Source organism: Perca flavescens, chromosome 2 (assembly GCF_004354835.1).
Source record: "Perca flavescens isolate YP-PL-M2 chromosome 2, PFLA_1.0, whole genome shotgun sequence".
NCBI lineage: Eukaryota > Metazoa > Chordata > Actinopteri > Perciformes > Percidae > Perca > Perca flavescens.
In genome coordinates this window covers 18793045-18849427 of record NC_041332.1, presented here as the reverse complement: position 1 = coordinate 18849427, position 56383 = coordinate 18793045, and the positions used below count along the sequence as shown (strand labels likewise).

General features: G+C 40.6%; 5 protein-coding genes and 2 long non-coding RNA genes across 13 annotated transcripts; 5 read left to right on the top strand and 2 right to left on the bottom strand.

Moving 5' to 3' along the window:
- The first annotated feature begins 232 nt into the window (after positions 1-232).
- On the top strand, positions 233-4946 carry LOC114573754 (uncharacterized). The gene is made up of 3 exons (XR_003694943.1): positions 233-282; positions 564-623; positions 4536-4946. It is a non-coding gene; the product is annotated as an uncharacterized LOC114573754 (long non-coding RNA).
- Positions 4947-5886: 940 nt separating this feature from the next.
- LOC114562531 (natural killer cells antigen CD94-like) lies at positions 5887-7490 on the top strand. Its single transcript, XM_028588963.1, has 5 exons — positions 5887-5999; positions 6258-6347; positions 6937-7011; positions 7135-7277; positions 7419-7490. Exons 1-5 carry the CDS (start codon positions 5969-5971, stop codon positions 7488-7490), a joined length of 411 nt encoding a protein of 136 aa, XP_028444764.1. The 5' UTR covers positions 5887-5968.
- Positions 7491-9506: 2016 nt separating this feature from the next.
- On the top strand, positions 9507-24283 carry LOC114562528 (centrosomal protein of 95 kDa). Its single transcript, XM_028588949.1, has 21 exons — positions 9507-9513; positions 9775-9903; positions 11137-11244; positions 11508-11618; positions 12568-12682; positions 14227-14345; positions 15108-15298; positions 16376-16442; positions 16735-16802; positions 17463-17647; positions 17788-17914; positions 18281-18398; positions 18495-18706; positions 19260-19355; positions 19555-19705; positions 21713-21882; positions 22050-22124; positions 22345-22497; positions 22912-23019; positions 23116-23187; positions 23290-24283. The coding sequence occupies exons 1-21, from the start codon at positions 9507-9509 to the stop codon at positions 23464-23466; spliced, it is 2559 nt and encodes an 852-aa protein (XP_028444750.1). The 3' UTR covers positions 23467-24283.
- Positions 24277-30956, bottom strand: LOC114562519 (THAP domain-containing protein 4-like). The gene is made up of 5 exons (XM_028588937.1): positions 30379-30956; positions 26567-26621; positions 25549-25594; positions 25088-25278; positions 24277-24293 (listed from the first exon to the last, which is right to left on the bottom strand). Exons 1-5 carry the CDS (start codon positions 30658-30660, stop codon positions 24277-24279), a joined length of 591 nt encoding a protein of 196 aa, XP_028444738.1. The 5' UTR covers positions 30661-30956.
- Positions 30743-33504, top strand: LOC114562512 (centrosomal protein of 95 kDa-like). The gene is made up of 7 exons (XM_028588924.1): positions 30743-30961; positions 32021-32190; positions 32362-32436; positions 32657-32809; positions 33059-33205; positions 33302-33365; positions 33452-33504. The coding sequence occupies exons 1-7, from the start codon at positions 30847-30849 to the stop codon at positions 33502-33504; spliced, it is 777 nt and encodes a 258-aa protein (XP_028444725.1). The 5' UTR covers positions 30743-30846.
- Positions 33505-38801: 5297 nt separating this feature from the next.
- On the bottom strand, positions 38802-52670 carry LOC114571293 (THAP domain-containing protein 4). 6 transcript variants are annotated; one of them, XM_028602197.1, is made up of 4 exons: positions 52563-52670; positions 40828-40882; positions 40000-40045; positions 38802-39729 (listed from the first exon to the last, which is right to left on the bottom strand). In XM_028602197.1, exons 1-4 carry the CDS (start codon positions 52587-52589, stop codon positions 39447-39449), a joined length of 411 nt encoding a protein of 136 aa, XP_028457998.1. In that variant the 5' UTR covers positions 52590-52670; the 3' UTR covers positions 38802-39446. The 6 variants fall into 6 exon arrangements, with proteins under 6 accessions (XP_028457998.1, XP_028457992.1, XP_028457983.1 ...); XM_028602191.1 differs by lacking the exon at positions 52563-52670 and adding an exon at positions 51463-51968; XM_028602182.1 differs by lacking the exon at positions 52563-52670 and adding an exon at positions 51463-51967 and having other exon boundaries at positions 40828-40900.
- On the top strand, positions 47224-48686 carry LOC114571331 (uncharacterized). 2 transcript variants are annotated; one of them, XR_003694634.1, is made up of 5 exons: positions 47224-47471; positions 47566-47628; positions 47866-48049; positions 48156-48316; positions 48454-48686. It is a non-coding gene; the product is annotated as an uncharacterized LOC114571331 (long non-coding RNA). The 2 variants fall into 2 exon arrangements; XR_003694633.1 differs by having other exon boundaries at positions 47866-48316.
- Positions 52671-56383: the final 3713 nt, after the last annotated feature.

Sequence of the window (56383 nt, the reverse complement as noted above, 5' to 3'; positions counted from 1 at the left end):
AGACCTGCTGAAAATAACAATAATAGTTCCCAAGCTGTTAGTCAATCAGTGTATGCAGTGTTTAGACCATGGGTTTAAAACACAAAAACAATGTTAGCTTTTTCTTGTCACCGGGACGGTGACTTTTTAAAGTGGGGGTAGATGTGATAGGGAAGGCAAGAAACAGTCTAGCACTAGGACCCAGGCAAAGGGGCAGATCCACAGCACCTGGGTCTTTCTTGCTGCAGTCAGACACACCTGAGTAGGCAGCTGAGGCCAGCCTTTTATTTGGTGCTTGATTTGGTAGGTTTTGTTTTTTAAATAAGTTTCATTTTAAATAATGTTTAACAATCCAATGTTAGCAATGCATGTCTAGAACTAGCACCATGAATCATGTTTTAGCTCATTTTATTACAGATAAGTTAAATAATTGTTAAATCTGTTATTTATTAGAATCTTCATGGCTGTGAGGGTCCACAGCTTGGAGTGATTGTTTAAACACATCCGCTAAAGTCAAGGTGGTTTTAAACAAGATATTAGCCTTGTTTTTATTATAAATTTAACATGAAGCTTTGAAAACATAGATTCCAGTCACCTGCCTGTCTTCAACTGGGGGAGGGGAATGTGCTTCTAAGTCAAGCAAGGTATGATATTTGTTACATTGGTCATGTTTTGTGAAATGTGTCTTTTAAAGTTTTATTTTGTATCTTAATGTTTTTTTTCTTTTGTTTTAAATAGACGTAATTGGGAGAGCCAACCACTGTTTTTTTTTCCCACTTGTGTTAGTTTTATTGCGCTCCCACTAAGGCCCCGTCCACACGTACCAAAACAATCTTTTTTTTTTACCCGTCTTCCCTGGATTCGATTCGTTTCAAGAATAGTTGCGTCCTAACGAATCCACTTGTAAATGACTCAATATGCTACTTCATAGTCCAGGCCTATAGGCGACGCTGTTTCTGCTACAGACATTCACAAAAAACGGAGAAGAGCGTAGTCACTTCCACTTCCATCATAACATGACTAGCTAGATTCTAACGTTCTCTTAATACATCCGTGGACTATAATACCTTTCACCACTGCTCATTTTATGACGGCCGCCGCAAGAAAACGTGTCTTTGTTTACATTGTATAATGTGCTTATCAGTTCAAGGAGTTTATAAAACAAACATCAATGATCCATGAATGATGTCTTTTTAATAGTTGAATAAGTTAAAAGTTACTATTATCAGTTCAAGGAGTTTATAAGCAGACAGATTAGCTAGCTAGTTGATAAGTTGTCTACTTCCACTTTATAAACAGATAGCCATAGCAGCTAACGTTAACGTTACTTCGCTGCTGGAGTGGTCAGCTACTTTAGCAATGTTTAACGTTGGCTACATAACGTTAGCAATATATCTTGTGTAGAGAGTCCAGAGGGAAGGGTCAGGGAGCAGAGACACAGTATTTAGTAGTGATGTTACCCGTGAACCCTCTGCTTCGAGGCATGTATCGAAAACATGAACCAATTTGGAATGAAGCTTTGTATCGGAGCTCGATTCGTTTGGAGATAATCACGTGACCAGTGACGTCCGAAGCTTCGTTTCACACACACCCACGTCACTGCTTCGAAGTTCAATTCAAAAGCTGCGCGACACGGGGCTGGGGTTGTTGCAGTAGAGAGTCAACAGAGTCAGGAGAGTTAGTTAATAGAGAGATTATTATAGCGAGTAGAAAGTGTATAGCCAATAGAAAGTTAATTGCGAGTAGCCTAGTTTATAGTGAGTAGAGAGTTTATAAAAGAGAGTTTAGCCTTGCACTGCCTATCTCACCTATTTGGCTGAGGAGACAATGTTGCTCTAGGCTACATAGGCTTAATCACAGAAATGAGTGTGCAATGTGTTCTTCATTCAGATCCATTTGCGATCCGTTCCATTCTGAACAAACAAACAGCGCAGTTTACATGCTTCGTCCTTGTTGCATTATTCATTAAGATCATTTTAAACAGATTTCAGATTTTCAGTTCAAACAACTCTGAATTGTATGAGAACGTTAGACGTATTAAAAAAGTGTCGGGTTAAAATCGGGCTCATGATTCCAGTTAATGTGTCGGGCCGGGCTTGGACACAACGCGCTCGGGTTGGGTCGGGCTTACTCTAAAGACATTCATGGCTAATAACTGTGAAACAGTTGACACAATGCTATCCCTAACTTCACCACCAGATGTCCTCAAAGAGTTCTGAAGCTTCGAGTAGTGAACCTTTTTTCGATACAATTGGCTTGAAAGCTTCACTGCTTCAGAAAGCTTCAGTTCGCCATCACTAGTATTTAGATGAAGTGAGCTGGTTTGACCACGGAGATGGGACATGCTCGCTTAGCTTCACCGCAGTTGTGTGCGTCAGCGGCCGTGGGAGAGGGTGTAAAAGAGGGGTGTGGCGATGACATCATCGATACGGATCCGTATTCACCATCCATACGAAGCCAAACGAGAGCCGTTTTCGGATTTTTTCACCCTGAGACCAGGTTTCAAAAAAGTGCGTTTGCAGGATTCGTCTGGACGGTCGGCCCAAACGATGCAAAACATGTGCATTTGCACAAAAAAACGTTTCCGTGTGGATGGCCCCAGAGTCATTGAATGGGCCATATCTTGGGTTTTTGGTTGTATTGAAGGGGGGAACTGAAGGGTGGAGTAACCATTTTGCATGGGTGTTTTGTGTGAGTTTGGGGCAACTTAGTGTGCTGTGTGTAGTTAGATGGAGTGTTGTTTTAGTGGGGTTTGATTTAATTTGATTTAGTTATAATTTATTTTGGTGCTCAACTCTACAGCAGTTTCCCTGGTAATGCAGTCTATTGTCTATCTGAATTATGTTTTCTTTTTGTTTTGTTCTGATGTAATACAAATAAATTGTATATCTTTTACACCTGGTATAGCAGCCTCTGGTTCCGGTTCATTCTGGCACTTGTGTATGAAGTAGCGTAAAGGTTACATGTATAACATAATGTATAAAGTTAAGTTGGTCAGAATATAGCATATATAATAAATATCATAAAATAATTTAGTTTAGGCTATTAGTGCCTAGACCTGCCAACAAATGCCTGTTTAGGAAGAAAACAAAACGCCTCACATTTTCTTAGCCCTGTAGACCAGTGGTTCTCAAACTTTTAGACATCAATGACTCCTAAACTGAAATGCCGATTAGACCACAAACCCCCATTTGATTAGATTTTGTCCAGGGGTCCCCATTTGATAGGATTTTTGCTTTTAGATGTTTTATTACAGAAAGTCTATGAATGAATCTATGAAACATTGTGTTAATTATGGATGGAATTATAGTGAAAATAAGTTATTTCACTTTTTGCTGGGGACCCCCTCAAGGACCCCTGGCGGTCTCTGGACCCCACTTTGAGAACCATTGCTGCAGACCACTAACATAACTTACCTCAATCAAGCCAATTCCCTCAGAATCAGCTGCCCTGCCAAACTCCTGTTTCTCTCTCTCTCTCTCTCTCTCCCTCTCTCTCTCCCTCTCTTTCTCTCTCTCTTTCTCCCTCTCTCAAAATATCATCCAGTATCCATCTGCTCAATAAATTGAAGGATATAACAGTACAATAGCATTAACAGTGACACTATAACATTTAGTTTTCAGTGACAACATTCTGTGGGGACTGTTAATACTATAGAGATAGCATGCTATATTAATGGCAAAGAATAGAGAACTTCGGATAACTAACTAGGTTAATTAGGTATTTCTTGTATTTCACTCTAGCTAGACTATTGTTTACCATAGTCAGCTAAAACATCCCTTTATCTTTACCTCAAGTAAACGTAGCTAAAGTTAAGCAAGTAAAAGTCATTAACAACAACTTACAATTTCACTCTGTAGCCTATCACTTACTGTGTGCAGTAGCAAGTTCAGACCAATTAAAGACACTGAGTTAAATAAAGTTGTAACAATGTTGATTTTAATAACTATGTATGTTTTAAGTAATAAATTGTATGCTGTAACCGGGTTATGAAAATAGGAATGAATGTAGGCTATATGAATGTAAAGAATAGGTCCAGACTGATCTGGTTATCACAATCACCACCTTTTGTCTCTGTAAACAATAGGAAAAGACAGACCATTTCTCTCCCCCTCTCTTCCTGTCTTTGGTTAAATTGATTAGGTTAAAACCAACTATTAACACATGAAGAGAAACGTCTCCTTTGAGTCTCCAACCTCCTGGTGCCAAGCCTGGGTTAGAACAAAGGAAATGGAAACTCTGTAAACTTGAATATAATCAGCACTAAATGATAATCAACCTTAGTCTGTGACCTGGAGTAGACCTGAAATTCAGAGGTGTGTCTTTATCCTGAGAGACAGGAATAAATGTGGGAGCAGGAGAAAGATTCGGGACTTCAATCTGTGACCCCGCAAGGGAAGCAGTTGGAGTCCGCTGTTTACAGCGTATTGTTTTTTCATGTGGCATGGCTGCAAGCTGTGACCCGACAGGGAAGCATGTTTTGCAGTCTGCTGCTGGCAGTGTTTTATGTTTGATTGTGTTTTGACTGTCGTTCAACTTTTACTGTCGTAAAACAGGCCTAACGACGTCCCTGCTACTGCACATGTTTTGGTTGTGCCCTAAGTTACACAATTTTTGGCAGTCCATCTTTGAGGCATTCTCTGGAATATGTGGAAGAACAATACACCCATCTCCTCTGATTTCACTGTTCGGTGTGGCTCCGTGGAACGCCACCTTTTCTGGGCACCACCTGGGCATGATGGCCTTCTGCTCTTTGTTGGCTAGGAGGCTTATCCTATTTAGGTGGAAAGATGCTCTCCCCCCCCAACATATGGCCAATGGATTAGGGAGGTCATGAGTTATGTTCACTTAGAAAAAATAAGATACACTGTAAGAAGGTCCACTAGAAAATTTGATATCATTTGGCAGCCATTTATCTCCTTTGTAGAAGGCACGGCAGCTACTAACATTTCAATGTAAGCGAATTGTGTGAGCATACTTTTTTATTTTTTTCATTTATTATTTATTTTTTTATTATTTATTGAAAATGTCTTTTTCTTTTATTTACTTAGATATTTGAATTATATACTGCATGTATGAATCTGCAGACTCATATTTGAGCTTGTTGAGATGTATGGAAATTTGCTGGGGGTCCAGTACCTGTGGGTGGGGGGCACTGGGGAGTTGTTTGGGTTGTTTGTATGGACAGGAACTAGACTTGACTATTTCTTGTGTGAACTGTATATCTTTTGTTTGTTATATTTGAAAATAAAAGAGACCTTGATAAAAAAGTCAGTCCACCATCATTGATGTATTCATTTAAAGCTATAGTGTGCGACAATTTTATATTAACAAGCTGGGCAAGCCAAACGCTGTTGTTGTGATCTGCTTTGCGTGCATTACATTCAGTTTGTTTAAATAGATCTGGGCTAAGCCCCGAACGTCCTCAAGTCCTAGAAATGCCCCTGGTGATGGTGACACCATCAAGCCAAAATATGAGACCGCTCTCGCCAGAAACCCAATAGCATTCAAACACTCAAACCAGTCTAGTTTTCTCAACAGTGACCAATTTTGCAAATAATGTCCTCTCCTTCACATGGCAAAGGCATAAGTAACAAGATGTCATTGTTTCAAAACCTTTCAGGGAAAAAAAGACATGTTGGTTTCTATCAACCATGAAGGCAATCTTTTTGTAATCTGAACAGTGTTTTTGTACAGATTATTGTTACAATGCAACTGCAAAGAATTTATGGATGTGTGCGCCACCTGGTGACCTGATTTTTTTTTCCACTTCATTTGAATCTGCAGAGGAAACCGTGCTGAGTTTGCAAGAGAGACAGCAAAGGCAAAAATGATGAAGCGTCAAAATTATAATTTGCGGAAGGGTGTTGCTGTTGCAATCAGACTCATGTCAGAAGCAGCAGATACAGATCAGTGCAGTCCTTAGAAACCACTGGCATACTTGGGTGGATCAAACCTGTTGAGGTTTGTCTTCAAACAGTAAGCTGAGATGGACTATGAAAACCTGCTTTATGCTAGGAGTAAGTAACATTAAGATTGTTTGACAGTATCATACTTTTTGTATCTTACTCTGTTTGGGTGCAGAATCAGCTGGGGGGTTTTGCTACAGAAAATGATAAAATTAGGCAACAGAGTACATATAAAGTTTATTTTTTATCTATTTCATCCAGAGACAGTGTACAAGGAGTGAAATACAAATGGTTCACATAACACAAACAAACCTGGCTGCCTAATAATAATAGTGTTTAAATACGGTGATTTTTTTTTTATGAACACAGAGAAAAAACTGTACAGACTGTTTGCTGTGAGCTTCGGAATCCTGTGTATCCTGCAAGCTGCTGTGAATATTTCACTGCGTCTTGCTCTCTGTGAGTGATCTTTCTCTCTAAAACAGACCAGGGATTGGAACTAAATTATAAACACAAGCTATGATACTCCCTTGAGTGGTTTCTACATATGATCAGGGAATTAATGATACAGGTGAACATGAACAGGTAGACGATTGGAGAGTATTATAATTACAAGACAGCTGATATCATTCAGACCAAGCAAGAACAGGATGGGGCTTTCCAGTTTTGAGTCATGTTCATAGGATTTTCCTTTAAAATACAATGAAACTGTTTTCACATGTTTTGGCCAAATGGGCTCGTAGTGAGTCTAGTGTATACAGTTAGAGACACAATCAGCATTCAGATTGCTAAATATGTTCACAAATAACCGATAAACTTGCTTATATATAATGGACTGAAACAGTTTGTTGTAGAATTTAGTATGGATGACCATGAAACCGACTCAGTTTTAGGAGTAATGTATTGCAGGTCAAATTCGACACAGCCGCAGAACAAATGTATACATACAGTACACAGGCTTCTACATATAGTTAGTAGCCTATAGGCTAGTGTCCAAAGTTGTGGGTGTTAACTACAGTAACACCCGCTTATCTTTCTGCTCTTTCAGATTCAGATTTCGAAGCCATTATTAAAAATCTGACTGAAGAGGGAGAAAATTGGAAGAGGAAGCGGAGAACCTTCAGTGAGTATGAAGACAAAACTGAATACAGCAATATCATAAAAAAGGGGTTTCTACTTCCTATGACATGTTTTTTTTCTTTTACTGAGATGTGAAGGTTTTTTTCAATTTTGTTATCACAAACAGATCATTACTCCCAACATGGATGGGTTTATTTCAACCACAGCTTCTATTACATTTCTTCTATTGGCAAGTCCTGGCAAGAAGGTAGAGATGACTGTCAGCAAAGAGGCGCAGACCTGATAATTATTAACAACAAAGAAGAACAGGTGTGTAAGAGAGCGAAATCGGTCTGTGAGACACATGAGAGAAAAGATGTGAAATCAAATCAATGGACACTGAGGTGGAGCGTGGCTGAAATTGGTTATATTCATGTTTATTATTGTTTCTTTTTTCTTACTGTAAACAAGGACTTTGCAAGAAAATTCAAACGGCGCACATGGATTGGACTGACTGACAAAGAGATAGAGGACTACAAATAATATAAAATACATTTACTCTACAGTTAAAAATGTCTGCACATCTGTTTCTCCTTATTTTACTAAAAAGAGAGTCAAAGGTTTAATTTCAAAACATTATCATCTGCAGACAAAAATAAATGTGAAATACAGATAAACATAATACACAATAGACAAAATGATAGATGTAAGGTACTACATTCTACATACTTCAGGTTCTTTATTAATCATTGTTCTGCATGTGATTAAAATAAAAATTTGAACATGTGTTCTGAATGAAATGTATTAATTCATGAAAACGTCAGAATTAGATTTTTTATTTAAACAGAGGTGTTGGACTTATTCATGGAGGTGTTGGACTATAAAGCTTTTGATTATTTTAAATGCTTTAAAGCCAGATTTATATTTGTGTATTAGGAGGTGACAGCATTGCATCGGTGCTGCATTATACAATATAACAACATCCATATTACTTTATAATACCCTTTCATATGTGAAAGTGTGAAGATGCAGTCTATGAGATGACGTTGTTAATTGTTCCAGCCTTAGTATTATTATCAGTTGAGTTGATTAAAAAAAAGAGGTATTCGATGCTCAAATGCTGCACATAGCTATTATTATTATTATTATTATTATTATTATTATTATTATTATTATTATTATTACCGTACCTGCGTTATACACAGTAACCAGCAGAGGGCGGTACGCACTAATCAAAATGGAACTTCCGGAAACAAAGAACGAGCGTAACGTCCAATCAAACAAGACTTCAATTTGAAATGAGAGACGATAGTTCCTTCTCCCTGAAACCCACAACAAACACCAAAACTGACCCAACTGTTCAGGCCAGGATTGGGGCTCTGGGTTATACGAGACTTTATTTCAGCTAGCCAGAGGATTTTGAGCTCCAGCGGCCTCTTGTCGACAGCTGTTTCATGGGGAACTTCCGGAAACAAAGAACGAGCGTAACGTCCAATCAAACAAGACCGATAGTTCCTTCTCCCTGAAACCCACAACAAACACCAAAACTGGAGGGCCAGGAGGGGCTCTGGGTTAGAGAGCTAGCCAGAGGATTTTTGAGCTCCAGCGGCCTTAAGACAGCCGAGACTCTGTGCTCCGGTCCGGAGAAAGCTAACGACACGTAACGCTAATTTACAGCTAACGTTAGCTACCAGGTTATTGTAGCTTTCCTGTAGTCACCGAGCCTGTCATTACATGTCCATGCATATACTCCAGTAATACATTTTACTTTCAGGATTAGAGTTAAGAGTTTAACATTCTTTGATAATGTTTTCGTTAGCAAACAGACCGAAGTAGCATCGTTAGCTAACTAACGTTACTTTTGGGTAACTCAACCGGTAAAGTTGATGTAAAACAGGTCAGATATGATTTAAAGGTGGCAGGTAACTTAAGACAATAGTCGTTGCTTGCTGTTTTGTCATCCCAAATCCATGGCCGCCGGTATCATTTGTTAAAAAGGTAATATAACGTTAACGTTATGCCATCCAAATCGGTAGCTAGTCTTTAACTGTAGCTACGTTAGCTAGCTAAGATAGTGTAACGTTAGTAAATTAGGTTATGGTGTGTATGACACCGGGAGACGACTCCCCGCTCTCAAACTTAAGTTTGCCGCGGATGGGCACTCATGATTGAATTAACATTATCACCCCTAGAGGAGGTAACGTTACTGAACCTGATTTGTGAATAAATGACAATGGCAATTTTATTTATAAAGCACCTTTTAATTGCACGTAAACGCAACGTGCTTTACAATGAAAGGCACGATATAAAATATAAGCATAAACATGAGAACCAAGCATAAACAACAAAAACACACGCACGCTGTAATTAACCGAAAGCCTGAGAGAATAGTTACGTTATATGTGAGTATGAGTATGTTGTGATGGACTTCAGGTCATTAGGCAGCTTGTTCCAGAGACCAGGACCACAGTAACTAAAGGCACCCTCACTGGACCTGGATCTAATTCAGGGTACAGCTAGAAGATATTTGCCTGGTGACCTGAGAGGCCTTAACGGGTTATGATCAGTGAGCAAGTCGGAGATGTACCGAGGAGCTAAACCATTAAGTGCTTTATAGACTTTTAGCAGGATTTTGAAGGGGATTCTGTACGTAACCATTGAATGTCAACATAATGAGCTCTCTAGAAGTAAAATCGTCCTTCATACATGGTTCACTGATGATGGTTCCTTTACCACGTGTTCTGTTAACTCTTTCACTACTCTATTTTGCTTAATGACTTTACTATAGGAAATGAACATGACTTTTACCTTCTTCTTTTTTCTACAGATTGGGTAGATGTGGCAAATGATCTTCTCAGTAAGTGTCCCATAAACCTAAGGCTGAGTAAACTGACGGACTGTGATGCAAATGTTTTCATTGCTCTGTATGAAAACATCTTGGGGGAGAAAGTTCCAGGTGAGAGCAAGCTACAGATCAACCAAATGTCAACACAATTGGTTAATCTTGCAACAGATTAACCAATTGTTTTGAATTTTTTTTTTCACTCTGTTATTATAAATGTATTCACACACAGGCCCAACAGACTTGCATAAACAGGACTTATACAGAAGCATTATGTATGGAGAGATGTCAAAGCGAGGTGACTGTGTCACAGGATGAAGCCCTGACAAGTTGGGGAGGTTTGGTGCCTTGCTCCCAGGCACCTCTGAAGTGCCCAGGAGACAACCTGGCACCTCTCCATCTACCAGTCCACACTGCGGGGAGTTTAACCGTGCGGCGGCCAAGTCACGGATTATTATTTTTTTAAGTAGTAATGCCAAATATTCTCAGTTTCCAGCTTCTCAGTTGTGATGATTTGCGGTTTTTCTTTGTCTATAATAAACAATAATAAACTGAATATTTAAAGATTTCGAAGTGTTAGTTAGATGGACAAAACAAGCAATTTCATTTTTCGTCACCTGACAATTAATTGATTCATATAGCAAATTATCAGCAGAGTAATTATTGATGAAAATAACCATTATCTGTAGCCCTTACATGGTAATTTAAAAAGGACTGCAACTAATGATTATTTTCATTGTCGATTAATCTGTTGATTATTTTCTCGATTAATCAATTAGTTGATCGTTCGGTCTAAACTAAATTCAGAAAATGGTGAAAAAATGTTGATCAGTGTTTTACTAAGCCCAATATATTGTTTTGTCCACAACTCAAAGATCAAAATGCAGTTTACTATTATAGAGGAGTGAAGAAACTAGAAAATATTCACATTTGAGAAGCTGGAATCTGATTAATCGATTATCAAAAAATAGTTGGCGATTAATTTAATAGTTGACACCTAATCAATTAATCGATTAATCTTTGCAGCTCTACATTTAAATTCTAAGGCCAAAAACACAGAAGGTTAACAAGCTGTGAGGTTTAAGTTTCATGATCTCCTGAGTGTGCTTAGCATGTCAGGAATGCTTCCTAACACCATTAAAAATGGCATCATGAGACCGTTAACGTCACTGAGCTCTTTCCTCATTGTTAAGTACAGGAAATACCTAAAATGAAAGCCCAAAGTGTTCAAGGAAGTGTGTGAATGCATGTTGCTGTAAGTTTGGCATTGTTGTGTGCATTTCACCGTTTCTGTGGGCTCATATAAAAGCTTCAGTTTTTCCCATTGGTGTGTATGTATTTGTTTAGATTACATTGCAGCGCCATGCAGTCAAGAGGATGACGCCCATAACGTTCAGTCTGTGATTGATTCACTCTCCCTGGATTACCTTCAGATCAGTCTCTCACACATTACAGGTATAATAAACATTCTTCACAACAATATTGATTAAGTCATGTGTATGTAAAAGAGAAGAGCAACTATTATCAACTGTTACATGCATAATTTTAACTTTGATCAATTTAAGATTCACCACCAAGTCACTTTATTTTGGGCTGCCTGGCCCAAATTTCTGAAGGGGTATGCAGAAACACAAGGACAATAACAAACTCCTTTTTTCTTTAGCAATAATGTGGGTATGAGTACTGAGTATAACCTGTAACTGGCTGTGTGTTCGCAGGAGAAAATGTTGTCAGAGGGGACAAAGAGTCTATCAAGAACCTCCTGGAAATCTTCGATGGCCTCCTAGAATATCTCAAGGAGGAGATAAGCGAGGAGTCACAGAATGGTGGTAGGCAGAATAATTCAGTCAAGCTGACAGATAATATGCATATCATGCACACAATGGCTTTATTTTATGTCACAAATTGGTACCTTTTAATAATTAATTTTAATTACATTAATGCTTCATAATGTATTAAAACTTTCCAAAATGATTTTTGAGGATGAAGACAAGGATTCTGCATCAGTAATTTAAAAAAAGCCACTGATAATGTTAATTACAAAATATTACCAACACAGATAGTATATTTTACAGATATTGGAGGGAAAAACACATCAGAACTAGTATAAATCACCTAAACATATTTCATCTTTGCTATTAACATGCAGTTCTTATCAGTTAATGACTTTGCAGAGCAGTGACCAGAAGGCCATATTCGTTGCAGCCTTTAGCATCTGGTATTCTCAGTTTGACAGCTACTTCTCCTTTTTACTGACTGAGACACAAGTCTCTGTTTAGGTGATATTGCCTGTTTGTCCTTCAGCTTCAATAGGACATAATGTGTCCCATATCCAGTTTAAGCTGGTGCAGGATTTTATAGGGAACAGTAAGCTCTCTTCGTTTGGCATAGCTGAGCATGCCGTCCCTCAGACCGCTGCCAAGCAGCAATTAGTAGTTAATGACTGTCTGCACTTACAAATGATGTGTTTCTAAAAGCTGTGGTGACAGTGGGTACAGTGCAGTGTCTATCTTCAGTGTCTAACAATGACAAGTTGTGCTTCTGCTTTAAGTACTTATTTTGAGTTTACTGCTCAAAGGCCTCAGTTGTTGGTCTGGCTTTTTTGGGATGAGTCTTTTAGTTCTGACTTTATCTTTTTTGCCAGTGAATTTCCACTGCAGTGTATTGTCATCTAGTTGAATTAAAGGTCCTATGTGTTTGTTCCTCTTTAAGATTCCATGGAGGTCATTACATGTTGCAATCACAAGTATTGCTTTCTCTTTGTCATGTCTTTTTCAGAGGAACTGAATGACAGTCTCAATGAGGATGTGCCTGGTGAAACCAAGGAGCCAACAAGCTGCAATGCCACAGAGCACAAGGAGACTAAACTGGAGGGAGCGTCTTCCAGTGGAGAGTAAGAACTTCTAGATGCACTGCTCATATTCCCCAAACACTAAGAAACACATATTGTACACACAATGAATGATACATTATGAAGGTTTGTTTTATGTTTTAATCATGGTGTTATCTTTACTCAGTGGGCTCTATATATTCATACCAACTACAGTTTCACTGTGTTTATCAGACTCAAACTTACATAACACTTACACACCCTTTGCTATTTTACCACAGCCAGTAAAAAAAAAGAAAAAAGTGTAAGCATAGCATGTTTGGTTTGACCTCTCCCATAAACCCAAATATTGCTGACAGTCATGTTTGTTCCACATGATTGCGATCATGTCATTCAGCTTCAGAGCAGATCCGGGCTTTACATCCGGTTGACACAACAGCCAGTTAGGCTAACCTTCTAGCAGTAGTGTAAATATTAAAGAGAAAAAAAGGGTCCGTGTGCCAGGCGCATGGTTCAAAAGGGTTGTACGTAGTGTCTTAATTAATTGTAGGTGTGTTTTGGGCGTAACATGCAATAAACCAATCAGTGTCATCTCCCATTCCCTTTAAAAGCCAGGCACGTTTGTACCTTGGCACATTCCTATTATGATGGCGGATTTGCTAAGCAAGAAGGAGAGATTTTCAGGAGAAGAAACTGATCTTCTCGTGCGTGAAGTGAAAGCGCGTGAGCAGATCATATATGGCACGAGCACTATGCCACCAAAACTCCATGAAGTGAAGCAGGCGTAAAATAACAATGAAATTCTGCATTACTGGCTTTAGACCAGGTTTTTGTTGGTCAATGGCGCGGCCTCTTTCCGCTGCCTCAAGATAGCAATACGCCAAGAATGCACCTGAACATACCTCACTGTAAGACCAGCACACCCATGGGCGCACAGATGGGTGCATTTGCTATTTAAACGACGGGGGCGCTGGATGGGAAATTGACAGCTGCCTCGGTCTTAAACTAGCAAAGACACCTGCATCAGCCTTTGTGCTGCGCTGGGTGCAAGATAGGGCCTATTTATTCAAATAGGGGCGTCCCTGCAGTCCCCTTACATTTTTAGTTTTTCTTTGGGTGGATGTTGTGTATTTATTCATACATTATTATGTTCCTGTTTTGGAAGCACTTAATGAATATAAATATAAAACCTTTGTATTGTGGTGGTACTGTAAGTTTCAGAAGAATTACTGATAGAGTCTGTGTCTGAATAGCATTATAAAGCTGTTGAGTTTATCAGTGAGTTAATGCTCCTGCTGTGATGATTTCAACATTATGCTATATTTATGTACAAGCAAAGGCTTTGTGGCTTATAACAGCACCCCTGCCATGACCCAATCTTATAGACAAGGCTTGGATCTGAATAAGTCACATTTTAACATGCAATAATGATTTTTATGTCTTTTATGGTTCTATTGGCTTCTTTTCTTTTTTAAATCTGTAAATTCCACAGTTTTAATCAGTTGTGGTTTGATGAATTTAGAGCAATATTAAAGTAAACATCTATCATTTTAATATATAGTACTTGTGTGAACATTTGGTAAATAATATCATGTCTCATCGTTCAGGTCCACTGTCCATTCCAGTAAACATTCCCTCCATACCTGGAATGCTGAGGAGGTGGGATCAGCTAGTGAGCTCATTGGGCTGGGAGTCTCGGCACGCACATTTACAACCAAACAAGATGGTAAGACGCACAAACAAAGCCCATCTTTACCCCACTTACTTACTGTGTTTGGGCAAAATACCTTGCTGTCTTTATGCATACAAATCAATGTATTTTTTTCCTCTGATTTTCCAGATGTTTTGTGGCCAGAATATTAAATTAACATAGTAAAATATTTCTCAAAATGTTCTTGCATTTCAGCTTGAAACAGTTTTAAGCATTTGAGAGAACATAAGTTGTTTAATGCATTGATTAAAGTTGTTGATTTAGTTTTCAAAGTATACAGTAGTTACCTGACCAGTCGTGTGGTCGTTGCTGCAAACCATAAAGATATTCTGAGACAATTTAGTATCAATAATCAGCAGGCTGGGCATAACCTTGTCTACATATCCAAAATAATTACAGTCATATGTCTGCTCTGTCACATCATGTTGCCTGCAGGTATCATTTATATTTGTATTCTTTTATTATTAAATTACATTTTTTAAAGGTTAGTTTTTCACATTTTCACCAATCTTAGACAAGGCATTTTAACATTTAAAACAAACTATTTTTTTGTATTTGGTGCTATGTACTCATTGACTTCAATTCCACAGTGCGAACCAATTGTTTGTTTAATGAATTCAGAACCAAACCGGCAACGTTGCAGTTATGTGGAATGTTCTGTAGCCAATCGGCTACCAAGGCACTCCATCATTAAGGATTTTAACTTGTAACTGAGATAACTTTCAATAAATGTCATGATCAATCTGCAAGGACTGGCTGTCTCTCCCAAAACCTCAGATGCAGTCACCACCTCTGATCCTTTGGACGCACAGAACGCTCCACTGACTGAACCGCTGCCCTCAGCCATCGCTTTGCAGCCACCCTGTCAGAGCAACACCCTCCACAGACCCGACACAGACCCACACTCAACAGCTGACGGCTTCAGCCAAGGGCACCTAGGGGAGGAAGCTGCTCCTGTAACTACAGAGGTAGCCATATCATTCAAAATGATGAGGTTCAGTTGTTTTACATTCAATTTACCTCTTATTTGCATGCAAAAGAACATGCAAACTTTATCTTTCCCAAAGTTCTAGAGTCAATGAGATATTACTGCAGTGCAAGACTGTCCTTCTGTCACACTCAATAGTTTGCTGAACATTTGTTGTTTTGCTGATTGCTGATTGCTTTTGTGTAAATCCAAACTGGATTATCAGAGTGAAGTGACATTCACTGTCCTGTTAGTTAACATCCTAACTATGTATTAGTGCAATTATAGTCTAGCTAGCCATAGCGTTTGAGGAAGTGTGATGATTTAAGAAATGCAGAGCTTCTGTACTGAATCTGGCTTTTTGAGTACTGGTGGTGCTGAGGAGTTTAGTCTTGGCTAAGTTCTGTTTTTTAACAATTTACTGATCATTAAAAGCCTATTGGCAGAATAAAATAAAAGTCTACAACCCAAGGGAAAGCAGTGGCTTATTCAAGGTATGTTCAGATAAAGAAAAAATTTGCTTTTTATTAAAGAAATTCCTACCTGTGTTAGGTCAAAGGAAATGTGTCATGTGAGACAGATATGCACATATTTGTCACTTTTTAAGAAATTTAACTGAAACAAGGAAGTGCCATCTGACGGACTGCCACCTCAGCACACTTACTTAATAGCAGGTCCTGACATTTACAAGAGCCTGGTGTTGTGTGTTTGCTTACACACACACCCACACACACACACACACACACACACAGCTTAACCTATGGCCCTACTGTAACGGAGTACACAACTACAGCCATGCAGCTCAAATCTACTGAAGATGTGCGTCTTCTTCCTTTGGAGTGACTGACTTTATCCGTCACCATCAACAGTGTCAATATGTTCTAAAAGTCTTGTGTCTGGTGATTAACTGTTTCTCTCATGACAATTTTAGAAAATGGACATGTCTGAGCTGCAGGTTATGTTCAGTACTAAACTGTGTCCCTCTGTAGTTAAATGATAATGGTCTCTGCTTGGCTTCACAGTCATTTCTTTCTTGCTCTTTTCCCCCTCTAACTTCCTCACGATACATCTCACACAGACCTCTAAACCGGAAGCTGAGACCGTTGTTACCAATGGACTACAGTCTCCTCTTTTCCAGTCTCCTGGTGAGTAAAACAAATTTACCTTCATTCTTCAGATCAAAATGTCAAGTGGTTTAACGGTTTGATTTCTTGAAATCTGTATCACAGATCATGGGATAAAAAGAGCCTGCTAGCACTTGATTGGATTGATGGTTTTGACTGAATGTTGGGAGTTGACAGTGTATCTCCAGGGCAGCCACCAAATCGTACTGTGTATCTGCTTTTACTCTTGTGACCGCCAACAAGTGAAAATCCCCCATCAGAGTAAAGCGTAACTAAATGTAGTTCTCAATGTCATGTTTTGCTCAATTTCCAGCCGTGAGTGAGAAGTCTTTGTCCAGTCAGCAAAGAGCCAGGACAGAAGTGGAGGGGGAGACACTAGAGGTAAGAGAGCAACAGGCCTTCACTTGTACCAATTTTACAGCAACATCAAACCCATGCAAACATGTTTGGATCCTTATTGTTTTGTGTCATCTCCAGCAACCCTTGTAAACAACCCAGTGTGTAACACTGGTTGCTCTGTTAAAAAGGGTGGAAATAAGATGATAAATTGACAGATACAGTGGCATACAGTATACGCTGGTCTAATCTGTCCAGTCCATTCTGATGGAATTTCTAAATAAAAAATAAAATTCAGGAAAAAAAAAAACATTTGATATGGTCTTCCAAAATATAATCACATTTTCTTTTTTCATTGGCTCATTTACAGTCTTTCTAAATCAACTTATTGAATAGCTTTTCTGTGCATTGGTCATAATTTAATGTAAAATTAAATGTGAAATATGTTAGAGATTGATTATCATATTGTTCTATCGACCCTGCTAATGTATCCGTCAGATCCTAGTTTATTCATGTGTTTTACTAAGTCAAGTTTATCCTGTGCCAAAGCCATGTATATATCCATATTATTACGGGTGAATGGATTCATTTTAATACATAAATGCCATGCTTTTGTTGCTTCGCCTCTTTCTTCTTTTTTTTTTAAGAAGTTTTTTGTTACTTTATGTGAACGAAATTTAACATTGTTCTCTTTTTGTCTGTCAGCCAACTAATGGGGGTCCCAGGAGGGTTTTGTTCCGTACCAAGCCAGATGTGCTCTTCCTCACCCTGGAGGATGAGATGTCGGTCACAACCCCTTCTCCACCAGACACTGAGGAGGAAGAGCAAGATGAGGAAGATCTGAGTTATAAACTAAGACAACTGAACAGAAAGATATATCCCAGAGATAGGTAAGACAGCAGAAAAGCTGCAGAATAAGGAATAGAATGCCCTTGATGAAATGATCATGTTATGCAGGGACAATGTGGCATTACTTATTGTTCTGACTGTCTATCTCTGCTGTATGGTGTCTTTGTGATCGTCTGAACAGTAGCAGGTTGGAGGAGGAAGGGTTGGGCGAGCCTCTGTCGTATCGCAGACAGAGGAACAAGCAAACCGAAGAGGAGCTGCATCACATATCTGAGAACCTCTGCCATCGGCTTGAAGAACTCGATCAGGTGTGTGTATGTGTTATATTCATGAATGTTTTGTATCCAAGCAAAAGTGATTTTAAACCTTTCTCTGTGTGTGTGTCTGTTTTGTTGGGGGTGGGTTAGAGTATGTTTACCTAGTCTGTTTTCTAAATGTAAGTCCATGTAGTTAAGGTCAACTCAATGACATTTTTTTTTTTTTTTTTTTTAGTTTATTTCACCTGGATAAATAAGTAAACCAAGGGAGTCCTGGCTACATTCTCTTTAATAATTGTTAATTCAAAAACATGTTTACAACCATTAGAAGATTTAGTATGTGCACTTATAACATTTTTGTATTTGTCTATTATACCGTTTATGCTTGCAACAATGAATGATGTTGAATTTCCGTAGATGCTCAAACGAGTTCTGGGTGAAAGTGGAGAGTCCAGTGAAGTCAGAGAAGAAGACAAGCAGTCCCACCACAGTGACAGCATCATGGAGTGTCGCAGGACTCCCAGACAACACACGGGTAAATACAAAATATGGCTAAGTAAACCCACGGTTAAGACATTCATTATCTTTAAAGAGCCGCTGATACTATAAAATAAATTGTAACATTTATTAGTTTCAGGAACACCTGACGCTGAATCCACCCACCGGACACGCTCCTTATCCCCCTCCCCTCCAAGGGCCCCTCGCTCCGTGCAGGGACAGTTAGAAGATGCCATGGCAGAGGCAATGAGTCTGGATGATAGGAGACAATCCAACCTGGCAGCTTCTGATCATTCATGGCGAGGAGAGCTACACCACAGACAGTCTCACAGAAAACATAGCAAGGTATTACCATAGTTATTATTTTCTTTAGTCCTTTCCCTTTTAAATGTACCCTATAAAATATACTGACAATGTCCGAACTGGCTGTAATTTGCAGACAGCAGCAAAGTTGAGTGGTTATGTGTCAGTCTGAAACTGCCTGTAAATGTAAATGCAGTTCAAAAACATGCAAAACCTTCACTGTCAAAAACATCTTTGATTTAAAGCTGAAGTTATTGATTTCTGTATGTCAGATTTTCTATCCTAAGCATTTCTTAGATTCAGCCAATGTCAACATATGCTAGTTAATTAACTTTAACTTAATTTGTTCCTCAGTTTTATTTCACCTGGATTTAACATGGGTTGTACATTTTAAACAAGGAAAAAATCGATCAAGATATTGTGTATTTGCTCGCTTGCTTTTCAGTTATTTCTCTTCTTTCGTCACTCAAATTACAATCTCAGTTCAAAATATATGTTCAGGTTAAATTAATTTGCTGCTGCTCTGGTTCTATTCATCATCATGTCAGCATGTTATGTACCTATAAAATAATAAACGAGTCTCTCTCTCTTTCAGTATTTGGAGAAAAAGGCCTATGAGGAGGAGTTGAAAAGATATGAAGACAAAGAGCGAGTGGATCTAGACAAAGCCCGCCTTAAAGCTCAGAAAGCCGTAAGTCAGTAGTATGAATATAAGGACCCGTCTCTCAACCCTTTTTCTACATCACATTCCTGTTTGTTATTAAAGCAGAACTTTGTCTTAACAAATAAGCCTTAATCTTGGAGGAAGATGGGGAAAAATGGGAAAATATTGTGAATTACTAAGTGCCTTTGACTGCTGTCTGTCTGTCTGTCGGTCTATCTGTGTGTAGGAGCGACAGTACAGAGAGGCCATACTAAGGGATGTTTCCGAAGTACCCAGACTGTCCCCAGCTAGAACGAAGGCCCCGCACAGGTCCCAACGTAACACACAAACCACACCGGGACGGAGAAGGCAGGTGACCCCCAGGAAAGCCCCATCAAGTAGGTTAAGAGTTGTATATTTACCACATGGATCTTTGTTATTTTTCTAGGTATTATAATTATTAGTATTCAAAATGCTTTTTTCCACAACACAATGGCACCTTACCATATTTCAGTGTAGTATTTCTCACTACATACTAGCAAACAAAACTATGCTTATCACCTCTTTTACTGCTTTACTCTAATTGTGTTCCTTGTTAGCAAGTTCAGTGTTATTACTTTGGACTGAAGCTTCAACTCAACAGAAAACTTTACAGAATTGTTTGTCATCAGCAAGCATTTCCAAATGCATAATCATCCACCTTAAGGCACATATTAAACTGGGCTCATGCCCAATCTCAAAAGACAAGAGTTTGCACTGGGCTCTTCAGATGTCGGGTCGTGTGACTTCTTGAGACTCAGGATTCAGAAATGCATTTATTATTAAGCTGTGATGACTGAGCCTTGGCATTTACAGACACCTTGTTTGTTGGCTTTAGTTTCCTCTTGGGCGGTACGTTTGCCTAACGACTGTTCATATTTCTAGCTTCAGGCTGGTTCTCGGTACAGCACTTTTCTTGAGGTGATATTTTTTCTGGGAGGGCTCTCCAGGGTATCATGAAGTCGTCCTTGTCGAAATGGTTACTGCGGACGCGGCAGTCCTTCCCTCCCAGCGTTTTTACCAGTGTCTCGACATCGACGTGTAATACGACCAGCCACTGCTTCAACGTATCACTGTTCTGCAGAGGACGTCTGTGAAAACTTTCCGGATCGTAGTGTTTCATATTCTTATCGCAGCCGGGAAAAGCACAAACACGAACCATTTTCTTCTCTTCTCTTCACTGTGCACACGTACTGTTCTCTCACCTTCTGATTCATTCACAAGGATGTATTAAGAGAAGCTGGCCAACATCACTGAACGGAACACGGTGAAAACTAAGTGGTGACCAGGACACTTATTTATTAGAACAGCCCGTAAAAACACAAGCACGCACCATCCTTGGAGTCCTCCTTTCTTTTTTATGGTGGATGGCAACTTGCGTTAAGGTGCATTACTGCCCCCTACTATGTTGGTGTGTGGTCCAGAGTTATTTATCCCTTATCCAAACAAAAAACTATATTACACTGGACTCTAATTTCTTTCAAATAATGGAATATTCTCTCTAACCCAATGCCAAATACATAGTTTAGATGTTCTTCCACTCCAAGCTTCCTGATTTCCTTCTTCAGTGTTTCTTGTTCTCAGAGTACTTTGTCGGTGAATGATTACATGCTCCACTGAGTCCTCTACATGGCAGTGCCCATGTAATCCTGAGAGATGTTTGCTTTTAAGTGTTTAAAGTTTTTATTAAGTCTAGTATGTCCTACCCTCAGCCTTGTTAGGATGTTCTCCCCTTGGGGCTCTTTGTAGCTGTCCTTACTGGGCCCCCTTCTCGCTGTACAGCATAAACACGTCGTCCTGTGTTTCCTGAATCCCAACTACACTGAGGTTTCTCTTGATTATTCCTTTTGCTTCAGTTACTGAGTGAAATGTTCATGAGCTCATGTTTCAGAGCCCGTTTTACTAATCCATCCACACTTGTATTGCCCTTATTCCCTCTGGAAGCTGGTATCCACATACATGTTATCAACATTTTTATATTTTTTAAAATCTACATCTTTTTTCATCTAGCTCATTAACAATATCCTGCCTACTGAGAGCATAGACTGTATAAAACTATGTTATGTGCAATGACATTGATGACCACAAATCTGTACAAAGAATAACATTTTTCATTAGTAACTTTCTATCCATTGTAATTGATCTTTTAACAGAGACCTTTTAAGACAAAAAGCAAATCCTGCGCTCCTTCTTTTAGAGTCCTTGGATCCATCAGTATGTCTCTAGCTACTTTCTCACTGCTCCATGCAAAGCACTCCCGTTTGACCCTCTCTCTTCCAACATGATTTCAGTCTGATCTGGCTTCTAATAATGATAGTACATCAGATTTATATAGCGATTTAAAAGCCCCCCCTCTCCCTCTCCAGTGAAGGTGAAGGAGAATGAGCTCCTCCCTGTGCTCCTGGAGGAATTGCCCCACCTTCACATCTCCCCCCATGCCCTGGGTCAGATGTGGGAGCAGCAGATGCAGCAGGTGGACCGACTGCACGCCCTGTCATCCCCTCACAGCCAGCGCCGCAGCAAACTCTCCAGCCAGGTAGGACCGCGGCGACCAGCTCTGCTTCATGCAGTCAGATGTACTGGGCGCTTGGCTTTGTGTGCGTTTGTGTGTGTGTGTCTGACATAAAAATCTGGAATGTACGATTGTTGTGGGTGGATGGATGGATGGATTGATGAACATGTAAACGCCTGCTTGTCTGCCAGGTGGAGGAAGCCCAGAAGAAACATGACCTGCTGGTGGAGATCATCCGCAAAGAGCAGGACCACAACAGGCGCCTGGTGAGCATCGACACATAAACGCACATTCAAAAGGTCCCTTAACAAGTAACCTTACAATGGATGTTGAGAGAGTGTAATTGCATTTTCTTAAACAAGTACACAACTCTAGGCACACACTGGCACGCACCCACATGCAGACAGGCTTTACCCGCCTGTTCTGGACACAGTATTCGGCACAGCAAGCTGGCCAGCTACAAGCTTAAACGTGTTTATCTCCCAGAGGGACTTCAAAGAGCGTATCCAGCAGCAGAAGTCGACCCAGAACAGACTGAGGGAACAGAGGCAGCAGATAGCACGCGCCAAGAAGTACCACAGCGACTACCATGTCCAGCACCGTGCCCGCCTGATGAGGGCGCGCACCAAGGAGGAGAGGGTGGGTGGTGAAGGCCATACATAACTTTGCACTCCAGTTCGAGGACTAAGAAAGCAACTAATGATTACGTGAATTCAATATGTATCTTTTCATCATTTAAAAAAAAAAAAAAAAAAGGTATTCATTTTGCAGTGGCCAAGTATTTGGTGTCTGCCCAACCACCACAGAACACTGAACACGACTAACTTGGCAAGCCTGACGTGTGTGTGTGTGTGTGTGTGTGTGTGTGTGTGTGTGTGTGTGTGTGTGTGTGTGTGTGTGTGTGTGTGTGTGTGTGTGTGTGTGTGTGTGTGTGTGTGTGTGTGTGTGTGTGTGTGTGTGTGTGTGTGTGTGTGTGTGTGTGTGTGTGTGTGTGTGTGTGTGTGTGTGTGTGTGTGTGTGTTTGAGGCTGTTTGAGGAGGGATTGAGCTACAGAAGGTCCACTTGAGAGAGCAGAAAGCCTACGCCAGGGAGCAGCGGCTGGAACATCAGAGACGACACCAGGACCAGATCAAGTCCATGGAGAACTACTACAAGGACCAAGTAGGACACACACTCCGGCCTATATAGGAACCAGGAAGTCGCACACAGTTTTTTATTGTTCTAAAGTGGAGCTATAATGTGCCTACTCTCTTTCAGTTTTCACTACTAGCTGAAAAACTCGCCCAAGAGCGGCAGGAGATCCAGGTTCGGAAAAAAGCTCAAGAAAAGGTAAAAAGAAAACACTTAAACTACTTATTACAGCTGTCACAAAAACTCCTAAAATTGTAACAATTATAGTGAAGAACCTTCACTATTGCCATTGTTTTGCAGGCTCTGCTGAAGATGAAGAGAGAGCTGCGTTCCAGGATGGAGCGTGAGATTGGTGAACTGCAGAAGATCATAATCCAGAACGATGAGGACGACCATTTCCAGGATCTGGAGGTCCAGAGGCTGCGCAATCGGGTCCAGATGGCTTCCTTCCAGTACAACACTAGCTATCTGAACTGAGCAAGGAAGCGAGAGACACAGGGCTGTTCTAAGCTCTGCTCAATCAAGGCTGGATTTACATTAGAGGAACATGCAGCAAAACGTTTTGTTTCTTCCTAAAACAACTAAGGGTACGACATTCTGACAGTACGGTCTCCTCGGCATCTTCCCTCAGATTTGCACAGAAGAGGTAATTGACATTGTTAGAACTTATACAAGGCCTGATGATTGATTATTAATGAACTGAACGTACTCTGACAAAATGTAGCTTTTAGCTAATGTAGCTAACTTCCTCTCACCTCAGCTGCTATACCTGAACTTAACGACACCTTGGACTAAGTCCCCTTCTTCCGTGGGTTTTAGTACTTGATAACTAAGAATGTTTTAAAATGGCTCCCTCACTGTGCAGTATGTGTACTGATATTGTAGCAAACTAGTAAAAATGTTCTTCCTTTTGCCAAATAGGACCGCAGATGCAACATTACCAAGTATGAATGTCCCACACTGACGGATTTTAAACAAATTTTCCCCCTTGTATGTGCGATGTCTTCCTTTTAACGATTTAACCATGACAGTGGATTATTTATTTAACTTTAATGTTTGATTTTTAACTAACCTGGTGTTGTGCTGTCTGATCTCCAGGGGCGATGATAATCGGTCTTTCATGACTTCTCCTTTTCCTCAACTCAATTGTGATGGTTTTTAACTCTCAGCCAGAACTAAAGATAATGGTAGTTTTAAACCAATACAAAGGGTTGCAATGCGTCTACTGATTTTGTATGTAATGAGCACACAAATGCCCCGTCCTCATCATCCAATAAAAGTGTGGGCTCACTCATCTCTTCTTGCTGGAATGGGTCACAGTTAAAAGGTTTAAGTTATTTGCATGAGGTACAGGTTACTGTTTTAGTATTTTATTAAGGTTTAGGCTGATACCCTTTGACCAAAGTATGAAAAGCATATAAAGTCAACAAGATAACGTGAAGGCTGAAATTTCTAATTCAAAAAGGCATAAAGATCAATTTAAGTCTTAAATTGAGAGAAAAAAAAAAAAAAAGGGCTGTAGTTTACCTGTCCTAATTGAATGCTGGTTTGAGATTAGCTGCAGCTGAGCCTCAAATGATGAAACAAAGTGTTTCAATTTGATTATGGATGTTATGGACAGAAAATCCTAAACGGTAATGCATTTTCTAATTATCTTGACTCACATGAGAATTTAGGCTTGAACGTTCCACAACACAATGGCACCTTACCATATTTCAGTGTAGTATTTCTCACTACATACTAGCAAATAAAACTATGCTCATCACCTCTTTTACTGCTTTACTGTAATTGTGTTCCTTGTTAGCAAGTTCAATGTTATTACTTTGGACTGAAGTTTCAATTCAACAGAAAACTTTACAGAATTGTTTGTCATCAGCAAGCATTTCCAAATGCATAATGATCCACCTTAAGGCACATATTAAACTGGGCTCATGCCCAATCTCAAAAGACAGAGTTTACACTGGGCTCTTCAGATTGTCTTAACGGATCGTGTGACTTCTTGAGACTCAGGATTCAGAAATGCATTTATTATTAAGCTGTGATGACTGAGCCTTGGCATTTACAGACACCTTGTTTGTTGGCTTTAGTTTCTTGTTACGAATGTCCATATTTCTAGCTTCAGGCTGGTTGGCCCACTTGCGTTGATAATTGCAGTAGTAACAGCTCTGGTAGACTATGAAGTAAGGACTGCGAAAACGTTTTGTACAGCGGCAGTTTCTGTTGCACATCGGGCAGTTCTTCATCAGCTGCAGAATAGCCTCCTCATCCACAATGTGCTGCAGAGTTGGTCTGTTTTGGGGCAGAAAAGAGAGCTGAGAAATGATAATGACTCAGTTGTTGTATAGAGCACGGCTAGAGCTGGAAACATACACAAGTTGCCACTATGGATACATTGTTGCAGGTGCAACAGTGGTGTTTAACCTGCATCACTGCAACTGAATGGGGTGTAAGTAAGCTCTGGCGTATTATACTCTATCACAGACTATGTGCCTTTATGTTAAGCTACATGGTTTAGTTAACACATTAGGGAAACATGATAAAAGTTAATTGTTGACTCACTTCTCCATGGTTGCAGTGCTTGTCTCTGGGACATTTGCTTGAATGCCTGTGAATTAAAAAAAAAATATTTTAAGTTGAAAGTAGTTAGTCCTTTTCAAACCATTTTAAAAAGGTCCCATGGCATGAAAATTTCACTTTTTTTTTTTTTTAACAATATGAGTTCCCCCAGCCTGCCTATGGTCCCCCAGTGGTTAGAAATGGCGATAGGTGTAAACCGAGCCCTGGGTATCCTGCTCTGCCTTTGAGAAAATGAAAGCTCAGATGGGCCGATCTGGAATGTTGCTCCTTATGAGGTCATAAGGAGAAAGGTTACCTCCCCTTTCTCTGCTTTGCCCACCCAGAGAATTTGGCCCACCCATGAGAGAGAGACATCATGGCTTTCAAACGAGCAAAGTGGTAGTTGGTCAAGGCCACACCCCCACCCTCCACCTTGCCCCCCCCTCTCTCCTCCTCAATAGCTTCAGACACAGAAATGGCACATACTAAGGAAAGCTCATTGTGGGACTGGCTCTAGTGGCTGTAATTCTGCACCAAGGCTGAATTTCAGGAAAGAGACTTCAGATACAGTATTAGGGGACCACTAAGGTCTATATAAAAGAGACTTCAGATACAGTATTAGGGGACCACTAAGGTCTATATAAAAGAGACTTCAGATACAGTATTAGGGGACCACTAAGGTCTATATAAAAGAGACTTCAGATACAGTATTAGGGGACCACTAAGGTCTATATAAAAGAGACTTCAGATACAGTATTAGGGGACCACTAATGTCTATATAAAAGAGACTTCAGATACAGTATTAGGGGACCACTAAGGTCTATATAAAAGCATCCAAAAACCAGCATGTTATGGGACATTTTAAAACCAACAAAAAAAAATCTGAATTTATAATAGAATGGACTCTACTGGACAAATTTTAGGACATCAGCAGCTGGACAAACTGTCTTCACCAGGCTGAGGAACATAAGAAACTTATTGGACAAAAATAGTTTGAGTAGTACACCGCAAGAAGACTCACCTGTGCTCCTGACCTGGCCCGGTGACTGGTCCATTCCTGCCCAGGTGCCATGCAGCTGTAAAATACAGCACACCTGATTACAGTCAACATTGTAGTCTTTAACTACTACAAACAGAAAGTAGCATGGCAGGGAACTAAAATATCCCCCCCCCCACTAACCGTGCTATCTACTGCATACCCACCTTTGTATCTTAAAAGGCAAAATTAGCCACCTTGTATGTGGATGTCCAATCAGTGTTGAAAGTTAGTGTAGTCGGTTGGAGCAATACATTCCTCAGTGTGTGCTATATTGACTGACCAAGCTGCCTCACAGCTAATGTTGCTTTCGTCAACGAAAATGACTAAATATCGTCATCAACGAACCTTTATCACGTAACGGAGACGAGACGCAACGTAAATGCTGGTCATGTGACGAGGACTATAATTAAATGTATAATGCAATATTGTTGATTAATAAAAACGACACTAAATGTGGTTTACAAAATTTAAACTATGCTAAAATGTCTCTTCATTTTCGTTGACCAAAACAAGACGAAATGTAAGTTATTTCGTCTTGTTTAGTTGCGTTATTATTTTGCAGTATTTCTGTTCCCTGTGTCTCACTTCAGGGGCTGCATCAGGTCGCACTCGGGTCACACTGCGCAGACGACGTTACTTCCTCAAGCCCCGTCTCGGCATTATTTAATTTAGAAGATGCAGCGGTGAGTTTGGAGAGCGAGATGAGCGTAAACGACAACAGACAAAATGACGTCTGACACAGAGAAAGGGACCGATGGTAGCAGGCCAGCCGGGGTTCATCTTTGGGAGAAAAAGAATAAACGACTTTCATTACATAGAAGTGGAAAAGGAAACTGAATGTGTTGTGCCACAAAATCACAGGAAAAAACACCACGAACCTTAAGACATCTCAAGCCATTCCATGATGAAATTGAGTAAAGACATTAACGTTACTTTCTATTTTAGAAAGCTAAGGCCAACTCATGAGGCTGTGGTTAATGTGTCTCATTTTAACGTTAGCTGTGTGACTAGTGTGTGTGTGTGTGTGTGTGTGTGTGTGTGTGTGTGCTTAATTCCTACCTGACTGACTGACTCCATGTGTACTAAGCATCCCCAACATTTTGGTTTTGTCTATACTACTAGGTACTTAGAACTATATTGACTGGATTAAATAGAATTGCATTACTAAAAGGAGACTAAAATGCAATTTTCATTGAAAACTACACTGAAATGTCATCAGTTTTCATCAACTAAAGCTAGACTAAAATAGTCATGGATAATTCTGACTAAAATGCTCAGACTTTTGGTTGACTGAAACTTGACTAAGACTAAAAAAAGTTACAAACGGGACTGAAACTAATACAAACTGAAATTACAGCTTAACACCAAGACTAGACTAAAAATTTATTTTTCCCACTAAAAAACGATGGTCACGAATTGCCATGGTTATGTCCATAGAAATGACTATGTAGCAACATAGACCGGCCGTAGCCTGACATCACATCTGAGCCTGCACAGCCAAGTGTGGTGTCAACCAACCGTAAACCTGTCAGAGTCGTGATTCACTCGGATCTTTCACAGAGTCTTTAAATTAACTCACAAGTCTCTAGTATCATTAACTCTGATCAGTTGAGTCCTACCACATTAGCTACTACTAGTCCTAGCCATCTTGGCTGCCAAAAGCTTTATTACTTACAATTTCGTAGGCAACAATTCCACAAGTCAACTCAAGCGACTGAGTGAGCAGAGACAGTCCGAGACAGGTTATAGGAACTTCCCGACCGGCAGACTCCGAGCCGGAAACATTGCAACCTCGCAGACCATAGGACTCATGAGTGCTCGAGTCAGTCAGTCAGGCGAATCAGCCGGCTACGTCATGAGTGGATCGGTAGCAGATGAGCGAGGGAAGTCTCTCCTCGAGTCAGGGTGAATAGCAAATCCACAACAAAAAGACATTTCACTTCTGAAATAACATGCTTATAGGTTTGGTGTATAGATGTAGCATATCAAAATTAGGTTGATCAATTAAAAAAAAAAAAAAAAAAAAAAAAAAGTCTTCTGTACATTGAAAGCATATATATATATATATATATATATATACACACATACATACATATATATATATATATATATATATATACATACATACATACATATATATATATATATATATATATATATATATATATATATATATATATATATATATATATATATATATATATATATATATATATATATATATATATATATATATATATATATATATATATATATATATATATATATATATATATATATATATATATATATATATATATATATATATATGAGCAGCTGCATGAGGTGGCGAGTGGTTGCTCAGGTTTTGATGCATGACAGTAATAATAGGACTGTGTTTCCATGGTGATTTAGTAATGGAACTTTTTCACAGCAGACATGTTGACTTGTCACAATAGGAAAAGCAAAGCTGAAATTGATAACCTTAACGATGGCTCCATTCCATCAAGTGTCCCAGTAAGGTATTTCAGTGAGTCAGCATGAACAATACCAGGGCCTCTCCTAAGTGGAATGCAGCCATCGTTAATGGGTTTGGATACAACTGTTTTTTTTCCTACTTTGACATGTCAACATGTCTGCTGTGAAAAGGGTCTATACTGACTCAAAAGACTCAAGCAACTCACACAACCCGGATCAGTTTAGTGAGCGACTCTGAATAACTCGAAGGAATCTTTTTTTTTTTGGCTGTTGGTGTTTTTACGTTCTGTACTTTGAAGTCTCTACTAGCCTTGGCTGGCGTGACTAGTGTTGCCGCCCCTGGTCCTGCCTTGCCAGGACTGGGATCTTATCTTTTGGCTTTTCCACAGGGTCTCTACTTTTGTTTTCATGACTACCTGTATGGCTACAGTTTTTTGTTGTTTGTTTGTCTGTTTTTTTAAGTGCTGAGCCTTGAGCATGCGATGCTGCCATCCCGTTTGGCCCGTTTTGTTGTTGTTGCTCTGATGTTGAACTGATCGGTTGTTCTGGGGGGGGTCGGGGACACTTGGGGGGGGGGGGGGGTCCCCGTTGGTTATTGGGGATTTCAGTTTATGGGGCTCAGATTCACTCTTGCCTTTTTATGTTCTGCGCAGGATGTCCCTGTCCGCTTCAGACCTGAACCGGGTGGGTGGCATTCTGTTTTCCATTTTTTTTTTTCACGTTGTTTACGGACTGTTTTGTATGTCACGAAAAATTTTAAAAGGCAAATAAAATTTTTCTCCATAGGAGGTAGCCTACGCTTTGTGGTTGCTCCTTACCCCCTTGGAAGGGACAGGGCGCGGGGGCCGGTGTAGGAAGAAGAGGACAACGGGACATCATATTTGTAATCCATGGCTCAATTCAAACTGGATCAAAAAAAAATATTTGCCTCTCCCCGTTCACTACGTTCATATTTTTAAGGTCCCATGAGGTCCACCGGAAGGGGAGGGACTTCACCTCAATGGCTTTCCGTAGACGGGCTTTGGCAACACGGTTCATCAGAGCTATCAGACATCTCCCCTCCCCCAACGCCTCTCCTCATCTACACCTAGGCTTCAAACTTTTCTTTGCTTGCACGTCGAGTATTCTCTCGTAAAGACAGCACACGAACACAATGTAATATGCAAGCTCAAGGCAGGCCAGGAACTTTGAATTTCGATCGGTAAAACTCAAACAAATAATCACATAAATGTCTCATTTGAAAAGCCCCATAAGCATATATGTATATACATGTATGTTCCAAGACTACCAAGGAAAATCATAATAAGAATTCATAAAAGAGGTTACCGATCACCTACCAATTTTTCTGCAGCTGTTCTTTTCGCTTTTGGAATGGCATTTGCCTTCAGATACCGGGACTTGACGCTCTTTTCGGTGAAGTCGTCCTCATCAAAATGTTCGCTGCAAACACGGTAATCTTTCTCACGTAATGTTCGCAAGGGAGTTTTCACATCAAGCTGAAGTGCAGCCAGCCACAACTGTAAAGTCTCCCGGTTGCGGTAGGGTAGACGGTGAAAGCTCAAGCACAAATATCTCTTCATTTTGTTGCCGCAATTTGGAAAGGCACAAACTCGAACCATTTTCTCAGATTCCTCCTGATCTAACCAAGATCCGTCTGATCAGCTCTTCGACCTCCACTCTGATGTCGCCGACAGTCTCCACTGTTGTTAGTTACCCATGAGCACGCGCGAGAACTCGTGCCTTGTTGGAGCTGTGCAGGGTCAGTTGTGGCTACGGCCTGTCTATGTTGCTACATAGTCATTAATATGGACATAACCACGGCAATTCGTGACCATCGTTCTTTGGTGAAAAAAATACGTTTTGGAATATTGTATGAGCTCGACAGTCGACTTGTGTGGACTTCACCGGAACTAAACAGAGGTATTCGCACCTCTGTGTGTTCTCTTAATACATCCATGATGTGCACTGGCTGAATTAACAGCGGTCAAGCCAGCCGACACTCAGATCTCCGTGGTCATATCAGCCGACGCTGAAATTGTAGTGCACTCATATACTAATATTTTTGGTAAATGTATTAAACGGTGCACATCGACGGTCTAATCAAAGTTAGCGGTAAGATACACATGGGACTACTTCCGGTTTTCAAAATAAGGTGTTCAAATTTATATAAAGTACACATCAAAATAAGATTATATTTTCAAGAAATAAAAACGAACATTTTTACTGTATACATTGACATTTTACAAAGTAATTGTCCCACATTTCTACCGTAAAATGACATCAAATCTGAAAGTCGAGGTGCTAAAAAACTATTTTGCTCCATAAATCCAGTCAATGACTAAAATATTTGAGTTGACGTCTCTAAAAACACCAAAAATTAAAATCTAACAATTTAACTGTATTAATATGGAGGTTTTTCCAAGTAAAGTCCAACATTTCTACTGTAAAATTACTTTAAATCTGAAATTGTAGGTGCAATAAAACATTGCTCCATAATTCCAGGCAATGACAGATATATTTGAGTACAGGACATCACTGACTGCACCCTTAACTGAAAATGAAACATTTTTACTGTATCATTTTGGAGATTTTTGGAAGTCCCACATTTCTACCTTAAAATAACTTAAAATCTGAAACCGGAGAGCTATAAAAATGTAGAGATGTAATGAGTGCAATGAAACCGATTACCACAAATCTGTACAAAGAATAACATTTTTCATTAGTAACTTTCTATCCATTGTAATTGATCTTTTAACAGAGACTTTTAAGACTGGTATACTAAAAGCAAATCCTGCGCTCCTTCTTTTAGAGTCCTTGGATCCATCAGTATGTCTTTAGCTACTTTCTCACTGCTCCATGCAAAGCACTCCCGTTTGACCCTCTCTCTTCCAACTTGATCTGGCAACAGCACTTTCTAATAATAATGATAGTTCATCAGATTTATATAGCGATTTAAAAGCCCCCCCTCTCCCTCTCCAGTGAAGGTGAAGGAGAATGAGCTCCTCCCTGTGCTCCTGGAGGAATTGCCCCACCTTCACATCTCCCCCCATGCCCTGGGTCAGATGTGGGAGCAGCAGATGCAGCAGGTGGACCGACTGCACGCCCTGTCATCCCCTCACAGCCAGCGCCGCAGCAAACTCTCCAGCCAGGTAGGACCGCGGCGACCAGCTCTGCTTCGTGCAGTCAGATGTACTGGGCGCTTGGCTTTGTGTGCGTTTGTGTGTGTGTGTCTGACATAAAAATCTGGAATGTACGATTGTTGTGGGTGGATGGATGGATGGATGGATTGATGAACATGTAAACGCCTGCTTGTCTGCCAGGTGGAGGAAGCCCAGAAGAAACATGACCTGCTGGTGGAGATCATCCGCAAAGAGCAGGACCACAACAGGCGCCTGGTGAGCATCGACACATAAACGCACATTCAAAAGGTCCCTTAACAAGTAACCTTACAATGGATGTTGAGAGAGTGTAATTGCATTTTCTTAAACAAGTACACAACTCTAGGCACACACTGGCACGCACCCACATGCAGACAGGCTTTACCCGCCTGTTCTGGACACAGTATTCGGCACAGCAAGCTGGCCAGCTACAAGCTTAAACGTGTTTATCTCCCAGAGGGACTTCAAAGAGCGTATCCAGCAGCAGAAGTCGACCCAGAACAGACTGAGGGAACAGAGGCAGCAGATAGCACGCGCCAAGAAGTACCACAGCGACTACCATGTCCAGCACCGTGCCCGCCTGATGAGGGCGCGCACCAAGGAGGAGAGGGTGGGTGGTGAAGGCCATACATAACTTTGCACTCCAGTTCGAGGACTAAGAAAGCAACTAATGATTACGTGAATTCAATATGTATCTTTTCATCATTTAAAAAAAAAAAAAAAAAAAAAAAAAAAAAGGTATTCATTTTGCAGTGGCCAAGTATTTGGTGTCTGCCCAACCACCGCGTAACACTGAACACGACTAACTTGGCAAGCCTGACTTGGTTGTGTGTGTGTGTGTGTGTGTGTGTGTGTGTAGATGTTTCGCCAGCTGTTTGAGGAGGGATTGGAGCTACAGAAGGTCCACTTGAGAGAGCAGAAAGCCTACGCCAGGGAGCAGCGGCTGGAACATCAGAGACGACACCAGGACCAGATCAAGTCCATGGAGAACTACTACAAGGACCAAGTAGGACACACACTCCGGCCTATATAGGAACCAGGAAGTCGCACACAGTTTTTTATTGTTCTAAAGTGGAGCTATAATGTGCCTACTCTCTTTCAGTTTTCACTACTAGCTGAAAAACGTGCGGCAGGAGATCCAGGTTCGGAAAAAAGCTCAAGAAAAGGTAAAAAGAAAACACTTAAACTACTTATTACAGCTGTCACAAAAACTCCTAAAATTGTAATCTTCTTATTAGAGGTCTCTGGACAGACCTGTCTGGCAACATGCCACAAATCACCAACTTGAATGTGGTTTCATGTTAGAAAGTAATGTGTAGCCTACTTAAGCTGGTTATTAATCTTCAGTAAAACAGTAAAGCAATTTTTCTGGACTTAAGGAACACGCCGACTTATTGAGACTTTAGCTTATTCACCGTATCCCTCAGAGTTAGATAAGTCCATACATACCCTTCTCATCTCCGTGCGTGTTGTAACTCTGTCTGACACACCCACCGCTAGCCTCGCTTAGCACAAATCCTGGAGGTAACCGGCTCTATCTAGCCTACTGCTCCCAATAAGTGACAAAAAAAAAACGCCAACATTTTCCTATTTACATGTTGTGATTTGTATAGTCACTGCGTGTACAAATAACAAGGTCACATGAGACACAGTCAGGCACAGTTCCAGCTGCTGTTGGGTTTGTTCAAGTGTTTCTCTTCATCTTAGATACAAATTTTCCAACCACAGGACAGATGACTTACATGCAACTCTTAAATCTAACTTTATGTCATTGCCCAGATTATTCCCTTTTCCCGGGAAAAAAACTAAAAAACAATTTTAGTGAAGAACCTTCACTATTCCCATTATCCACAAGGACCATTAAACGTGTGCTGAAGGATACGGCCATTCCATCGATAATACAGACCAGACAAACCTATTATTGTCCGGTCTGTATTATCGATGGAATGGCCGTATCCTTCAGCACAAGTTTCATGGTCCTTGTGGATAATTACATTTTTTCATAATAATCATCCTCAGTGAAATGTTCTGAGCAAACACGATGGGTCTTGAAGGTGGCTACAGGTGTATTTGGATCCATATCCAGAGCAAGTAGCCATTGATTCAGCCGGTCAGCGTTTTTGGTTGGAAATCTATGAAACATCATGGTATTACCTGGTCTCCCCTGTTTATTGTCGCAGCTCTTTACAATACAGCGAACACCCATGATTGAAAACTAACTACTACTTCTAGTATCTAGTAATTGTTGACTATTACTCCAACTCTGAGCAACTCCAGGCGAATTCTCTGCTCCATTATGTCTATGTCCGTGACCGGGCTTCTCAGGTGCTGCGAGAAAATCACTCCGCCCAAGTAGTGCTTCCGCTTTCTGAGAATATAGTTCCCACTTAGTGTACGGTTAGAACAGGGCTGAACTGGGACAAAAAATTGGCCCTGGCATTTCTGGCCCAGGCGGCCCACACCCACCGTGATTGGTCAGACACATTCCCTGCAGACAGTCCTCTTAAAATATGCGTGCATTCTATGATATGAGTTGCCTAGTGTTCAGCGTTCATGTGATCCTTCAAGAGGGGTCTCAAGACTTATCTGTTGATCTTACACTTAAATAATTCATTCATTCTTAGAGTTATGATTTGTATATTTATTCTATTTTAATTATTTTTATTATTGATATTTGAGATTGTATTGCCATTATTGTTATTACTATTTTGCTTAATATTGGCTTAGAAACTTTAAAAACAGTTTACTGTTAATTATAACTATTGTAAGATTCATATTTTGTAACTTTTGACAAACTAACGACGCTACAATAAAGCTGAGAGTAGTACAGTATATGCCCTGGAAAAGAGCACCAATACAAGAGAAGCTAATTAGGCCATTCAAGGAACACTGATGCTTGTATCAACACTGATTTTATAGATCACACAGACTTTTCAGCTACCCAACAGGCTCTGCTAGCATTTTCAATGTAAGACTTGTGACTGCATAAAAACAACCGTGGTGAAGTTAGTTTGATGTGGGATATTCAACAGATATTCGGATATTCATTTCAGGTTCATCAGCAGTTCCTGCTCAGCTTTCACTCAGTCTTGGCAGAAAACCACAGGACACCCATTTGCTCCTAACTGCTTGGTTTTCACCTAGGGACCGTCAATAAATTACGTTTTGAACTTCATTTATTTTCCGATAGTTTGTATATCAGATGTTCTAAACACCCCAGACCAATGCAGACCTGTTCTGCTATGTGGTACTAACAAGACACACCTCATTATAAATTAATATTTTGCACCTACTATTTTCAGGGTTCCTACACATTTCTCATTTCAAAATTCAATCTTTTTTTCATACTCACATAAGGTAGGTCTAATCTAAAGCATTCCAGTTAGAAATGTATCGAGCTGGTCATCATTAAAGGAGAATTCCGGCCACCCTGGATCGGTCCTAGCAAACTGGAGTTGCTGCAGCTACGTGTACAAGCGTCCACTGAGCTAAAACGGCAGTTGTTGGGGCAAGTTTTAGGGTGCCTTTGTGCCTCTTAACCCTTTAAGCGCCAAAGGCGCAAAATTGCGACAGGACGCAGTACTGAATCAAACAGCTGTTTTATCTGAATAGAGTGTTATATGTCATTCATACTCCCCTCCACTAGTTGGCAGACATCCCATACTTAGACCTTAGCTCAGAAATACATCATGCTTCAATTCAAAATGTTTGACGAAATCCCATCCAAACTTGACTTTTTTTTGTCAAAAGCGACTATTTCTGGTGTTATTGGAGACTTTTGAGGTGTTTGGAGACTCGTGAAAGCACGTGTCACTCTATAATTACTGTGCGGTCAGTCTCTCAGTAGCCTCGCGCAGCACCCCACCCTGCCGTCAGAGCAGAGAGGAGACACACTCCAGCTGCTCCAAGTGCAAGCTAAAGCTAGTCATCAGTAACGTTATTACTGTGCAAGCCACAGACATTGTTTATCCCGTTTCCATGTAGATACATATTCACTGATATGGTCATAACCACTACAGTGCTCATTTACCTATTTTTGAGGGGTAAATAAACCTCTGGAGGACATCCAGACCACCGGGCGCTCGGGGGATTTTTGTTGGCTGCGGGAGTTATCATGGACGGCAGATAGCAGCTAACAGCTAACAGGCCAAGTTACCCACCGGCAGGATCAAGACAGGGTAGGTGAATTTAAACAATGTCGGAGTTGAAAACACATCTTGTTGTCACGTTAGGGCCCTGTTCATGTGGCAAAGATATATTAATTGCATTTTGTGTCTGTTAAGAGGCACAAAGGCACTCTAAAACTTGCCCCAACAACTGTTGTTTTAGCTCAGTGGACGCTTGTACACGTAGCTGCAGCCACTCCAGTTTGCTAGGACCAATCCAGGTCGGGTTTTTCTCTATCGAAAGTACTCGCATAGTTATAGCTATCAAGATTAACGTAAAAATAGGCCGGAATTCTCCTTTAATGATGACCAGCTTGATAAATTTCTAACTGGAATGCTTTAGATTAGGCCTACCTTATGTGTCCTTAAAAGTAGGATGTTTACATCTACAAAAAATGTGCGCTGATGTCCAATAGGTTAAAAATAATAGAGTATAAAAAAAAAGATGGAATTTTGAAATGAGAAATGTGTAGGAACCCTGGAAATGGTAGGTGCAAAATATTAATTTATAGTGAGTTGGGTCTTATTATTACCACATAGCAGAACAGGTCTGCATTGGTCTGGGGTGTTTAGAACATCTGATATACAAACTATCGGAAAATAAATGAAGTTCAAAACGTAATTTATTGACGGTCCCTAGGTGAAAACCAAGCAGTTAGGAGCAAATGGGTGTCCTGTGGTTTTCTGCCAAGACTGAGTGAAAGCACAGCAGGAACTGCTGATGAACCTGAAATGAATATCCGAATATCCAACATCATACTAACTTCACCACGGTATAAAAACACCCGGTATTTCATTATGCCTCCTCCCCCAACCTACCTCTACACAAACACGTTATCAGCAATATACTAGTCAATTTACCTCCTCTATGTCCGCTGCCGGTGGTCCCACTCGTGGAATAGCGTTCCTTTTCAGAAGTACTCTAGTCGACTTTTTGGGCTCCTTGACTTTATTCGGATAATAAAAGTCGTCATCATAGAAATGTCTGCTACAGACACGGTAGCGCTTCTTTTTTAGCGTCTCGAGTGGCGTTGTGATGTTTATTTTGAGAATGACAAGCCACTGTTGTAGAAGCACCGGGTCTTTGTATCGAAACGGCAAATCATGGAACGTCTCTGGATTGAACCTTTTAGCTTTTAAACCGCAGCCAGGATATATACAACTGCGTGGCATCTTGTCCTATCGACTCACGCTGCTGCAGTAGCTGCTTCTGCTGTTCGTGTTCACTCGCTTCTTGATTCTTCTTTACCATTAGTCTCTTCCGGCAATATGTGCTCTGTGCGTGATCTCGCGTGATGTCGCGCGATAGCAGCCGTGAGGGGTATCTATCAGGCAAGTGTTATTTAAATATACTTCTGGTGTAGTTACAAACTTTCTAATGCCTCGTTTTATAAATACATAAAATATTTGTATTAGTGTAGACGTTTGGTATCAATCCGGGCATTATTAGTGGGGTTATTTACGAGATATCAACGTGGGTCCATTAGCGCCTGGACTAAGCTAATCAGCTGATAACGCTAACTAACCAACGTTATAACAAGGGGGGAGCTTATTGGGGGTTGTTTGGCTCGAGGTCAAGGTGCAAAGCAGCCTAGAGTGAAATTACTCCGAACCATCACTTTAAGCAGTTAGGTTACTTGACAGCCACTAACTTTAATGTTACAGTCAAACTGCTTGTTATCGTTATGACGTGACGCACACCTTGAGAGTCCGTGTGAATTTGCCTACTCCTTACCACGTCGTCATCTACTCTCTGTTCCATCTTTTCCTCACTTGCTCCCATGGCCCATGACAGTGGATTATTTATTTTTTAACGTTAATGTTTGATTTTTAACTAACCTGGTGTGTAACCTGAATTTAACGACACCTTGGACTAAGTCCCCTTCTCCCGTGGGTTTTAGTACTTGATAACTAAGAATGTTTTAAAATGGCTCCCTCACTGTGCAGTATGTGTACTGATATTGTAGCAAACTAGTAAAAATGTTCTTCCTTTTGCCAAATAGGACCGCAGATGCAACATTACCAAGTATGAATGTCCCACACTGACGGATTTTAAACAAATTTTCCCCCTTGTATGTGCGATGTCTTCCTTTTAACGATTTAACCATGACAGTGGATTATTTATTTAACTTTAATGTTTGATTTTTAACTAACCTGGTGTTGTGCTGTCTGATCTCCAGGGGCGATGATAATCGGTCTTTCATGACTTCTCCTTTTCCTCAACTCAATTGTGATGGTTTTTAACTCTCAGCCAGAACTAAAGATAATGGTAGTTTTAAACCAATACAAAGGGTTGCAATGCGTCTACTGATTTTGTATGTAATGAGCACACAAATGCCCCGTCCTCATCATCCAATAAAAGTGTGGGCTCACTCATCTTTTCTTGCTGGAATGGGTCACAGTTAAAAGGTTTAAGTTATTTGCATGAGGTACAGGTTACTGTTTTAGTATTTTATTAAGGTTTAGGCTGATACCCTTTGACCAAAGTATGAAAAGCATATAAAGTCAACAAGATAACGTGAAGGCTGAAATTTCTAATTCAAAAAGGCATAAAGATCAATTTAAGTCTTAAATTGAGAGAAAAAAAAGGGCTGTAGTTTACCTGTCCTAATTGAATGCTGGTTTGAGATTAGCTGCAGCTGAGCCTCAAATGATGAAACAAAGTGTTTCAATTTGATTATGGATGTTATGGACAGAAAATCCTAAACGGTAATGCATTTTCTAATTATCTTGACTCACATGAGAATTTAGGCTTGAACGTTCCACAACACAATGGCACCTTACCATATTTCAGTGTAGTATTTCTCACTACATACTAGCAAACAAAACTATGCTCATCACCTCTTTTACTGCTTTACTGTAATTGTGTTCCTTGTTAGCAAGTTCAATGTTATTACTTTGGACTGAAGTTTCAATTCAACAGAAAACTTGACAGAATTGTTTGTCATCAGCAAGCATTTCCAAATGCATAATGATCCACCTTAAGGCACATATTAAACTGGGCTCATGCCCAATCTCAAAAGACAGAGTTTACACTGGGCTCTTCAGATTGTCTTAACGGATCGTGTGACTTCTTGAGACTCAGGATTCAGAAATGCATTTATTATTAAGCTGTGATGACTGAGCCTTGGCATTTACAGACACCTTGTTTGTTGGCTTTAGTTTCTTGTTACGAATGTCCATATTTCTAGCTTCAGGCTGGTTGGCCCACTTGCGTTGATAATTGCAGTAGTAACAGCTCTGGTAGACTATGAAGTAAGGACTGCGAGTGCGTTTTGTACAGCGGCAGTTTCTGTTGCACATCGGGCAGTTCTTCATCAGCTGCAGAATAGCCTCCTCATCCACAATGTGCTGCAGAGTTGGTCTGTTTTGGGGCAGAAAAGAGAGTTGAGAAATGATAATGACTCAGTTGTTGTATAGAGCACGGCTAGAGCTGGAAACATACACAAGTTGCCACTATGGATACATTGTTGCAGGTGCAACAGTGGTGTTTAACCTGCATCACTGCAACTGAATGGGGTGTAAGTAAGCTCTGGCGTATTATACTCTATCACAGACTATGTGCCTTTATGTTAAGCTACATGGTTTAGTTAACACATTAGGGAAACATGATAAAAGTTAATTGTTGACTCACTTCTCCATGGTTGCAGTGCTTGTCTCTGGGACATTTGCTTGAATGCCTGTGAATTAAAAAAAAAATATTTTAAGTTGAAAGTAGTTAGTCCTTTTCAAACCATTTTAAAAAGGTCCCATGGCATGAAAATGTCACTTTTTTTTTTTAACATTAATATGAGTTCCCCCAGCCTGCCTATGGTCCCCCAGTGGCTAGAAATGGCGATAGGTGTAAACCGAGCCCTGGGTATCCTGCTCTGGCTTTGAGAAAATGAAAGCTCAGATGAGCAGATCTGGAATCTTCTTCTTATGAGGTCATAAGGAGAAAGGTTACCTCCCCTTTCTCTGCTTTCCCCACCCAGAGAATTTGGCCCGCCCATGAGAGAGAGACATCATGGCTTTCAAACGAGTGGTAGTTGGTCAAGGCCACACCCCCACCCTCCACCTTGCCCCCCCCTCTCTCCTCCTCAATAGCAACAGACACAGAAATGGCATATACTAAGGAAAGCTCATTGTGGGACTGGCTCTAGTGGCTGTAATTCTGCACCAAGGCTGAATTTCAGGAAAGAGACTTCAGATACAGTATTAGGGGACCACTAAGGTCTATATAAAAGAGACTTCAGATACAGTATTAGGGGACCACTAAGGTCTATATAAAAACATCCAAAAACCAGCATGTTATGGGACATTTTAAAACCAACAAAAAAAAATCTGAATTTATAATAGAATGGACTCTACTGGACAAATTTTAGGACATCAGCAGCTGGACAAACTGTCTTCACCAGGCTGAGGAACATAAGAAACTTATTGGACAAAAATAGTTTGAGTAGTACACTGCAAGAAGACTCACCTGTGCTCCTGACCTGGCCCGGTGACTGGTCCATTCCTGCCCAGGTGCCATGCAGCTGTAAAATACAGCACACCTGATTACAGTCAACATTGTAGTCTTTAACTACTACAAACAGAAAGTAGCATGGCAGGGAACTAAAATATCCCCCTTGCTTTCGTCAACGAAAATGACTAAATATCGTCGTCAACGAACCTTTATCACGTAACGGAGACGAGACACAACGTAAATGCTGGTCATGTGACGAGGACTATAATTAAATGTATAATGCAATATTGTTGATGAATAAAAACGACACTAAATGTGGTTTACAAAATTTAAACTATGCTAAAATGTCTCTTCATTTTCGTTGACCAAAACAAGACGAAATGTAACGTTATTTCGTCTTGTTTAGTTGCGTTATTATTTTGCAGTATTTCTGTTCCCTGTGTCTCACTTCAGGGGCTGCATCAGGTCGCACTCGGGTCACACTGCGCAGACGACGTTACTTCCTCAAGCCCCGTCTCGGCATTATTTAATTTAGAAGATGCAGCGGTGAGTTTGGAGAGCGAGATGAGCGTAAACGACAACAGACAAAATGACGTCTGACACAGAGAAAGGGACCGATGGTAGCAGGCCAGCCGGGGTTCATCTTTGGGAGAAAAAGAATAAACGACTTTCATTACATAGAAGTGGAAAAGGAAACTGAATGTGTTGTGCCACAAAATCACAGGAAAAAACACCACGAACCTTAAGACATCTCAAGCCATTCCATGATGAAATTGAGTAAAGACATTAACGTTACTTTCTATTTTAGAAAGCTAAGGCCAAATCATGAGGCTGTGGTTAATGTGTCTCATTTTAACGTTAGCTCTGTGACTAGCGTGTGTGTGTGTGTGTGTGTGTGTGTGTGTGTGTGTGTGCTTAATTCCTACCTGACTGACTCCATGTGTAGTAAGCATCCCTTGTTGGCCAACATTTTGGTTTTGTCTATACTACTAGGTACTTAGAACTATATTGACTGGATTAAATAGAATTGCATTACTAAAAGGAGACTAAAATACAATTTTCATTGACTAAAACTTGACTAAAATGTCATCAGCTTTTGTCGACTAAAGCTAGACTAAAAGCGGCTGCTGTTTGAATACTCTTGGCTCCAGGGCCGGATTAACAATTCCATGTGCCCTGGGCAACAAGACTCAAGGGCCTTACAACTGGCCTCTTCCTCCCGGTCATCCTCATCCTCCTGATCACTCTCTGCCTCTGTCCCGCTCTCTGAATGTGCAGCCTCCTCTTCCTCCCTGTCATCCTCATCCTCCTGATCACTCTCTGCCTCTGTCCCTCTCTCTGAATGTGCAGCCTCCTCTTCCTCCCTGTCATCTTCATCCTCCTGATCACTCTCTGCCTCTGTCCCTCTCTCTGAATCTACAGCCTCCTCTTCCTCCCTGTCATCTTCATCCTCCTGATCACTCTCTGCCTCGGTCCCTCTCTATGAATGTGCAGCCTCCTCTTCCTCCCTGTCATCTTCATCTGCCTCTTCCGGATCTCTCTCTGCCTCTGTCCCTCTCTCTGAATCAGCAGCCTCCTCTTCATCCCTCACAGTCAATTCTTCCTTTCCTTCTTCTTTTTCACCTATTTCTGCAACTTCTGCTCCGACCTGCCTGGTCTCTCCAGTTTACTGCCTTCTCCTTCTTCATTTCCCTCCTCCTCTTCCCCCTGTGCACTACTCAGAATTTGAATACAAATGATCAGTCGGAGCAAGCACTGTTTAGTGTGTTGTAACGTAACGCCACCGAAACAGCGACCCTCTGTAAACGTTATGAATTCAAACATGCCAGTTTGTAATATTTTGTATTATGCGGTTCTTGTTTTTACTAATATCAAAACTAATCAAAGGGCTAAGAGCATCTAGCTATGATGCTGATTCGCCTTTACCATACATTACATTCATTACAACTTAAATTTTAAATTAAATGTGTGTTTAAACTTCACCTGGGGAAACTGACTTCACTTTCAGAGGCTCAGGGTGCAGCTCAATCGCTCCAGTCTTTGCCAGGCTGCAGTGCCACCACACCGCAGCAGACTCGCTGTGACAGACCGTGGTAAAGTTAGTTTTATATTGAACGTTGGATATTCAGCTTGACCTTCCAATATAAAACTAACTTTATCACTGTCTGTGACAGCTCGTTCTCTCCTCGCTCGCTATGCAGGAAGCTACAGACACTGTTTTTGACGTGATTTAACATAATATTTTGATGGAAAGGGTAGCAAAAATCTGCATATAATTAGAAAAGTGAGGACTGCGTTTATAATGTGTTCTAACATAATATTTGACAGAGCCCAGGGCCCCTTAGATGTCCTGTGTCCCTGGGCAAGTGACCAGTTGCCCTAATGGTTAATCCGGCTCTGCTCTCTGCAGCAGGCGGGGCTGCTGCTCCATTTCCCCCACGATTGACACACACACACACACACACACACACACACACACACACACACACACAAATTGAGGACAGCTACGCTCGTTATTGTAAGTGCAATGATAAATTAAAGTCCAATAAGTACTTTATTAAACTGTATGAATGTGTGTGTGGCCAGGATATGAAATTAACTAACAATGTAAAGATCAACAAGCCACTGACAGTGACAGATATGTTCATATTTGATTCTTTCAATAAATTATTATTTTTTGTCTTAAATCCACCAGCCATTTTCATATTATACCAACATTTGCAGCATCCTGACCCTTTTTGGTAATGTTACTAGGAAATCTCAGCCCAGAGTAATTAATTAATAGCAGGGCTCGAGAGTGCGACCAATTTGGTCGCAAATGCGACCAAAATTTGTAAGGGTGCGACTAAGATTTTTCCTAGGTCGCACCGGGGCACCTAACGTCCTCGCATCCGCTGCCTCTCCACTAACGAAGCGACGTCGTTTATACCGATATGGTTTAATGTTGCGTTACATGACCCATTCCTTCTGGAAAGCCGTGCCTGTGTTTGGATCTCTCCTCCGCGCATCCCCGCCCTCATTCACTCACACACCGGCCGGCTCACCTGCAACATGGAGAGACACAGCGCCGCTGGTCCAAACTCCCGACATTTGTCTACAGTTTTAATTGTTATTAACACAGCTGTATATTGTTAAGTATGAGAGGGAAACCTTTATTGGTACCAGTGTTTCCGCTGGTAACTCTCCGTTACTGCGGCCGCCACGGCGAAAAACACATTAGAAGTTATTAAATGCAACTAACTTCAGTTCGTTGAGTAATAGCGTTTGAGACGGAGCCTGCTGGATCATAGTTCATAATAATGCAGCGCAGTGACGATACAGACATTTCATTTTGATAGGAAAGCTGAAGACATGAAAGGGAAGATGAAACCTCTATATTTACCGACTGAGCTATCCGGGCGTTCTCTCTCTCTCTCTCTCTCTCTCTCTCTCTCTCTCTCTCTCTCTCTCTCTCTCTCTCTCTCTCTCTCTCTCTCTCTCTCTCTCTCTCTCTCTCTCTCTCTCTCTCTCTCTCTCTCTCTCTCTCTCTCTCTCTCTCTCTCTCTCTCTCTCTAAACTGAACATTTAGCCCACTTTGTAAAAAAAAAAAATCAATTTCAGCTGTGCTTTTTGTACTATGACAAGTCAAAATGTTTGCTGTGAAAAAGGTCAATCATGTCCAGTACAACACTAGCTCTCTGAACCGAGCAAGGAAGCGAGAGACACAGGGCTGTTCTAAGCTCCGCTCAATCAAGGCTCTATTTACATTAGAGGAACACGCAGCAAGACGCTTTGTTTCTTCCTAAAACAACTAAGGGTACGACATTCTGACGGCCGAACAGTACGGTCTCCTCGGCATCTTCCCTCAGATTTGTACAGAAGAGAAAATTGACATTGTTAGAACTTATACAAGGCCTGATGATTGATTGATTGATTAATGAACTGAACGTACTCCGACAAAATGTAGCTTTTAGCTAATGTAGCTAACTTCCTCTCACCTCAGCTGCTATACCTGAACTTAAAAGGAACACGCCGACTTATTGGGACTTTAGCTTATTCACAGTAACCCCCAGAGATAGACAAGTCCATACATACCCTTCTCATCTCTGTGTGGGCTGTAACGCTGTCTGACGGCTCCAGCATTAGCTTAGCCTAGCACAGTTCCTGCAAGTAACTGGTTCCAACTAGCCTACTGCAGCTACGGTAAGTGTTCCGTTATGTTTTTAGAGGACTAGCTACTGTAACAGTGGTAACGTTAGTAACACTTGTGTTGTCACAAATGCGCTTTTTCACCCCAGAATAAAATGAGCGGTGCTAGAGTGAGCTCTCAAGACTGTAGCCTTTACCTTGCTAATGAATTGTAGGGGGGATGGGAAGTTTTCATTTTTGAGAAACCGTGACCTTGTTTGTGAAATAGTAGGCTGCTGTCTGAGGGTTCATTGTGCGAAAACAATTTGCAGGGCTCTCAAGTCTCACGCATTGGGCGTGAGACTTGAGACACGCATTTCAACCCGTTCACATGCTCACATGCCACACCTTGTATTTCTCACGCAGAGAAATTACCAGGATAACGCCCACCAAGTTGCGCTGCTATTTTTTAAACAGTGGAACAGGTAGAGAGGAATTAAGTGAGTTCCCCACAGAGTTCAGAACGCCCTGCCACCACCCGCGGCGCTACCATTGGGCATTTTAGGTCCCGGCTCGCCCATTTTGACCCAGGCCTATAGTGAGTAGTGAGTGATTTTCATTCTAGCAGTTCATCCAATAAGCAGCCCGAGGAAAGCTTTGAGTGAAAGCTTCTCAGCCAATCAGCGGCTTCTAGCCCACGTGTGGACTATTAAGCCTGCCCACACAGGCTGCATCTTCACCAGCAAGTGATCCAATGAAATGAATGACGTTTGCGCGCAAGCTTTTCAAGCAAGCTCAATGAGACAGACACAGACCGTAGCTATCATCAGCTAGCTAATATGAAACGCAAAGCAGCTTGTTTTCATTTAAATTCAGCAAGAAACGCTCCGAGGAGAAAGAGGAGGACATTTTAAGTAACGCGGTTACAAGTGACGAGTTACCATCCTGCTCGGCCGCCCTCTCCCCATCAAGTCTTCCCGTAGCCACACCGTCACACCAGCAAGGCAAGTAGTGTCTTAAAGTTATTAGTGTCTGGCTGTCTGAATGAAGGGGGAACCTGAATAATTTTTTTTGGCTTATTTTAATTGGCCCATCCAGTTTTCTGGAGGCCCACCTACAATCAAAATCCTGGCGCCGATAGTGCCTGCCACGCACCAGCTGAGTGAGTGCGGATTTCAGGTTGCGGCTTTCGTCGCTGTTTGTGACTTTGCCTAAGATTGAGTGACAAGTGTACTCGCCCTGTTGTTTATCTGGTTGCCATGACTTCGCAAGTGATGATGTCCTGTCACTGTTCCAGTTGAGGGGGGAGAGAGAGCGGATGACAGTTCGCTTGAGTTCAGTAGAGCCTCTTAATACATCCATGAGTAGAGCACCCGGATTTGTAGAGACGTGTAATTATGACTTTATATACTACATGTACATAGCGGAAACCCTGTTGTGCGTCTGGCCTATTTCTGATACTGTGGCGGCAGAAATCAACATAGAGGAAACACTGGGTAGCTTTTGTGCCTGTTGTTGTTATTATTATTATTATTATTATTATAGCTACATGTTGAATCGGCTGCAGGGCTACTCTGGCAGTTTTATATTTTTATAAAAGATACCCATTTTATAATAGGCCTACCCATAATACTTTTATAACAGTACCCATAATAATTTGGAATAGTTTTAGTTTTTTCTTTCCTTTTATTTTTACTGCACAACCTCCCAGCCCCCATTGTGAAAACCTTTGCCATTTCATTATATTTTATCCAGACAATGCATAGTATTAATTATTACACACACACACACACACACACACACACACACACACACACACACACACACACACACACAGAAATACTGAATTAAATAAACATTTTTTTATTTGTACGAATTTATGTCATTTATCAGATCAGACTCCATCCCCACCCAAACCCCTGCCGCCAAAATCTCACTCTGAACTCTATTCAAAACTTGAGACACCTGCAATTTGCCTTGTGCTATTACTCTCCCCTTATTCTAATGTAGCCTATTGTAATGCAATTATCCAGTGGTGTAGTCTAATGTATTGTAGTGGCTATACTGTCCTGTATATTTATATATTGGCCAGAATCTGCTTTTGGGGGAGGGGGGCCATATCATAGTGGGGGGTCTGGGCTTCCTCCCCTAGGAGGATTCTTAGTGGGTATACTGCATATACTAGTGTATCATGTAGAATACACCACTGCAATTATCTAACATTACTGTATTATATGCTGTTGAATACATTTGGTTCAGCTGTAATAAATTGCATTTCAAATATATCGACTCCTGTAATAATAATCCTGTATTCATGTTCTGTGATATGTATTCATCAGGATGAGCTGAGTGACCTGCAGCAGGATCTGCTGGAAGTTGAGGATGCTTCCATCCTGTTTACAGGTGTACCACACTCAAACCCTCGAAAAACCTGTGCTGCACATACTGCAGAGTTCAAAGCCCCACTACCTTTGCAGTTCACGAGTCCTGCTCAGACAGCTAAAGGGACAAAGCCATTGTTTGCCTTGGCACCCAACTAGACACGTCAATTGGTAAGATAATTCATATCATTCAATGGTTTTATGCGTTCTGTGAGATAAGTGCAACAAGTCTTGCAACTAAATACAATCTATATTTACTTTGTAGGACACGCTTCATCGTCCATGATGATGGCTACCTGTAGGCCAAAAAAAATGTCTAATCTTTGATGTAAGTACCAAGCCAGGTTATATATCCACTATAGGTACCAAACATTATCAAAAGAATTATCATACATTTTGATCATTCAGTTGACACTTATCTTGATTATCATGAAATGCAAAATAGAACAGTAAGATAACTGAATATTGAATATCAATTTTTAACTGATGAAAAACACGTTCCGCAAAAACATGTGAAAGGTGAGTAGAGAAACTAAACTTTTCCATGTTGGTATGTCATCAACAGGAAACACACCAAATTGATTATTCCGAAATGGATATCAGTTCAACATCAGCCTTGGACATCAGTATGGCCTCAGAACCTGCCTCAGAAACTGCTGACTCCAGTTTTCTCCCTGACACAAGCCCGTCCACCTCTACCACAGGAAGCTCAGCAAGCATTCCTGGACAATTTAGAGGATGGAAAGAGAGTAAGTGGCTGGTTAATGAGTCCAAACTCATGGAACTATTCCAAAAATGCACTTTTTGTGGAGCTGCAATGTGTGATGTGAACCAAACTGTGAAAACATCTGGCAGCAGGATCAGAGTCACATGGCAATGTAACAGTGGACACACTGGAGATTGGGAATCATGCCCAATCTGGGAGAAGTGATAGCCCAGGCCATTCCTGCAAATACACAACGTATTCCTACATGGATGACTCCACCAATCAAATTCTAACATTTGAGTTGATTCAGGTAAAAATAATCAATAATTATATTATTAATAATAATAATAATAATAATAATCGTTCCAAAAGTTCAGTCATTGTTCTAAAAAGTCTTATCAGAAATGTAATCACAAGTAGGCAGTAACCCTTACTTGTTCCCTGTAGGTGACCCAGGCCAAAAGGTTCTGTTGCGATGGCACCAATGGGTTTCAAGAAAGGACTGGAAAAGCTTCTAGATGAAGGGATTGACGTAAAGGTTGCCACAACCGACAGACATCCCTCTATCAGGAAAATAATGAGGGAGGATTTTCAAAATATAGACACAAAACCCAGATAGCGGATTAAGCCGGGATTTCCCAGTTATCCTGGCTCAATTTAGCCTTGACTCAGTTTCACAAAAGCAGAGGCACCTAAATAACCATGGAGATTTATTCTGTGCAGCTAGCCTGCTCCAGACCAAGTTAACAGCCAGGATTTATTAATCCTGGAGCCTTTTCTGTTCACTCAGCAGTGGTTTTACCTTATTATTATCAGCCTGCATTAAGACACTACAGGTACACATTGCTGTTCAGTTAAGCACTGTTATTATTTAAAGTTGTGACCATTATTTTTTAGAATTATTCATGTGACATTGTGTCATTATTACAGTTATATTGCTTTATGAAAACTGCTGTTCACATATTGTTGTTAGAAGTTTGATGAATATATTACAGCACAGTTGTTGAGATAATTAGAAAAGTCTGATAACATTTCAAATGTGTTTAAATGAAGTCTGTTACTAAGGGCAGTACATAAAATGCTGTGTTTCTATAGTGGACCACTGCACCTTAAATTATTTTAGTTGATTCATTTTTTTGTATTCTTTAACAATAAAGGATCTTGTTTGTTCCTCTTCCACGTGCATTGTATTTGAAACAACAGGGAGAGGACACCCCAGTGGTTTTTGGGAGAGGACACCACAATGGTTTTTGACTTTATATTTAGCTTGACGGAAATAACTGATGAATATACTCAGTTACATTCATGTTTACAGTGTGCATGGAATTTATCACTTAATTATTTTTATAGTTTCTAGATTTTAGAGTCCAATTTCTTCAGTGTCTTTCTTTTCTATGTCCATATATACGAGGGAGAAAAGCATATCTATCTATAAATACTTGACCGGTGTCTTGCTTCAGGAAGGAATAAGTGCAGTGCCAAGTTTGACATTGTTTGGATTAGAAATGCAAAAGATATCGTTAAATGTATATTGGTAAAAGAAGCACACATTGGCTTTTGCCGCTCTAGCCACTGGCCACTCTCCCTCTTACAATGCAAACTGAGTGAGCACAGCACCAGAGACAGAGAGGGTTGAAGAAAGAAGCGGAGCTTTGGCAGCTGAAATGTGAAATACACCTCATACCCACACACATGTGCAAAGTAGCACTACTTTGGACTGTCTTTGAATAGACAAGCGAACACACACACACACACACACACACACACACACACACACACACACACACACACACACACACACACACACACACACACACACACACACACACACACACACACACACACACACACACACACACACACACACACACACACACACACACACACACACACACACACACACACACACACACACACACACACACACACACACACACGTTTCTGGTGGTTGAGTAACGCAGATATATGCTGTTTAGCTCTCCTAACAGGCCGGGTGGTACAAGTCCATGAGGCTACTGTCCGATTACTCCACATTTTAATCATGATATTTTGTGATTACATTCTGAATCTGCTACGTTCTCTTTCAGGTAAATATAGTAGCACAATGCCTTCCTCTGATGTAGAAGTATTCTGTAAGTCAGTAGTAGGCTATACAGTGGAATTGCTTATTAAGTGGTTTGGGGTCCTTCAGTAAGTAATTTTATTGTACAATTTGGTTTTGGAGAAAGCTTCAAGCAGCAATTGGCCCGTTCCAAACGGACACATTTTCAACAGGCACGGTACTAGTATGTTACAAGTGGGCATGTTAGAACCAAAATAACTTGGGATGTTTGGGACCTGCAAAGTTTCAAACAGCTTCCAGAGCTAACTAGCTAATGCAGTTAGCAGTTCCTTAAACCAGGGGTCTTTAACATTTTTTTAAGCCAAGGACCCCTTAACTGTAAGAAAGACATAGCAATATACATATATCGTATAAATAGAAGTTGCATAATAAACTGGGCCTACTATAACATGTAGAGTGGCCTAGTGCATAGAATACTAAGCTATTAAAATAATAAATGTTGGCATGATTTTACAAATCATGTTTTAATGTTAAACGTGGCAGAGTGAATCCTTTGGGATAAACTGTGTCTGTGGATGGCTACCATAGTGACTACCTTACCTATAGGCCAGTGAGCCTATCATCAATGTTTGTTTTTTTCACAAATAGGCTGATTCATATTTGCTAATAATGTTTGATTCATGTTAAGACATTTAGGATGCTTTCACACCTGAGCAGTTTGGTCCGTTTTAACTGAAAACTGGAGCGTTTCGTGGAATGATCCGGTTTTTTGTTATATATGATTTAAGGGATAACTTTAAAATCCATAACCTTCTCCTTACTCCCTGTCTTGTCATATGGCCCCCCTTAAAATACAGGGGGCATAAGTAAGTACACCCCTATGTTAAATTCCCATAGAGGCAGGCAGGTGTTTATTTTTAAAGGCCAGTTATTTCATGGATCTAGGATACTATGCATCCTGATAAAGTTCCCTTGGCCTTTGGAATTAAAATTTATTTTCTATTTTAATTCCAAAGGCCAAGGGAACTTTATCAGGATGCATAGTATCCTAGATCCATGAAATAACTGGCCTTTAAAAATAAACACCTGCCTGCCTCTATGGGAATTTAACATAGGGGTGTACTTACTTATGCCCCCTGTATTTTAAGGAAGAACATTTATTTATTTACGATACATTATTCATTCACAAAGAAACTTGGTGTCCTTAAAGGTTGGCTTTTTCCTATTTTTTCTTTTTAGTCAACTTTAGCATGGGTGAACTAATTTTTTCACATGACTGTACATGGAGCCCGAGAACAACTGCAATAGTAGTGACCACCCTGTTCATGTAATAGTCGTGTTACTAAAATTACCACTGTTACAGTAGTCCTCTAAAAACATAACTGAACACTTACCGTAGCCGCAGGGGATCCACTTTGTCCGGTCTGTATTATCGATGGAATGGCCGTATCCTTCAGCACAAGTTTCATGGTCCTTGTGGATAATTCCATTTTTTCATAATAATCATCCTCAGTGAAATGTTCTGAGCAAACACGATGGGTCTTGAAGGTGGCTACAGGTGTATTTGGATCCATATCCAGAGCAAGTAGCCATTGATTCAGCCGGTCAGCGTTTTTGGTTGGAAATCTATGAAACATCATGGTATTACCTGGTCTCCCCTGTTTATTGTCGCAGCTCTTTACAATACAGCGAACACCCATGATTGAAAACTAACTACTACTTCTAGTATCTAGTAATTGTTGACTATTACTCCAACTCTGAGCAACTCCAGGCGAATTCTCTGCTCCATTATGTCTATGTCCGTGACCGGGCTTCTCAGGTGCTGCGAGAAAATCACTCCGCCCAAGTAGTGCTTCCGCTTTCTGAGAATATAGTTCCCACTTAGTGTACGGTTAGAACAGGGCTGAACTGGGACAAAAAATTGGCCCTGGCATTTCTGGCCCAGGCGGCCCACACCCACCGTGATTGGTCAGACACATTCCCTGCAGACAGTCCTCTTAAAATATGCGTGCATTCTATAATGAGTTGCCTAGTGTTCAGCGTTCATGTGATCGTTTTGGATCCTTCAAGAGGGGTCTCAAGACTTATCTGTTGATCTTACACTTAAATAATTCATTCATTCTTAGAGTTATGATTTGTATATTTATTCTATTTTAATTATTTTTTATTATTATTGATATTTGATATTGTATTGCCATTATTGTTATTACTATTTTGCTTAATATTGGCTTAGAAACTTTAAAAACAGTTTACTGTTAATTTTAACTATTGTAAGATTCATATTTTGTCGCTTTGGACACAAGTGTCTGCTAAATACAATAACTAAATACCATAACTATAACCCTTCACAAAAGCTACAATAAAGCACACACACACACACACACACACACACACACACACACACACACACACACACACACACACACACACACACACACACACACACACACACACACACACACACACACACACACTTAATTTGCCTACTCCTTACCACGTCGTCATCCACTCTCTCGTCCATCTTGTCCTCACTCGCTCCCGTGGCCCTGTCATGGTCACTCTCCTCCTCGCGGCTTCTTCCCTGTCATGAAGCTGTTTCTGCTTCTCTGTACAGCCACCTCTCCTCCTCGGCTTCAGGTAATGCTGATGTTGAAGTAGCTACTACACAGAGGTGTCAATTCCAGGTCCAGAAAGTAAAAGTCCTGCCATGTGTTTCACTAATAATTAGTGAAATCAGCTGGCTGAGTTCATTGGTGGAATAAACACATGGCAGGACTTTTACTTTCTGGACCTGGAATTGACACCTCTGCTACTACAGCTCCAAACATGTCAGAAATTTTGGCACATTTTGAGGAATCCGCCTGTATAGATTCTTAATCTTTTTCTCCTGTAATTTCTCTGCACCTCCCTTGCATTTTGGTGGTCGTTTGTCCATTTTAACGGTGGATGCTAAACTTCCAGCATAACTATTACAGCTTGTGTCTCAGGGCCGGGAGGCGTGGCCATGGTGGGATTTGTAAATTTGCGGCCCGGAGTGGGGAAGGGGGTTCCTGGATTTGATTGGGTCAGGCCAGTGCCAATAAAGCAAATTAACCAATGGGCCGCTGCCCAATCAGGCCAGTGCCAATAAAGCAAATTAACCAATGGGCCGCTGCCCAATCAGGCCAGTGCCAATAAAGAAAATTAACCAATGGGCCGCTGTGAGTTCTTTATGGGCCGGCACGGCCAAAAAAAAAAAAAAAAGCCTATTTATATCGGCAATTCGGCCCAAAAGTGTGTCGGCCCACCGGGAAAATGCCCGGTATGCCAGGTGGCCAGTCCAGCCCTGGGTTAGAATATGGCTGTGTCTCATGTGACCTTATTATTTGTACACCCTGTGACTATACAAATCACAACATGTAAATAGGAACATGTTGGCGTCATTTTGTCACTTATTTGGAGCAGTAGGCTAGTTGGAACCAGTTACCTGCAGGAACTGTGCTAGGCTAAGCTAATGCTGGAGCCGTCAGACAGCGTTACAGCACAAACAGAGATGAGAAGGGTATGTATGGACTTGTCTAACTCTGGGGGTTACTGTGAATAAGCTAACAAAACCTTGAACTAAGTCCCCTTCTCCCGTGGGTTTTAGTACTTGATAACTAAGAATGTTTTAAAATGTCTGCCTCACTGTGCAGTATGTGTACTGATAGTGTAGCAAACTAGTAATGTTCTTCCTTTTGCCAAATAAGGACCGCAGATGCAACGTTACCAAGTATGAATGTCCCACACTGACGGATTTTTAACAAATTTTCCCCCTTATATGTGCGATGTCTTCCTTTAATGATTTAACCATGACAGTGGATTATTTATTTTTTAACTTTAATGTTTGATTTTTAACTAACCTGGTGTTGTGCTGTCTGATCTCAACTCAATTGTGATGGTTTTTAACTCTCCGCCAGAACTAAAGATAATGGTAGTTTTAAACCAATACATCTCTTCTTGCTGGAATGGGTCACAGTTAAAAGGTTTAAGTTATTTGCATGAGGTACAGGCAGGGACGTCGTTAGGCCTGTTTTAGGGGGGCTGAAGCTACCCCAAAATGTTCCTAAGCCCCCCCAAATAATAAGAAAAATAATATATATATTTTTTTTCTCTTTTTTTTTTTTACAGTGCACTCTGTATCACTCACTACTTTGAATCAATCTTCCTTCACCATTCATCTGTTTGTGTCGTTGTGCACTGCAGTCAGTCTGTTTTATTTATATTTCACGAACTGTCAGCTGGTGGAAAAGGCAGAGACGGAGGCTCAACGAGCCCGCGTGCACGTAACGGTATGTGGACGAGCGAGGTAGAGAGGGACTGAAGAGAGAGAGCGCCTGGCGGCATTAAAACAAAGCAGGAAATCGGAGAAATAAAACGTTGTTTTCGCCGATTTATCACTCGAAATGCAACTGTAGCAAGCATCTCACTATCGCTAACGTAATCCAAATTCCTATTTCGAAACAACAAATAATATATCCAGCTACAAAAAAAATCGAAAATTAAACAGAAATACAAAGAGTCGATGGCTATTAAGATGATAGGCTACACCGTCCCGTCTCGTCTCGTTGGTGTCTTTCTTTGGTCTGAACTTGCTACTGCACACCGAGTAAGAGATAGGCTACAGAGTGAAAGTTGTTGTTAATGACTTTTACTTGCTTAACTTTAGCTACGTTTACTTGAGGTAAAGATAAAGGGATGTTTTAGCTGACTATGGTAAACAATAGTCTAACTAGAGTGAAATACAAGAAATACCTAATTAACCTAGTTAGTTATCCGAAGTTCTCTATTCTTTGCCATTAATATAGCATGCTATCTCTATAGTATTAACAGTCCCCACAGAATGTTGTCACTGAAAACTAAATGTTAGTGTCACTGTTAATGCTATTGTACTGTTATATCCTTCAATTTATTGAGCAGATGGATACTGGATGATATTTTGAGAGAGGGAGAAAGAGAGAGAGAAAGAGAGAGGGAGAGAGAGAGGGAGACAGAGAGAGGGAGAGAAACAGGAGTTTGGCAGGGCAGCTGATTCTGAGGGAATTGGCTTGATTGAGGTAAGTTATGTTAGTGGTCTGCAGCAATGGTTCTCAAAGTGGGGTCCAGGGACCCCCAGGGGTCCTTCAGGGGGGTCCCCAGCAAAAAGTGAAATAACTTATTTTCACTATAATTCCATCCATAATTAACACAATGTTTCATAGATTCATTCATAGACTTTCTGTAATAAAACATCTAAAAGCAAAAATCCTATCAAATGGGGACCCCTGGACAAAATCTAATCAAATGGGGGTTTGTGGTGTAATCGGCATTTCAGTTTAGGGGTCATTGATGTCTAAAAGTTTGAGAACCACTGGTCTACAGGGCTAAGAAAATGTGAGGCGTTAGAGGCATTTGTTGGCAGGTCTAGGCACTAAGGCATAGCCTAAACTAAATTATTTTATATTTATTATATATGCTATATTCTGACCAACTTAACTTTATACATTATGTTATACAGTATGTAGATTTTGTAGGCTAGGCTCTACATGAACATACTTACATATCAGTCCCTCCAGGAATTTGCAATGTTGCGATTGCAACAATTCATGCAAATTCAACCAATCACCCTGGTTTTTATTTTTAAAGTATAGTATACACAAACATTTTTTCAGTCTCTCGCAACTTCATTGCAACAAAAATATAAGTACGTTCCCCCCATGCAGCTTTGAAGTATCTAAAAGCTAACATTAGAATAACATTTGTAAGTAAGATTTTACAAGGTAAAGTTTTGCATAGCCTGGGGGCTAAGCCCCCCGTCTTTCAATCCTAGTGACGTCCCCAGTGACGTTTGTTTTCAGGTAACCTTACTGTTGACGTTCAAACAGGCCTGCGTGTGTGTTTTGAGAAATATTAATTAATATTAAATAAATTTTGAGAAGGAAATGGTTCTAACATTAAACTTTAGATGTGTGTGAATGTCCCACACCAGGAGTCATTTATATAGTTCTGTTTTATAGTGATTGATTATCTATTCAAAAAATGTTCTATTAAAGAAAAGATAGAAAATACATATTTGAGTGTGCTGGAAAGTGGTTAGAAAATATGAAATCTGAATCGGCTACAATCGGTATCGGCAGTTCAAACTCAATGAAAAATCGGAACCGGCTTAGAAAGTTGAAATCGGTGCATCTCTAATAAGCATGATCCAATCTCGATATTCAAATTAGTTGGGCACGGCTGACTTGTCCCAGGTCAAGGAAAGAAACGCCACTGATTGACAGTTGAAATTCACTTTTTGAAAGGGAGGACTTACTGCTA

Bases quoted from the DNA above. Each gene is read 5' to 3' on its own strand.
- LOC114562531 (XM_028588963.1), top strand. From the start codon at position 5,969: ATGGACTATGAAAACCTGCTTTATGCTAGGA. The intron at 6,348-6,936 runs GTGAGTGATCTT...CTGCTCTTTCAG, and splicing joins TTCACTGCGTCTTGCTCTCT to ATTCAGATTTCGAAGCCATT. The intron at 7,278-7,418 runs GTGTGTAAGAGA...ACTGTAAACAAG, and splicing joins TTAACAACAAAGAAGAACAG to GACTTTGCAAGAAAATTCAA.
- LOC114562528 (XM_028588949.1), top strand. The intron at 16,443-16,734 runs GTGAGTAAAACA...CTCAATTTCCAG, and splicing joins TCCTCTTTTCCAGTCTCCTG to CCGTGAGTGAGAAGTCTTTG. The intron at 23,020-23,115 runs GTAGGACACACA...ACTCTCTTTCAG, and splicing joins AGAACTACTACAAGGACCAA to TTTTCACTACTAGCTGAAAA.
- LOC114562519 (XM_028588937.1), bottom strand. From the start codon at position 30,660: ATGGTTCGAGTTTGTGCCTTTCCAAATTGCGGCAACAAAATGAAGAGA. The intron at 26,622-30,378 runs GTAGGTGATCGG...TGTATTTTACAG, and splicing joins GAACAGCTGCAGAAAAATTG to CTGCATGGCACCTGGGCAGG. The intron at 25,595-26,566 runs GTGAGTCTTCTT...TTTAATTCACAG, and splicing joins GGGCCAGGTCAGGAGCACAG to GCATTCAAGCAAATGTCCCA.
- LOC114562512 (XM_028588924.1), top strand. From the start codon at position 30,847: ATGGACATAACCACGGCAATTCGTGACCATCGTTCTTTGGTGAAAAAA. The intron at 32,191-32,361 runs GTAGGACCGCGG...CTTGTCTGCCAG, and splicing joins GCAGCAAACTCTCCAGCCAG to GTGGAGGAAGCCCAGAAGAA. The intron at 33,206-33,301 runs GTAGGACACACA...ACTCTCTTTCAG, and splicing joins AGAACTACTACAAGGACCAA to TTTTCACTACTAGCTGAAAA.
- LOC114571293 (XM_028602182.1), bottom strand. From the start codon at position 51,768: ATGGGTGTTCGCTGTATTGTAAAGAGCTGCGACAATAAACAGGGGAGA. The intron at 40,901-51,462 runs GTAAGTGTTCAG...GACTGTAATCAG, and splicing joins GTGGATCCCCTGCGGCTACG to GTGTGCTGTATTTTACAGCT. The intron at 40,046-40,827 runs GTGAGTCTTCTT...TTTAATTCACAG, and splicing joins GGGCCAGGTCAGGAGCACAG to GCATTCAAGCAAATGTCCCA.